We start from the raw sequence: 72,089 nt of genomic DNA, 5'->3' as shown, positions 1-72,089 counted from the left end.
AAATACATGATTCCCTATTTAGCACAAATGACTTTCTACACATTGACATTTATGAAGATGTAGGAACAGGTCAGCACAGGTACTATTTTTTTTAAAAGGAAACCTCACCCAATTTTGGTTATTTATATTCTCCACTCTAACCTCCAACCACACAACCCATGATTCATTCTGCGATGCACACAAACCTGGAGTTACCCTTACAAATCACAATGCCCTCCTCAGAGGGCCTCTCCCAGTGTTCATATTCTCCCCGGGGCGAGGATTCCAGGTTGGAATACATAACAGGAACCTTCACTTAGAGTTAAGTGAGATGGGAGATGCCTGGCTTCTATCCTCCCATCCTGAATTACTTTCATATAATTCTTTCTGGAATCTACTGTGGCATAGTGGGAATCTGATCCCCATTAATAAGTTCTCATAATTGTATGGTAATTTCTGTCCTTCCTTGGATAGTCTTAGCTTTTGCCCATGACTATCTTTCTCTTTTCATTTTTGTTTTTGTTTTTTATTGGAGATCGAGCCCAGGGCCTCATGCATGCACGCTAAGTACTTGGTCAGCCACCGAGCCACACCCCCAGCCCTTACCAGTCCTATTCTGGAGCAAGATTGAGTCCTTCATCCTACACCACCACCACCCCTCACCCTGTAATCTTCTCCACAAAACATGATGGAGCCTGGTAAATTATGCTGATGCTCCCATCCAACATTTCTGTTATCCCACAGTTTCCCTTAAGTCCCCATCCCTTAAGTCTTTCTCTTCCTCTGTGACTTCCCCACAGCCTCTCTTTTCATTCTATTTAGCTAATTCCTTAGCCCTGAAGGCCCAGCCCTCCAAAGAGTTCATCAGAGCAATCTTCCAACAAAAGCTTGTTTCTTCCTAGAGAGTCGATTTTGCTGCCAAGAAAAATAACGTTTTCTTCAGGTGCTTATGGTATACGAGAGTGATTTATTTCCATCCTTTCCTGACTTTTCACTACCCCAGGCCCTGGTCCATCCCACTCTGGCACAACCGTCGCCATTCACAGCACACAGGTCAGGAAGCTCTGCTCTAAGGAATGGAAAACATACTGATAAATTACATTCCAGTAAACTCTCTCCAATGGGTCCACACAAACAGTTCACAGCCATGTCAGAAACATTTGTGTTCACTCCCCTCTGTGTACATCATGGTAGGACATGCTCTAAAAACAATACCTAGAGTCCATAAAACATTACCTGCATCCAATGAATTTTTTAGAAAATACCAGTAACTCTCAGCCTTCTGTACATTCATTCAAGAAAAACATTCCCATTTATTCCCTTTCCCTGTCTACAAAGGCCACAGAATTGTAGCAACCAACACGTTCAGCTTCAACATTAAAACACCAGTAACAACAAAAATACAAGTTTTTAAATACTTATGAAAAATATCTTCAAATTCACACTAAATTGATGCTCCTTAAAGCTACATGTAATTTTTTAAGATACAATTTGTGAAAACTGAAATAGAATTTAAGCAGAAAGGAAAATGTTAAACTATTACAAAGTGCCTCCAACTCCCATCTATTCAACAGTCTGAATCAACTATAAAGAATGCACCCAGAAGTCTAGAAATAATGGAAAAGGGGTCTCAAAAATGCTAAAAACAATTATTACATAGTTCATGGTTTGTACTGTTAAAGTAAAGCCCAGGTTGTCCTTAATCTACAACACACTAATTTTAGACACAAATACATTTCATAGACTCTTTTAATGATGTGTCTCCTAATGGTCAATAGTGACCAGTGGAGAGCAAATTAGGAGCTGCAATGAGTTTAAGAAGTGCATAAAACTGGATTTAACTCATAAAAACATTAAGCTCAATTAATCCCAGATACTACAATAGACAGCAGAACACTGGAACCAACCAAAGACATGTTATGTGCTTTAAGGAAACACTTCCAAGAAACATTTAACCCAGATGCTATTCTAAGTTGAGAAAAGCTAATGTGAGGAAAGCTTGTACAACCCTTTTCTACATTGACACATAGAAGGATGCATTTTTATAGGATATTTTGCATGTTTAACACCACCAAAATTTTCTGCAACTCATGCATTTAAAATCAAGAAATAGCAAAAAAAAAATTTTCAGAAGAAACCTCCCTACTTTAAGAATTGAGCTTTGAGGGCTGGAGATGTAGCTCATTGGTAGAGTGCTTGCTTAACTTGCTCAAAATCTTAGGTTCAATCCCTAGCAACATTTAAAAAAAAAAAAAAAAAAGACTTGCGCTCTGAGTCACTGCATGCAGAAACCAATGTTCAATGCAAGTTTTTGTAATGTCCTGAAGAGTGACTTATGTGACTATTAAGAATTGTAAATTAATTTGTTTTTTTAAAAAAATAATACTCAACGTATTGAGTTGTAAATTGTAAACTCAAAATCCTAGTTATTCCATAAGCAGTTAAGTTCTGTTTACAACTCTTAATACTCTATGAAGAAATCTGGCAGATTCTCTATTCACCTTACAAGGAGATTTCCTTGAAGTTAAAGATTTTTTTCCCCCAAAAGGAAAACAACATGTCAGGCTACACAGTTTTAGAACCACCTGCCCAAAGGATAATAGAGGGTTGGGAGTGGGGAGGAAAGCTGGTACTATGTTCCATCACTACTTCATTTTCAAATTGAATTCAAAACAGAAATTCCCTCCCAGGTGACTATATGGTTAACTTGACTTTGCACTTTTTTGGCTCTTAAAACGACTATTTTCCTTTTTAATATTTATTTTTTAGTTATAGGTGGACACAGTGTCTATATTTTACTTTATGTTGTGCTGAGGATCGAACCCTGTGCCTCAGGCATGCTAGGTGCATGCTCTACCTCTGAGCCACAACCCCAGCCCATTAAAATGATTATTTTCCATCTCATTCAAAGAAAATTTTTTTTCTTCCTTTACATTTTCATTCTCTTTGCTAGGACTACATAAGTCTTACAAATATTAAGATGATATTCTATAAATGTCATTAAAAGTCACTCATGGCCTTGACCCTTCCTTTACAACTTCCAGTTTTGTCCTCCTGATAACTGGAAGCCCTTAGTACCTTGGTTCTCTTTTAAGAAAGCAGCCAGAATGGTGTGGCTCAGCATAGAACAAGGACCCGTGTCTTAATAAGAAGCAGATCTGGAGGCAACACAGAGCCATGGCTCTATGTAGAAAAGACCAGAATAAGAAACAGGACCAGCCTAGGGTAGAGTGTTAACAGAGAACCCTGTTGGGAACCAAATATGAGAGTCAGGCTCTGTGGCAGAGATGACCCACTTCTCTTCCAGCTCCCAGGAAAGGAGAACAGGACTGTTCATTGGTATACTATTTGGCCTGCAGGTGCAAGAAGAGGTATGCTAAAGGTATGGCAGAGTATCTTCATATCCAACAAGTGTGTCATTCATTCTGAAGTGCCTATTTATTCATTCATCAATTCATGGAGAGCTTACTACAGACTCAGCAGATACACTGGATAATACACAGCAAAATGTGTAGTCAGTATCTAGGTTCCAGGAGAGGGCAGACAGGTTAGGACACCTCCTCTTAAGAAATGGGAGGAGGGGCTGGGATTGTAGCTCAGTGGTAGAGCGCTTGCCTAGCATGTTTGAGAGGCTTTGGGTTTGATTCTCAACACAACATATAAATAAATAAAATAGAGGTCTATCAACGACTTAACAAGTTAAAAAAAAGAAAGAAACAGGAAGACAAATCACTTTATCATTTGGCAACTTGGAAAATGAATCACCGATGTTACAAAAAATATGTCCTGAATTTAATTTTAAGTCTGATTCTCTCTAGATGTTTTGACTTGCTCATGTATTCCTTTAATGACATTTGAAGAAAGTTTATTTGGCAGGTGTTTTTAGAAAATTTGATCCATAAATGATTATAAGTTCCAGAATCTTGCAGAAGTTTTAGTATGATTGGCTAAGAAATTAGCAAGAAGGATGGTCCTCCAGAGAGAAGGAAAACTACAGAAAGCAATATTCAAATCATGAACTGTATATGAATTTACAGCCATGTTTTTGAAGCCTGGTTTTACAATTATGATTTTGTCAGAAATGAATAAGAAAGTGTTAAGGACATCAACTCGAAGAAATGAGGCTCTTTTAGGTACAGATAGCCTGTTCCTGTCTGATACCAAGATGTGCCTATATTAAGACTTGTTTCTTCTGGAGCTCCATAGAATCTCTTGAAAATAACCCCCTTGGGGAAAAAAAACCCAGCTTCTTGAGTAACCTCTCTCAGAGTATAACTATCCTTAGTACACCTACTAAATAACAAAAATTCATGTGCATGTTTGTACAGAAGAAATTAAGATCATCCTGACAAGATCATCTTTTCAAAAGAAAGAAAGTTTACGTGTTTGACTTTTGCTGGTTTGTTTGTTGCAGTGCTGGTAATTGGACATTGGGCCTTGCATGTGCTAGGCAAATGCCCTTCCACTGAGCTACATCCCCAGTCCCTGTTTATTGTTGTTGTTTTTTAAGCACTTCTTCAAAAGAAAAGTTCTACATGCATCAAGTTCTTATAAATATTTATATATATAATATATATAAAAATCTATATACATATATAATCTAATTCCTTACACATGTCAGATACAGAGCTACTGTTAATATAGGACAAAACTGGAGGATGTTTCTAGAGATGAACAGCTATGGATAAAATGTTGGCAGTAAATGTGTTGAACACATCCCATGTGCTTATAACCCAAGTTCTTCAGACAAAAGCCTGATAATTATACACAGAGCCACTCTTCCTTCATTATCTTAATAACTACAAAAGAGTAGGAAAGCTACAGGGAGGGAAGAGAAAAAAAAACATGAAACCACTTTAATATTCACTACACTCTCCATACCTACTCCAGAGGGTATCCAGTAAGCATCTTCACAAAAGCAAAGGCAATTCAAGCCCAACTGTATAAAATCCTGGTAGAATATCTGACCAAATTTGGAGAAGACAATAATAGACCAAAAAAGAAAAAAAAAACCTTCCTAAAAGAAAAGCACTTTGAGAAAGAACTTTTTACAAATAATGAGCTGGGGATGTGGCTCGAGCGGTAGAGTGCTCGCCTAGCATGCGTGGGGCACTGGGTTCAATCCTCAGAACAACATAAAAATAAAATACATATGTTGTGTCCACCGAAAACTGAAAAATAAATATTAAAAAATTCTCTCTCTCTCTCTTCTCTCTATCTTAAAAAAAAAAACTATATGTGTATATGGTATTTCAGTATATATAGCTACACATTTTATCCTTCATATGTCTAACTGGTATTCACACGAGAACTATCTATTATATTTTTATTGTTTCAGTATTTTTGGAAAAGTGAATATAAGTCTTGAGAATATGCATTTAGCAAGCTGATTTGTCTTTGTACAAGCTTTATAAAGGTCCTGTTGATTTGCCAGCTTAATATGGTTTTTGAAAGTATGCAAAATTAATTCTAATGATGCTGATTATACTGAGAATCTGGCTTAACATTTACTGAGTTCCCACAATGAATAAAACCGATTTCCTTTACTAGTAAACTTAAAAAAGGAAAATTTGTGCTGAGCAATGTCACAAATTGAGACAATGAAAACTATTTCAATAGGACAGTTGTATTTTAAAATCAGATGTCCAACACTGCCCCTAAAACACAAAAAGGGCATTTTTTTTCTTTTGCAAAATTCTTTAACATTTCCAGTCGTTTCCTCCATACATGCTGTCATCATATTTGCTAAATCAAGAAAGGAAGGGGAAAACATTTCACCCTTGCATCTATATGCAGCAGACATTGTGAAGAATCAAGTCACGCACCCACTGGTTAAACAGTATTCAAACTAATTGCACCCACTGTAAAAGAGCAAATCCAAAGCAAGAAGTGAAATAACACATCTCAAGATATGTGAAGGCATTTTCTCCAAGGGTGACTGACAGATAAACTAAAATGGCAGCCAGGCATCATGATACAGGTCTTGTAATTCAGGAGGACTGCTAGCCTGAGGCCAACCTCGGCAATTTAGCAGTACCCTGTCTCAAAATTAAGAATAAAAAGGGCTGGGATGTATCTCAGTGGTAGAGCACTCCTGGGTCCAATCTCCAGGAGAAAGAAAGAGAGGGAGAGAGAGAGAAAGAGAGAGAGAGACAGAAGGAGGGAGGGAGGGAGAGAGGGAGAGAGAAAGGGAGGGAGGGAGGGAGGGAGAGAGAGAGAGAGAGAGAAAGAAAAAAAGAAAGAGAAAGAAAGGGCATACATATAATGTGTATTCGTTAAATATTCCCTAAATTAATTCAGAAGTATTACTCATATTAACAAAGGCCAACATTTTCTTTTTACCCTTGAAAGCTGATTTCAATGTGGAATGCCACATAGCAATATTTTACAATGGTTACTATAAAAGGTTGTCTTAGAAATTACTCCTTGGCTAGATAAAAGAAACAGAAAAGGGTTATTAAAATACTGGTTGGGTAACAACCCTAAATTCATCATTTTATTATTGAAATTTTTCATGGTCAAGGGTTATGTTTTAAGAAAGTTGTTGAACTTAGTTCTAGATATAGTTCTTGGGGGAAAAAATTACACAACGGCAGTGAATAACAGCTGCTTAGCCAAGGAAAGATTTTCTGGATTTAAATATTTAGATGATATAGGGAAAGAAACTAGGTTAGGTCCAACTAAAAAGCCTCACTTCAGGATCAAAACACATGAGGAGCTGCCTGCGGTGAGCAAATAAATGAAGTGATCATTTCTCCCAATTACCTTGACATGCATAACCTCAGCAAGGGAATTTTAGCAACCTGAATTTAAGTTAAAAGTTTTCTTTAGGCTCATTTAAAAAAAAAATAAATGATCTACATCCACTTTTTAAAATAACCAGTCTTGTTTGGAATGTCTTAAGATGAAGGGTTTTATTTATTTATTTATTTGATATAGTGATTAAACCCAGGGACACTTAACCACTGAGCAACATCCCCAGCCCTTTTTCTATTTTATTTAAAGACAGAATTTCACTAAGTTGCTGAGATTGCTTTGAACTTGCAATCCTCCTACCTCAGCCTCCCAAGCCACTGGAAATACAAGTATGCACCACCATGCCTGGTGATTTTTTATTATTGCTACAGAACTATGATGCTTAATAGTGATTTTATAGTTAAACAGGTTTCTATAAAAAGCAAAATATTTACTAGCAGTGGAAAATTGTTCCAGGGTGTATTATCACAATTAACAAGTTTATTTTTGTTTAAGAGTTGGTCAGTGATACTCTATATATGCCACCTTATCCTGCAAAGATTACTTATTTGGCCATAGGTAGATCGTTTGAAAATAATAAAGTGCACTGGAAAAATAAATGGGCTGTCCTTTTTGCCCACATTTTATTAGAAAGAGCTGGCTGTTATTAGAAAGAGCTTGCAAAACACCATATCATGAATTTTAAAAGAAACATTTGCAGAGCAATGAACCCAAGGCAATTCCTGTAATTAATCGGAAGAAAAGGAAGGAGCACATTTAAACATGTTGTGGATTTAGGGTTGTTTGGTCCATTGGTTTGAATACCAATTTGAATACCATTTCATGAGGAAAAGACATGGAGACACATGACTTCGGTGTTAAAAACAAGCATACATGGGCTGGGGTTGTGGCTCAGTGGTTGAGCACTTGCCTCACATGTGTGATGCACTGGGTTTGATTCTCAGCACCACATACAGATAAATGAATAAAATAAAGGTCCACCAACAACTAAAACATTAAAAAAAAAAAAACAAGCACACAATTTTTAGCTTGCAACACTAAAAACTCAAGACAGATTTTTTTTTCCAGTACTAGGGATCAAACTCAGTGCATCTTACCCCTAAGATACATCCCCAGTTCTTTTTTATCTTTCATTGTGAGACAGAGTCTCCTTAAGTTGCTGAGGATCTTGCTAAATCCCTGAGATTGGCTTTGAACTGGCCCTGCTCCTGCATCAGCCTGTGTGTCACTGGGATTATAGGTGGGTGCCACCAACCCGGCCTCAAGAAGATTCTTTAAAGACTGAATTTCACTAAATAATCTTGATTGATTATCTTTAAAACTTGGATTTAACATTTAAGAAAGAGCTTAACTGTCTAAAATGTGTGAAGAATGATGAGGAGGCCAAGAGTTAGAGTCTCCTGCTGGTGAAACTATTACAGATAACAAACAAAGCAAGTACATCCCTGAAACTTAAGAAGACAGTAGTTGGTGCATTTCTCCTTTATGCAAACCTAGATTGAACACAATTAGGCATAAGCATACACATAGGGAAAATACCACTTATCTCCTCTTTTGTTATCACACTTACAGCAGGCTAACATGGATAATGTCAACATCGACTTTCAACATGGTCTGTTTTACCATATGCATTTTTATCTGTTTGGGAAATTGTGTTTATTCAATAAATATTCACTGAGTGACAACTATGTCCTAAGCATATCACATTTGTGATAAAGAAATAAACAAAATGCAATCCTTTATCACAAACATATAACTACTACTGAAGGAATACAAACACCAAGAGTAGAAAGTGCCCCATAGAGGTAACAATAACTGTTACCACACACTGAATTAAAAACTTTACATTTAATGCCTCATTTAATTACCACATCATAGTCTTTCCATAGATGATACACTTTAGGACTTACGAGAGAAATCAACTTGCCCAAGAGCTCTCAGTTGAAAAATAACAACCAGGATTTAAACTTATGGCCCCTGACATCAAAGTCTATACTGTATACCTTTACCTTATGGTGCTCCAAAGAACAAACAAACAAACAAACAAACAAAAACCCAAAGGAAAAACCCCACTTAATCAGTATCTAAGCACATTCATTGTAAAAATTTTTTAGGAAAATAAGTTAGATTGCCAATAAAAATGTTCAAATCATCCTAGATCTATTTAACCACCTAAAGTAACAATCAGAAAGACATTCTCAGATAATGATGAACATTTGGTTCCTATGAAGCAACATAGGATGTCAAAGAGGAAGAAGAGAAGAAATGTCTCACATTTTAAAAATTGGTAAAAGACAAACATTTGTGTGCAAGAAAATAGTATTAGCAGGGAAGAACACTTTTAGAGTTGTCAACCAGGTCTATGCAATACCATTCTAAGAGGTGAACAGATGCCTTAGGGTGACATCAGCAACAGCTCCTAGTCTAAATAAAAGCCGATGGAACACAATTTGCAGAGCAATTGAAGTGAAGAAAAGTTGTTACAAATTAGCCCATCTTATTAATAATTAGTTGCAAGCAACTTCATTATATTCTTTTATATATCCTGTATTACTTGGGCCTCACAGCAATCCTGTGAGGTAAAGTTTTATAGATGGGGGAAAATGGTAAACAGGATTTAAAATCAGAAAGCCACTTAACAAGAATAGAATTGGAATGCATTAGCCTAACTTTAATCTTGTCAATCAAATTGTTTGTCCTTGCCTCATTTCCTCAGAATCATGCTGTGAATTAAATGAATATATCTTAGAGTCTATTGTACATAAATCACATTCTAGCTGTTTTTAGGTGGAGGAAGAGGAGGAGAAGGAGGACGAGGAGGAGGAAGAAAAGACATTCTTTGTCCTCCTGAAGAGCCTGCTAGAAATTGCCAAATGAATCCTTTATAACATGATGATCAATAACAATAGGTTAATCCTGTATCCCAAGATAGGATGATATTAGTTTCAAGATAAGCTCCTTTAAAAAAGAAAGAAAAGATTTTATTGTCAAAGAAAATTGGAAAGCACTGCATTATATGCATCTAACATGGAAATTTGGAAATGTCTGTTAGCATAATTTTTAATATTTTTATTAGTTGTTGACAGATCTTTATTTTATTTACTTATTTATTTATATGTGGTACTGAGGATCAAACCCAGTGCCTCACACATGCTAGGCAAGAGCCTACCACTAAGCAAAAACTCCAGCCCCATGTCTGTTAGCATATTAAGGGCTATAATGAATTTTGTAAAATATAAACTTATTTATCTTTGTTTACCTAACACTTACCAAATCATGCTAAACTAATGCTCTATTGAATACACTCCAGAAAAGCTGGGTTAATATGTCACCCCTTACAGGGTTCTTTTGTATTTCTTAATAATGCCTTTTCCTAAAGGTGGGGATTTCACCCTTATGGTAAACTAAGATGGCAGATGATTCACTGACCACCTCTCAAACCAGTTTCATAGAAAATCTCCTCTTTTGTCTAAGCCCAGGATATACTGATAGGGACCAATCTAGTTTCTCCTCTCTTCCATTAGCCAATCACAAGTTAATCAAGAACGTCACTTCTGGCAACACTGTGGTGATTCATTCAGGTCTAAAAATAACTCTTGACCTTGTGGGGTTTGATCCAGATTCTCCTTCAGAATCTAATATCTACTTTCACATACTGTAAAATGTTACTTAGTTACAATATTTCACATGAATACATCCTAATCTGTTAGGAAAAGAGGTCATACAAATAATTTAAATTTCCATTTCTTTTTTTCAAGTTGTATAGAAACTTTTCCAGCATTAAATGTTCCATCACAATATTTGGCAAATACATACTGGCATTCACACGCTTTAAATTTTAACAGATTTTTTGGGGGAATGGGTCCAAAATAATCATTCCAATCTTTGAGAAAGGAAAATCCATGCTCTAAAGAATGTGTTTAAGATAGCATTTCAGCTATAAATCAGATTTACTTCCAAGAAGCAATCTTGAACTACATGTGAAAGAATCAATGTTTTAAACAAAGGAGTCTTAACTTGTATTTAACTCTGATAGGAAAGTTCTGGAAATACAGATTTCATTACTTAGACATAAATTGATAGATGTTTCTTTTATGAGTATTTCAGATAGTCAAACATCAAGCTGACTCCTATGGTGTTGAGACAATAGGTATGGATATTCCTCCCTTGTCCATTAAAAAGGGAACTTTCTTTCCCTTTTGATGACTTCAAATGTTGAATATCTGAGAGAATGATTTTCAGAAGATAAGTTCAAGCTCACCGCACAGCGTATACCAACCAAAGAGATCATTTCTTTCAACTAAGGAAGATAACTGGTGGTTTTAACAAACATCTGGCCATAAATTGCTAATCTTACCAAGTGAACCTCTTGCAGGTTTGATTGCAGGGAGAGGCACTTCAAGTTTATGTTGTTTTGTTAGAGTTCTTCTACTATTCTACCTAAATCCTTAGAAAATAGCTAGGTTCTTCTCCTTCTCCTCCTTCTTCTTTTCTTTATTTTTTTTTCTTGCCATTCTAGGCAAGTGCTCCTCCACTGAGCCACATTTCCAGCTCACTACTTTTTTTTATGAATTCCGAAAAAGAATTTAGATTAAGAAAACTCACAAACTACACACTTCTCTTTTGCTAGAAAATAAAGTATAACAACTTCATTAGAGTTTTAGTCAAGTAAATGAAATGAAGTTAAACGCTATTTCCTAAAACTGAATCAAAAATGTTATTTTGAACAAACCAAAGGGGGGGCACCTTTAAGGGAATAATAGTAGTTAAGGCAGTTGCTGTCTTTCTAGAGCTATCTGAGCAACATTGGGGTTTAGAAATTTCAGTAATCTGCACCCTTCTGGCCTTCTGTTCATACACTCTTCAAAAACCCAGTCCTCCAGCCTAGTGTCCCTAAACTGCTTTCTCCAGTCTTCTCTCAGCTCTTTTTACACCCTACACACCTTTAGGTTGTCAAACCCCCAACTCTCCATTCTCACAAGGGCAAGCAATATCTTCTAGACAATCCATGGAACTTGACTCAGCTTGAGTACATATTGTGCTTCAAAAACAAACAAACAAACAAACAAACAAACAAACAAACAAAAAAAAAAAAAACCTGAATGTGTTGAGCATGGTGGCACGTGCTTATAATCCCAGTGATTTGGGAGACTAAAGCAGGGGGATCCAAAGATCAAGGTATTTTGTATAGACATTTTGTATTCTATTAGTAAAGTAATACCTGAACTTCAATTAACTTAGTGAGACCCTGTCTTAAAATAAGAAATAAAAAGAACTGGGGATGTGGCTCCATAATAAAGCATCCCTGAGTTCAATCCCCAGTACAAAAAAAAAAAAAAAAAAAAAACTAAATGTTTTTGTATCCTTCTATCTTAAACTAGATACGGATATTCCTTTTTTATTTCTTATACTAGATCAATCTAAAAGGAATTTGAAGGCCATTTAAGAATGATGGATGTTTTTCTTTATCCAAAAAAGTTAATTCACAAAAGTACTATTAAAGTTTTATACTGATGAGATCTCTACATTTACTAGTAGCCTAATGATTTCTAGCTTACTTACCCTCATGAAGGGGTAACAGAGGGGAAAATCACCCTGTAGTGTTTTAGTGTTAGTTCATAAGTTTTTTTTATTTTTAAAAATGAAATGGACATTTTGTATTCTATTAGTAAAGTAATACTTGAACTTAAAATTAAGTTTCCTGCATTTAATAAGGAATTACAAAGCACATATTATACAACATTCTGAGTATCTTTGTAAATGAAATGACAAATAAAACTTTTTTTAAATACTATGTTGCCCAGATATTGACTGATCGTTTTTCTTTTTTATTTGTTCTTTTTAGTTATACATCATTGATCATTTTTCTATGATTGTGTTGAGTATTTTTCTATAATGTGTATTATTTCTAATGTATATTCAGTCCCACTGTGTGCCATACCCTACCTCCCAGAGCTTGCAATCTACAAGAAAGATCTGCAAATCTTTGTGGACTATCTATTCATTCCAGATATTCAAGCAAAAGAATCATTATATTCATTTTCAAAAGCATATTATCTCCTTACAGCATTATCACTTATAAATCTTATTTCTAATTTTGAAACAAGACAAGATAAATATTAACTTTCACATAATCTCTTTGAAATAATAATGTATCAAACTCCAAGAAGCAATTTACAAAAAAAGTAAAATAACAAAGGGTTCTAATTAAGTAGGAAGCAGGAGAATCAAAAATATTTAGATTAGCTTTAGTTGTCTGGGATGTCTTGGCTTTGGTTATTTGACTTAGGTGAAAGTGAGTCATCACATTTAATTTTTTCTTTCTGTTCAGATAGCAGTATCATACTAATTTTCCAATTTCCAATTCTACATGCTGAATTCTGCCAGAGTACATTGTATTTAATGTTTTCTGGGGCCTCATTTCAGGATTTTGAGAGCAAAATTATTCAGGAATCATTTGAAAGTAAGAAATATTTTTGTTTACATTATTTGAAGGTAAGAAGTATTTTCTAAAGATTTATTTTTGATTAAGCCATATACTACACAAAATCAAAATGTTTCCACTGGTCACAAATTTCAATCCCTTAGTTTGGTTCTCATGTATCATTATAAAATTATTCTGGCACTGCATTAAGAATGGTTAGCCTATTTTTCTTGCTTTCTTTGTCATTAAAAAATAATAAAGCATTGAGTGCTGATATCATTGGTTCAGATTACCTTTACTCTCAGAAGGATGATCAGGCCTATGTCATTTCCAAAAAAGCAGAAATATTTTTGAAAGCCCCAACGCATTTTAAATACCTCTTCACTAATACTAAATGAACGGCATTTAACATAAATTAAAATATGCTTTAACATACTCTCAAGGAAGGTGCATAGGATCAGTATCTGGGAACAACATTTGGAATAAAATCCAGTCACAAACTATTCATTTCAACGTGGTTAAAGCAGAGAAAATGGACTATTCCTTTTTCGTTAAGTCATGTGCAGTTTCAAAATATGAAAGCTTGTCAGAGACCACTTTTTCACCCTGGTAGGAAGAGCTGCGTGTCTGAACAACCACGGCCCCAGATTGGCAGTATCCTTAAAATTCCTGAGCATTCAAAGCAGTGAGTGTGCCGAACTTGGCGCGTACAGGTAGAGATGGAGACGCCGAGTCCACAGCACCCAATAAACTGATGTTCTGGAAATTAGGCAACAAATGATAAATGACTTTTCCCGATTTTCTCTAAAACCCCGCCCTCTGCACCCTATCTTTCCACTCCTGTCTGTAAGGACGGGCGGCTGCCTTCCTGAGGACTCGCAATCATTCCTTGGGGTGCTTGATACAGCTGTAAGAGTGGCCACCGGGTTTGGGTTTGCGCGCACGGGGATTTGCTTGCTGGGTACTCTTGTCCCCCACCCTCTCCAGCCTCTCTCCGTGGGGCTCACCCAACAGTGGCCTTAAGGGCTGTGGTGGTGGCTTGGGGCTGGGGGGATAGGCGAGGGGGACAGAGATAGGGGGATGGGCTCCCGGCCATCCGCCGCAGTCTAGGTCCGATTCTTCCCCTTTTCCAACCGCCTTCCGCTTCCCACCTATGCTAGGCACCCCTTACCAGGAGGCACCCCTGGGCCCACCTTTCCCTCCGTCCCCCACCGCCACCAGTCAGACCCTCTGCCACCCTCCGGGACGCCTCCAACGCTGGCAGGGGGGCATCGCCCTTACCAGGCTCATGGACCCCAGGGTTGTCGTACAGCTCAATGACCAGCAGCTCCCGATCCTCGAAGCTGCGCCCCACCGTGTAGATCCTGCTGATGGCGGTGCACTGCAGCCACCCGGAAACCAGCGCCTCGCGCAGCTCGGGGTAGCGGTGGTATGGTCTTCCTGCTGCAGCCTCCAGCGCAGCCTCATGCCCGCCGCGGGCGCCCCGGGCTCCTGGGCTTCATCACCCAGCAGCCACCTGCAGGCGGCCAATGCCACGCTCAGCTCCAGCAGAGCCCTGCCTCCTCGCCCGACCATCGCTTCGCTCCGCAGCCAGCCGTGCCTTCCTGCACTGGCGGTCTCTTTTGTCTGCCCGGGTCCGGGTTCAGCTGGCAGGCGCTGCGCGAGCGGCGACAAGTTCCGCACCAGCCTCGCGTCGCCTCACCTTTTGGCGCTGAATGAGTGTCACCGCGCGCTGGGGCCGCCCAGAGGAGAGGGGTGACGCGGCGGCTCTGCAGGATGCACTTCTGGCCGCCAAACCCAGGAGTGCTGCAGGAGAAACCACTGCAGTCGGGGGAGGGGGTGCCAGCAGAGAGAGCTGCAGACGGCGTGCGTCGGGGAGGGCAGCTGGCGCTATCTGTTGGCTCCAAACCTGGGCCAAAGCCGAATGGAGCCTGGGGCAACCCAGGTGACATGATAGCGTAGGTCTGGGCTCCCGGACATTGCTGTCATTGAGAAAACCGTGACCCGTGACACTGTGCGTGGAATATCTATTCCAAGCAGAATGGGGTTTCCATCTTGATGCATTAGAGAATTAGAGAGTATTCCAGGAAGAAAAAGAACAAAAGGGAAGTGTTAGGAGCCACTTGCCTTCTCTTCCTGAAGCATCACTATATCAATAATTGAAATACAAACCCAAGGGTGAGGATTTCATTTATAGCAAGGTCTGGCTAGAAACAGAACATCGTGCCCTTTGATTTAGAGATTTAAAAGAATAGAAATGCTTTCTACCAATTTGAAGCTACTGTCTTTAATTGTATTTATGCACATTCTCCCAGAGGGGGAAAATGAGACAATGTCCTTTGGCAGTGCCTGTAGTAGAAACATCGTCTATAAACACCCCCTGGGAAAACAAAATACAGCTCTGCTGATGGCTTAGACAAAAGATTTAGTTTGGCATTAAGATTACATCCTGATATAGCGAAAACTGATTATGGCGTGCCACCTCCAATCCTTTCACAAATTGTAAAAATGTAAAAAGCATTTACAGCTTTAAATATCTAGTCTTAGGTAAGATTTATATTCATGGACCATGTCTGGAACAGATGTTATCTGCCACAGTCCAGCTGCAGCAAAATAAGGGGGGGGGGGTGTGACCAACAACTTGCACATTGATACAGCAGGAGTGGAAGCCATTTATGTTTATTGTAGGACAGGAGCCCTATTTACACATTCCACACAGCTTATCTTAATTAGCATAAACTAGATACATCAGTCAACCAATAAGGAATCTCCACACTTAATGGCTGGATTTTGTTACTTCACAAATCACTCCCTCTGGCATTTTGCCAGGCGCCATCTGATTTTTGGTCTGTAAACAAGTATTTTGGTCTGTAAACAAGTCAGGATGGCACCTGGTATTTTGCCAGGCACCATGCAGACTTGTTTACAGACTCTAACGTTTCTCTGGCAAAATACCAGGTGCCATCCTGACTTGTTTACAGACCTTAACAGTTATCCTGTAGAGGTTGCCTTTTATATTGAAGAACAGCACAAATCCGAATAAATAAATAATCCATTGGCAATTACAACCAAGAAGAAAAACTGGACCCTAGACGGGTAATTGTTTGCCTTAGACATTTTTTTCTAAGCTTCCTCTTTCTTCATCTGTAATACATTGCACTAAATAAAAACTTTTACCTGTGTGTTACCTTTTTCATCACTATGACAAAATACCTGAGAAAATCAACTTAGAGGAGGAAAGATTTATTATGTCCATGGTTTCTCAGGTTTCAGTCCATGGTAGACTGGTTCAACTTTGCTTGGGGACCTGTGGGAGACAGAAACATTGTGGCAGAACGGTATGATCAAGCCAAGCTGCTCATCTTAAGGCAGTCAACAAGCAAAGAGATAGGAAGGGGCTGGGGACAAGGGCCTGTCCACCAAGCACCCACACCCCTCCACTAGGTCCCACCACATACAGTTTACACACACACACACACACACACACACACACACACAGAGCGTTCAAATTATGACTCCATCAATGGATTAATTCAATGGTGAGGTTAGACCTCTCATGTTCCAATCATTTCCTAAAAGCCTCGCCTCTGAACATTGCTACATTGGAGACCAGCCTTCAACACATGAATCTTTGAAGGAAACCTTCCCCAAACCATAACAATCTATAAAATGATCCATATATTTAAATGATTTTATTGGATCAAAAAATAAAAAGCTCATATATGGTTGGTAAGGTGCCATTGGAGAGGCAAGCTTCAAAACCTCATGACTGACTTCATTTCCTACAGTAGCATAGATCTTCTTTGGGGGGCCTTGAGGGGAAGCTGCCACTTTATAAAAGCTCTGTAAACAACTGCTTAGTTGAACTGATTTGGGTCCACCCATTTTTCCCTGTCTATGTAAACAGAGCTAAAAACTATATTTTCCACTATGACTAGTCTGTGTTTGATTACTTGGTCCACAAGTTTGAAACCAGAGTTATAATTACATTTCTAAAACCATGCCCAAAGAAGCAACCTTGTAAATTTAGAAAAAAGAAAATAGAGTAGCTAAAACCCATAACTTCAAAAGTGGGAGATTAAGATTTTCATGTCAGTAATTTAAAGTAACCACACTAATTTGTGGTGAGGTGGGCATATTGAATAGTACCTGCACATATAAACAATGTATTTTCATTGAGGTCCTGTGTTGCTCCTTAACTGTCTCTTTAAACAAAGAATGTTTTTCTATTTTCTCCCAAAATGTCAACTTTATGGGTTATGAGTTTTTTGTTTGGTTGATTTTTACTTTTCTTTAGTAGGTGGGATTATATCTGCTACATGGTCTCACTTGTAAAGACTTCCTTACATTTTAGATGCTTGTTTCCCTAATGTATAAAATGAGAGGTTTGAATCAGATTATTAGTCTTCTAATGTTTATATGCAACAGAATCATCTGGATAATTTATAAAAATATGCAAATTCTCAAGCCCCAACAATTCATTGAGTCTAAGGTGAGTTTCAGGTTTTAATGAGATTCTACATGTTAACAAGAAAATCAGTTCTTTCTGATTTTAATGTTTGTTTGGCAAACATACTTTGATAAATAATGACCTATATGTTTTGTAAGGTCTTGTTCCAATTGAAAATGCTATGATGCTGGAAGTTTTCCTTTTGAAATAAATTTCTACAAGCCAAATGGATGGTAGTGCTCCTCAAACATTGTAGGGCATACAACATACTCCAAGGCATCAGTTCAAAGAAACTAAAAGCTGGTGTTTGGATTTCTGAGCTATTTTTGGTGAAGGTCAGCTGTCCCAACTTCACTAGAGCATATATTATTTGTGGTTTCATAGATAATTATGCAGTTGCCCATCTTGATTAAAAAAAATCTTGCGTGCCAAACCTTTAATGTGTTTGTGTTCCCGTAGTTAAGTCCAACATGCAATTCCCATCTCAAATTGTGTGTAGACGTGCACATACAAGAAAAAGAAAGAGACGGAGCTCCTTTTTTTCATGTCACATCTGGACCTCTGGGTGGGTCTATTTAAGCTCCCCAAGCCTCCACATTCAGCTTCACCTCTGTCATCAAATCCAGAAACCATCTCTTCTTCTATTCATAACCTTGTCTTCTGTTCTTTCAAAGCCCTAAAATTCATCTACTCCACAAAAATTCTGTGAACATATAATTCTGCATCCATCCAGTCATGTGTTGGTGAATGTTAAACTGTCATCTCTCTGGTAGGGAAAAAAAAAAAACACTTGACTTACAGTGTTTGCTGATTCACATAGTGTAAACATTCCCACCATGGCCAGTTTCAAATTTACCAACGTGACATTCCTGAACACTGCATTAGGAAGAGATATGCAATAGCATAAAATAACATAGTATAGCAATGGGTACAAATTCTTTATACTCCTCCCTTTCAAGAGTTGAAATTACTTCCTTTCAAAATGTACATAGACAGGACTTAGTGACTCACTATAATGCACATAATACAGCAGAAAAATCATAAGGTGTTTCTTCTAAAGTTATATTATTAAAAAAAAAAACTGCAGCTTCCATTTCAATTGCTCTCGAGTGCCTTCAATATCTCCCTGCCCCCATCACTAATCCCAGGGAAGTTGGCTGCCTGTTATGGAGAGGTCCACGTATTGAGGAACTGACACCTCCAGAAAACAGCCTGAGAACAACTGACATCCTCAGTCAACAGTCAGTAAAGAGCTGAGCCTTGTCAACCACCAATCATGTGAGCAGACTTGGAAGCAGATCCTTGAAAGGATTCCATCTCTGACATCTACCACCTCTAAGGTTTGCTACAACCTCCTTAAAGACCTGGAGCCAGAACCACTTAGCTCTGCAGCTCCCAATTCCCTAACCCAAAGAAACTGCTAGACAATAAATGTATGCTGTTTTAAGTCTATGAAATTGGGGTAATTTCTTATGCAGCAGTGGATAACTAATTCATAGAGCATCCTCCTGATTCAGATATCCTCAAGCAAAGGGTAGAGTGTGTCAGCAAGATAGCAGAGTATTATGTGCCATTCCTCATTCTCCCACAGAAACACAGATTTAAAGATGGAAAAAGTAACCAAATTCCTTTGTGAGAAGTCTGGAATCGAGTTAAAAAGTTAGACAAGCTCAAAGTCAAGGTCAGTCACACTGAAACAGGTAAGAAGATCTATTTCACTTTACCTATAGCAGTCCCTACTCTAGACTAGCACAACTCAGCATCCAGAAGATTACAACTTCTCCCAGGGGTGGAAGTGGGGAGAAGTGAGCCTTTCAGTACACCACCTAAGGGGCCAGCTTCTGTCTTGTGGAGTGATCAAAGAAGTAGTCACTGTAGATGCCTGGTGAGGTGGGGAGCAGGGGAAAGGGCACACCTTCTATAGCTGGCAAGGCCCTGAGAGACTTGGAATGGGGACTTCTCCTCCAAAAAGGGAGTTGATCATAGCTGTAATGTCCGCAACTTTCAGTGAACTCCCTTAGGTGTCAATTACTATCTCACCTCTTGTGGATACAGAAAAAACTAATATAATCAGAGACCATAGGGAGCAGAGACCTTGAATCTTGACTTGGTTGGATGTCTTTCCCAATCAAAGTCAGTGCTTACAGACTGGAGAAGGAGAGGGGGCTGTTTCTTCAAATGCACAGACATCGATGCAAAAATGCAAGGAATGTGATCAATCAGAAAAACAAAAATCATGCTCAAAAAAATAAAAGAAATCTCCATAACTGGCCCTAAAGTAATGAAGCTCCATGAGCTATCTGCCAAAGAACTTGAAATTATTACCTTAAAAAAAAGCTCAGTAAGTTACAAGAGAATAGAGATAAGACAACTAAACAAAACAAAGTATTACAAAGAGAAACAAAAAGAAGTTTTTTTCTAATTTTAAAGTTGTTGAATACAATAACAGAGCCAAGAATACCAGAGGGGGGCTGGGGATATGGCTCAGTGGTTTCAAGCACTTACTTGGCATGTGTGAAGCCCTGAGTTCAATCCCCAGCACCACAAAAAGAAAGAGAAAGAATATCAGAGGGATTCAACAATAGATTTGATTAATAAAATGAAAGAATTAGTGTACTCAAAGATAGGTCATTTGAAATTATCCAACCAGAGGGTAAAATAATAAAAAAAGTGAAAAAAGAATAAAGAAATCATGATACAGCATCATGTCAACCAATATAAGCAATATGGAGAAGGAGAAGAGATAATAAAAGGAGGGCACACTTAATTGAAGAAATAATGGCTGAAAAATTGCCAAATCTGAGGAAGGAAACACACGTCCAAACAAGAAATAACGTCCAAATTCCTAAATTCAAAAGGGTCCCAAATAGGACAAATTCTGAGATACATCATAATCAAATTATGAAAAATCAAGGATAAAGAGAATTTTTAAAAGCAATAAAAGAAAAGTGACTCGTCACATACAAGGGAATTTTCAGAAGATTCGTAATGGATTTCTCAGCAGAAACCTTGCAGGACAAAAAGAAGCATGTGACATATTGAAAGAACTGAGGGCTAGGGATACAGCTTAGTGGCAGAGCACATGTCTGGCATTTGCAAGATTCAATCCCTGTACTATTAAAAAAAAAAGTTGAAAAAAGAAAACTACTACCAAGATTATGTTATTTAACTGAAGGAGAAAAAACACTTTTTAAACAAAGAAATGTTGAAGGAATTCATCACCAATAGAACTTTCTCCAAAAAATGCTGATATGATGCCTTCAAGTTGTCATGAAAACAGGATGAACTACAACATGAAAGCATATGACAGCAAATAACAAAGCCAGGTGGCTTTCATATGCAATTGAAGTTAAGTTTCCACCAACTTAAAATGGTCTACTATATGAGACTTTACATAAACCTTGGGGAATCATTCACAAATACCCATAATAGGTACAGAAAAGAAAAAAAAAGGAATCAAAGCATATCACTATGAAAATGAAGAAATTACAAAGGAAGACAGCAAGAGTGGGGGAAAAAAGGGACAAGAGAACTACATACTACATAAAGTAGATAAAAAACTTTAACAAAATATCTACAGTAAATCCTTACCATCAATCATTTAAACATAAATGTAAATGCTATAGACTCTCCAATAAAAAGAGATAGAGTGATTGAATGGTAAGAAACCCAACAATGTGCTGTCTATAAGAAATATATTGGTTTGTTGTTTAAGATTGGATTTCACTCTGTTACCCAACCTGGCCCCAAACTCATGAACCCCTAAGTAGCTGAGATCACAGGTAGGTACCACCACACCCAACCTATAGACATACTTTAAAATCAAAGGTACACATAGGATGAAAGTGAAGGGATAGAAAAAGGTATTCTATGTGAATGCTAACCAAAAGAAAGCAAGGATGACTATAATCACATCAGACAAAATAGACTTTATGTAAAAAACTGTCACAAGGGACAAAGAGAGCATTATTTAATGATAAAAGGGACAATTCATTGGGAAGACATGACAAATATAAATATATATGCATCCAACATCATAGAATGAAAATAAATAAAGCAAACATTGCCAGATTTGAAGAATAGATCTCAATACAATAACAGTAAGAGATTTTAATACTTTACTTCCAATAGAGAATAGAACTCTCAGACATAAAATTAATATGGAAACAGCAGACTCAAATAATGCTACAGACTAAAGAACCTAACAGATATATGTAGAACTTTCCACCCAATGGCAGCAGAATACACATTCTTCTCAAGAGCACCCAGGACATTTCCAGGCATAGATCAGACCTGAAATGACAAAAGAAGTCTCAACAAATTTTAAGATGATTGAAATCATACCATGTATCTTTCCTCCAATGCAGTGAAACTAAAAACTAATAACAGAAGGGAAACAAAAAAATTCACAAATATGTGAAAGTTACACAACAGTCTTAAAAATAACCATTGGATCAAAGAGAAAAAATTAAAAAAGGAAATTTAAAAATATCTGAAGAAAAATGAAAATACATCATACCAAAACTTATGGGATGCAGAAGAAGTAGTACTACGAAGGGGGTTTTAGCAATAAGCAACTACATTGAAAAGGAGGAAAGATTTCAAATAAACTATCTGACATTACATCTAAGAAATTAAAGACCAACCAAACTCAAATCTGGCAGAAGGAAGGGAATGATTAGAGCAGAAATGAATTAAATACAGAACATAAAAACAAGAAAAAAATCAACAAATCAAGGAGTTCTTTTAAAGGATAAATAAAATCAACAAAAACTTTAAATAGAATAGCTAAAAAAAGGATAGTCAACTCAAATTGTAAAAGTGGAAGGGGAGAAATCATAGCGGTTGCACAAAGATTAAAAAAAATCATGAAATAATTACAAACAACTATGTCCAACAAGTGGGATAATCACAAAGAAATGGATAAATTCCTAGAAACATGCATCCTAACAAGACTGAATCAAGAAGAAACAGAAAGCTTGAACAGATCAATAGTAAACAAGGCAATTGAATCAACAACTATAAAAACCTCCCAACAAAGAAAAATCCATGAGCAGATGGTTTTGCCAGTGAATTCTACCAAACACTTAAAAGAATTAACATCAGTTTTTCTGAAACTCTTCCCCCAAAATAGCAAGAGATACTTCCAACATCATTTTATGAGACTGGCATTGTTCTGATACCAAACCCAGACAAAAGCAATGCAAACAACAACAACAACAACAACAACAAAACGGGGGGTGGTGGTGGTGGTGGGGAAACTACATTCATTATCTCAATAAATATGTATGGAAAAATTCTCAATAAAATACTAGCAAAACATATTTGATAGCACATTAAAAGTCTCAGTCATCACAATCATTTGGGACTTAAACTTGGGATGCAAGAGTGTTTCAACACACGTAAATCTATGGATGTGATATGCCACATTAACAGACTGAAGAATAAAATCACATGATCGTCTGAATAGACACAGAAAAAGGTTTTGACAGAATTTAACACTTTCCATAATTAAAAAAAATATAACTAGTTATAGAAAGAATTCACATCAACACAATAAAGACCTATATGAAAAGTCATAGCTAACTTCACATTCAACAGTAAAAAATTGAAGTCTTTCCTCTAAGATCTGAAGTAAGCTGGGATGCTTACTCTATCACTTGTATTTAACATAGCACTGGAAGTCCTAGCCAGAGCAATTGAGCAAGAGAAAGAAAAAAAAAGGCATCCAGACAGGAAAAGAAGTCAAAGGCCTCTGTTTGCAGATCTCATGATCTTATACATAGACAATCTCAAACATTTAACATAAAAAATGTTAGAACGACTAGGGATTTAAATCAGTTGGTAGAGTGCTTGCCTAGCCTGCATAAGGCCCTAAGCTCAATCCCTAGTACCCCAAAATAACAATAGAAACAAATCCCTAAAATTCATAAGGAATCACAAAAGGCCTCAAATAGCCAAAGCAGACTTTAACAGGGAGACCAAAGCTGGAGGCATAACACATTGCAAAGCTATAGTAACTAGAGTATATAGAAGTAGCATAAAAACAGACATACAGACCAACAGGACAGAACAAAGAGCCCAGAAACAAATCCACACGTATAAAGCCAACTGATCTTCATCACAGAGGTCAAGAGTACACAGTGGGGAATAGATAATCTCTTCAGGCGGGAGTTGGGGCTCAGTGACAGAGCATAAGCCTAGCATTTGATCCTCAGCACCATATACAAATAAGCAGATAAAAAATGTTGTGCTCCTCTACAACTAAAAAAATATATATACTTTTTAAAAATATAGTCTCTTCAAACAATGTTGGGGAAACTCAAGATCTACATGCAAAAGAATGAAATCAGACCCTTGTTTTATACCATATTTTAAAAAAATTTCAGTGAAAATGGGCCTCAGATTTAAGTGTAAGACCTAGAATTGTAAAATTCCTAGAAGAAAATGTAGAGAAAAAGTTTCATGGCATTGGAATGGGCAATGATTTCTTGGATATGACACCAAAAGCACAAACAAAAGAAAAGTTAGAGAAGTGAGACTACATCCAACTAAAACTTTCTACACAGCAAAGGAAACAGCAGAATGAGAGGACAACTTACAGATTGAAAGAAAAGGTTTGCAAAATATTTATCTGACAAAAAAATTGATATCCAGAATATATAAGCATTTCAAACAATGCACAAATCAAATACCACAATTAAAAATGAACAAATGGCCTAAATAGACATACACAAATGTCCAAAAGGCTCAATCACTAGTCATCAGGAAAATGCAAACTAAAGCCACACTGAGGAATCATCTCCCTGCAGTTAGAATGAGCATTACCAAAAAAGACTAAAAAATCAACAAAATTCAAAAGTTGAATGCATAAAAGAAATGTGTATACATAGTCGATGGAATATTATTCATCCATAAAAATGATAGAATTCCATCATTTGCAGCAACATGGGTAGAACTGGAGGACATTAGCTAAAGTGAAATAAGTATGGCACAGAAAGACAAAGACCACATATTCTCACTTATATGTGGAAGCTAAAAAGTTGATCTCATATGAGTACAGAATAGAATAGTGGCTACAAGAACCTGGGAAGGGCAGGGATGGAGAATGGGTAACACATACAAAGACTGGAGAAATGACTTACAAGGTTATGTAACACAGTTGGATAGCTACGGTTGACAACAATTAACTAAATATTTCAAATAAGCTAGTAGAGGACTTTGTGTGTTCCCAACACAAAGATTTCAGTGTGTGAGGTGACAAATATGTCAATTAACCCTGATTACACATTGTATATGTGTATTGAAATGTCACACTGTATCTCATGAATTTGTGCAATCACAATGTGTGAAATCAAAATCAAAAATAAATGTTTAAAATTGTTTTATTGAGGGTTCTTCTAAATTTCAGTTTTTTGTTTGTTTTTTTCTAGCACCTTGCCTCAGCAAATTAATGTTTTGACTCCTTAACTATTGTTGTGGTTTAGATATGATGTGTCCCTTAAAAGCTCATGTGTCAGACAATACAAGACTTTTCAGAGGTGAAATGATCAGATTATAAGATCTTTAACCTAATCAGTGGATTAATCCATTGATGTGGATGAACTGGCTGGTAACCATAGGCAGGTAGGGTGTGGCTGGGGGAAGTAAGTCACAAGAGGCTATCTTTGGAAGCTCTCTCTGCTTCCTGGTGGCCATGTCCTGAGCTACTTTCCTGCCCCAAGCCCTTCCACACACCAGGTGATGGTCTGCCTCACCTGAGTCCCAGACCTATGGAACTGGCCAACTATGGACTGAATCTGTGAGCCCAAATAAACTCTCCTCCTCTAAATTGTTCTTGCTGGGTATTTTGGTCACTGCTAAAACAACTATGTTTATATTTTATTGAATACTTACAGAAACCCTAACAACCTTATGACTGTCCCTTCTCTAATCTAGTTTTACCTTTTCCTAGGAACTAGTTTGTTATTGCCTCATCTTATGCAGGCTGCTTCCCAATACCTCTATGATTCAATTAGCCATTTTATTCTTCCTGCTCTAGACACATATGACGAAACCATGCGTGGCTGGGCAGCCAACAAGGTGCTGGGATAACAGAAAGGCTCAGTCAGAACTTTGGACTGGTCAGATTGTGAAGGAGATGAAACAGTGCAGCTGGTGGAAGACAAGCCACCAAACCCCACAGTTAACACTTCACTAGAGTTTGCCTCTGTGCATGACCTAAGGCTTCCTTAAACACTTCCGAATGGGAGGGCTGGGGCTGTAGCTCAGTGGTAGAGCACCTGCCTCACATGTGCAAGGCACTGGGTTCAATCCTCAGCATCACATAAAAATAAACAAATATATCGTGTCCATCTACAACTAAAAAAAAAATACTTTAAAAGAAACACTTCAGAAAGGAACTCCAAAGAATATCATGACCTAGAAACATCATTTCTCCAACAGGTTGTCTGACAATCTCCCCAGTCCCTCTAATCATCCCGACCTTCTTTCATTATCCTCCTACCTCCATTTCTAGGTAACTTATAGTTGTCATTCAGGTCTCACATTACACATCACTTTCTATGGGAACCTTCTCTGAGAGCCACAACCAACTAAGTAATATCCTGCAGCTACAGAAATTCCAAAACTTCTGTTCCTCTCTCCCCTTTCAGTGATTTTAAATACACAATTAACAATTAACTACAAGCTCCCTTATATCCTCAATTGTGAGGACAGGAATCATGCCTCTCATGCCCCCTAGTGTACCCTTGTGCTTAGTAGAGTTCGATAAATGATTGAAACTAGGTAAACATTGATGGACTAAATGAATATCTAAATTCTTGTAATAATCAAGCCACGGTCCTCTGATACTCTGCCATTTAATTGGAGCTTCCACAATTCAAAATTAATCCGCTCAAAAAATCTACATTCACAAGCTTCTGCCTCTTCCATACTTACAGAAGCAACTGATGGCTGTGCATATATGCAGGCCTGAGAAAGGTATCATTATGAACTTGAGGAAGAGCCCAGCATACCACCCACTTCTGCCAGTTCACATGGAAATGCACGTTGTCACCAAGGAGAACCCTCAGTGCTACTGACTTTGAAGTCCTAACTAGGTGAACTCGTCAGGATTTGCTTTGTTGCAATTGAAATAAACTGAATTCAAATAGATTAAGTAAATAGGAAGGAAAGAGGGAAGGGAGGGAGGGAAAGGATAAGAAGAGAGGGAGGAAGACTGACTTGCTATCTCAGTAAAGGCCAAGAAATGCTTTGTGACTTCTTTCTAAAATGCTCTTATTTCTGGAAGAGAGTCTCTACTGACGTTCCTTGGCCAGGAATAGATGTTCATTGCTGCCAAGTTTCCAGTCTGCAACTCTTCAGGCTGTAAACAATTAATGCTGCAAAGCAGGCATGCTGCCATATTAAAAGAGAATACATCTTAATAGTGGGGTCTCAGAATACTGCTGCTGTTCTGTTGCCTGTCCTCACCTCACCAGCTTAATGCTTTGGAGAACAATTTTCAGTCAATCTTCTTAGTCTTGTCTAAGGAATGCTTTCTGATGTATGAACTTAGTGCAGTAATCAAGGGATAGCTAGAAGAAACTATTTAAAATGATAAAAATAAACAAAAATTCTTTAACATGAAAAGGTTATTCATCTGGGTAAATCAAATCGAAAGGGGAAATAGTCTATCTAGTTTCAAAGTTATTTTACTCTTTCTATTCAGCATAGCACTCCGCACAACAGGAAAATCACTTTGATTTTGGAGGTGTAAAAAGAGTTGTTACATTAGAAAGGGTGAGTGAGAACGAATGTTGCAAAATAAGACATGATTCATTTGGACTACAGTGAGAAGACTAATAAAATGAGGAACATCATTTTTATTGGGAAATTTCTAATAAAGTTGAAAACAAACTCAACAAGTCTTTGTTGTTGATAAAACTACAAAGTTATATCTTATGGACTAATAGATCTCTTAAGTTGAAACGTATACTTGTTAGTTACTTCAGATTATTTTAATGCATGGAATATGTCTTCCCATCACATGTTCCATGAAACAATTTACAAAAGCTATAAATATCTGTAGGTGTGTCCCTGGCAAAGTGATAGTATACAATGAAAAGAATCAGCAGTGGTTCTTCAATTTTCCAATATCTTGTATCTAATTGGTTGGCAGCTCATTTGAAAAATGCTTTTAAAGTAATTTATAAAATCAAACCTCAGTTGCTGTCTTTAATTCGCCTGTTGTTGCTTTCAGTGTTTCTATTACAAGTTGGATAACTTGCTGTTTTTTTTTTTTTGGTATAATTAACTGTGTTTACTTCTTCAGATTCAGCAAGGTACGCATGATTATTTCCATTTGACATACAAGGAAACAGAAACTCAGTCCAACAACTGTCTAAGGTGATGATAGGCAATTTAGGCAATAAATGGCAGAGTGGCTCCAAATTGAGGTCTCTGCAGTTCTTGAGCCCTCTCCTGGAAACCCACAGCTTCAGGCAAAATTATGTTAGTAGTGGGCAAGCACATACTGCCCAATGGTGAAGTTGCTTTCCAAGTGGCAGCCCCTTTTTTTCTGCCACAGCAAGGAGATTCAAACCTGTGAAGGTAACTAAACCAAATGACTTTTACAATCATCGAGGACATAGAAGCATGGTGAAATGTTTTCACCAATCCCAGAGAATGTCACTTCCATCCGAGTGAGTATTCAAGCAAACAAGAGGTAGAAAAATAGCTTCCCTCTGTATTACAGTCTTTAAAACGGAACATGATAAGCTATTTTTAAGTAAGGACTGTTCTAGCATCAATTCCTAATCGTCTACTTAGAATTAAGAAAATAAAATCGCTAATATTTGTTGCAGATTGAATTTTGTCCCCCCAAAGAATGCTGAAGCCTTAACTCCCACTACCTATGATCATGACCTTATATGTAAAGAGGATCTTTGCAAATGTTCAAAGTGAGATAAGGTCATAAGGGTGGGCCATAACCCAATACCATTTGACTCATGTTCTTACAAAAGGGGAAATTTAGACACACAGAAAGACACACACTCACACACGGAATGTCATCTGAACATTCATGTTCACAGACACTGGAGTCATACCTCTGCAGGCCAAGGAAGCCAATGGTTACCAGCAAACTATGAGCAACAAGGAAAGAAGCAAGAACAGATTTTTCCCTCCGAGACCTCAGAAGAAGCCAGACCTACCAACACTCTAATCTTAGACTGGAAATCTCCAGAACAGTGAGGGAACACATTTATCTTGTTTAAACTACCTAGTCTGTGGTGCTTTGCTATGGAACTCTGGCAAGCTAATACACTATTAACTGGTTTAAACAAAAACAAAATAGCTTTATTGAGATATGATTCCCATACTCTACAACTCACAATCCATTGTCTTTCAAACATATGCATGAAGTTGTGTCATCCTTACGACCAAATTTGGGAGCATTTTCATCTTCCCTAACAGAAACTCCATAGCCACCAGCAGGCAATCCTTGTTTCTCTTGCTAACCCCCCACCCTCACCCTAAACAACCACCAATTCACTTTCTATCTCTAAAAATGTGCCTCTTTTGGATCTTTCATATAAATGGAATCATACAGTGTGTGGACTTTCGTGACTGTTTTCTTTTACTTAGCATCACATTTTCAAGGGTCATTCAGGCTATAGCCTGAGTCAGGGCTGGATTCATTTTTATGGCTGAAAGCGTTCCTTTGTATGGATTGTCCATGTTTTGTCCATTCATCAGTGAGCACGCTTTGGGGTTGTTTCCTATTTTGGTCTAGTATGAATGATGTTGCTATGGACATTCATGTATGAATTTTTGTGTTTACATCCACTTTTATTTCTCTGGGGTACATACCTAAGAATGGAATTGCTGGGTCACATGGGAACTTTCTATGTGATATTTTGAAAAACCAACAAATTCTTTTCAAAGCAGTTGCACAATCTGACATTCTCACCAGCAATTTAGGGAGATTCCTCTCCACATCCTTTCCAACACTTGTCACTGTCTGTCTTTATTAGAACCACCCTGTTACTATGAAGTAACATTTTGTTGTGGTTGGGCTTCCATTTTTCTCATGAATAATGTGGAGCATCTTTTTATGTTTATTGACTTTTTTTTTAATCTTCTTTGAGGAAATGACTATTCAAATTGTTTGTCCAGTTTTGTCCATATTATCAAATCTTTTGTCCAGTTTTGTCCATATTATCTCTTGCTCTTTTTATTATTAATATGGAATTTAAGTTCTTTGTATAATTGGATACAAGTCATTTATCAAATCTAAAATGTGCCAATTCTGTGGATTTTTTTCATTTTCTGGATGATATTATTTGCAGTACAAATATTTAGTCTTGACATATACTAATTCATCCATTTTTAAATTTGTTGCCTGTACTTTTGGAATTCTAACTACTAAGAATCATTGCTCAACCCAAGACGAATTCTTAAATTTTCTCCTCATAGTTTTATCATTTGGGTATTAAAGTTAGTGCTATGATCTATTTTGAGTTAATTTTGTGTATGGAAAGAGGTAGGGGTCTACTGTCATCCTTTGTGGGTGGACATCGAGGTGTTCCTGCACCCTTTGTTGAAGACTATTCTTTACAGCTTGAATTCTCTCCATACCCTTATCAAAATTAGTTGACCATCAACATGAGGGTTTCCAGCTGAATTTCAATTCTATTCCCTTTATCTATGCATATCTCCTTAGGTCTGTAATACACTGTCTTGAAATGCTATAATTTTGTAGTAAAGTTTTAAAACTGGGATATGTGAGTCTTTCAACTTTGTTCTTCTTGTCTTCATCATGTTGACTGTTCTGTCTCCCAAACTTTCATATAAATTTTCAGATCAACTTGTCAGTTTTTATAATAGGGTGGCTGGGATTTTCATAGGAATTACACTGAATCTGTCAATAAATTTGGGAAGTATTATTATCTGAGCAATATTAAGTCTTCTGATCTAAAAATATGTAATATCTGCATTTCTTTCCATCTAATTTATTGAAGCAATGTTTTGTAGTTTCCAGTATATAATTTCCTTACTATATTTGTTACATATGTATCAAAAATATTTCATGGTTTTAAATGCTCTTGGAAATGAAGTGTTTTCTTAACTATATGTGTTGAAATGTTAATTGTTATTGTCTAAAAATACAATTTATCATTTGTATATTGATTTTGTATTCTGCAAGCTTGCTGAACCAATTTATTTATTCATTCTAACAGATTTTTTAGTGAATTCCTTAGGGTTTTTTAAATATAAACAATTGTGTGATCTGTAAATAGAGATCATTTTACCTCTTCCTTTCAGTCTAGATACCTTTTTATTTCCTCTTCTCATTCAATTGCACTAGAACCTCCATTAATGTGATAAGTAAAAGTGAGAAGAATGAAAATCCTTGCTTTTTTTTCTTGATCTGATAGATAAAAACATTCAAATTTTTCTTACAGTTAAATGTTACCTATGTGTTTTTAGAACTCTTCATCCATTTCCCTGCTATTCCTAGCCTATTGATTATTTTCATCATGATAGATTTGGATTTCACCAAATGCTTTTTTCTCCATCTATTGAGACAATCATGTAGTTTTGTCTTTTATTCTATTAACATGGTTATTACATTACTTGACTTTTGTATATTAAACTAACCTTACAGTTTGTGGATAAACTCCATTTGGTAATAGCATATAATGTTTTCTATGTTATTGATTTGGTTCACTAATATTTTATTGTGGATTTTGGCATCTATATTTCTGAGGAACATTGGTCTGAAGTTTTCCTCTCTTGTGCCCTATCATCAGGTTTTGATGTTAGAGTAAGTCTGGTCTCATAGAATGAGTGCTAACTGAATTTCAAACAGCTGCTATGATTTCTCTCTCTCCCTACGTCTCTGCTGAATTTCAGGCTCTCTCTGTCTCTCTCTCATTTAAAATATTACTATCAAGTGTTTTCACCTGTACCTACAGATATTCTGATTTGGGCCAGTTATGATTTATGAAACCTTCATTCACTCAATAGATACACTAAAATCATTTCCTCTTAGACATTTTTTGTTGGTCTATTGTGCTTTCAGTCTAAAGTCATGTTTTTATTTAGCACTCAGAACAAAGGAAGTTATTGTGTAAAGACTGAGGATGCTCCATGAAAAAGATGGTCACCATGACAGTTCCTGTAAAGTTTAGTCTAGGTGGGGGATAAACACAGATCCCCTGGCCTCTGCAGTCCAGTGTGCTACACACAGTGACTGGGAAGTAAGCAGTGTAGTGAGAGACGGCAGAGAAGTACCCAGACCAGGCTTGGAGAGAAGACGTTGGAAAATGATCACCGAGGTGATATCTGAGTCGAGAAAGCACCCATGGGAATTAACCAGATAAAGGGGGCAGAAGTTCATGGACAGTTCTAGGCTTCATGAAGATAAATCGGAAATGCTAAGAAATGCTGAGAACATGAATTTTTGCAGAAACCAAAAGCAGCTGAGTGTGGATTATGATAGAGCAGTGCAAATAGCACCCATTAAACAAAACCTTAGTTAACAAATTAACTAAAATGTGTACATTAGAACCACAGAGCTGAAAGTATCATTTGACATAACTTAGTTCAAACTCATTCTTATTATAGGGGCTTCTTCTTTTATGTACTGATTAAGATCCTACAGATGCTGCCTAAACCATCAATGAAGGAGCAGATAACCAGCTCTAATTGTAAGAAAATTCTTCCAATAGTTGGTACACACCTTCTGTAACTTTATTTTCTGGTGAAGTTCTTCTTTCTATGACAATAAAGAATATCCACCATGAGACTTGGGATACACGTAGCTCAGTGGTAGATGTTTCCCAGCAATGGGTGAGACCCTGGGTTCCATTTCCAGCGTTGAAAGGGGGAGGGGGAAAAAGGAGAAAAGAAAGATAGAAGGAAAAAATACCCACCCTCCCTTCTTTTACACAACACCATTTCAGGTATTTGAAGGTTATTTTAGACAGCTTTTTGCTGCTTAACCAAAAGTCCTGACAAGAACAATATAGAAAAGGAAACGTTTATTTGAGGGCTCACGATTTCAGGGGACTCAGTCCAGAGACAGCTGGCTCCATTCCTCTGGGCTTGAGGGTGAGGCAGAACATTGTGCCAGAAGAGTATAATGGAGGAAGGTGGTCCACATAATGATCAGGAAGTAGAGAGAGAGGGACTCTACTCACCAGATACAAAATATATACCCCAAAGGCATGCCCCCAGGGACCTACCTCCTTCAACTAGACCCTACCACCTGCAGTTACTTATTCTTTATTTAATCCCTGTCAGGGATTAATTCATTGATTGGTTGAAGGCTCTCATAACTCAATCATTTTACCTCTGAATGTTCTTACATTGTCTCACTCATGAGCTTTGGGGGGACACCTCACATCCAAAATATAACAAAGTCACTTTTAATATTTCTAATTAGGCCTATTTTCTTCTAGCTAGTTCTGTGTGATAGAACTTTCTGCAATATGTCAGTGACCACCTTGGTTAATGATTACTGTACTTGAGACAGCTGTTCTAGACTATCCCTCTATGTTTTCCTTCAAATCTTTTGTAGCATTATTGCTAAATCATCAACAATCTCTGATTACTCTTCTTTTGAATGTTAGTTGAGATAGGATGCATGAAACATAAGATGCTCATCCACGTATGGCCAATCAAAGCAGAGTCAAAAGAAAATGTTGCCTTCTCTGTAATCTAGACTTCCCTCTAGCAATTCAGTTTAAAATTGTCTTAAAAAGTTGGGGTGAGCATGGAGTTAGCATTTGCAGTCTGCAAAACTCCATAAGGCTTTCAGGTTTATATTGCTATTGATCCTGGTCTATAACTTCCATACTCCATCTGTGCAGCTGAACTTCAAATCAAGGCAAGTATTTATTGGGGGGTCTAGATTCTGTCAGGCAGAATGAAGTACAAGCTTCCTTTCCCTCCATCTCAGTCATCAATTTGACAAGTATGCCTTAGTGGCCTCATCCAAGTCAGCAACATGTCTAATAGGACAGGACTATAGGGAAAGCTTCAAGTTACAACACCAGATACCCTCAGTGGTCAAGATAATTTGGATTCAGTTGTCCAGCCAGCTAAGAATCTCAACTGTATTTCTGGTCACAAATAGAAAATTGATAAAAGAGGTAGTCAAGCCCTTGATCAGGGTAGTGATGAAAGAGATATGATCATCCATCAAGCTGTGGGATGTTATTCTGTTTGCATGAGGTACATCAAATAAAAATCTACTACCATGGTATTGTGAAATATTAAATGGCAGCATTTCAATCTTTGCTCAATACTCTCACAAACCTTTAGGCCCAAGGTTCCTTCTGCAACTCTATAGAGCCACCCTTTTAGAGAGAGCAAGTGCATTCTTTGGAAAAACTCAAGAAGTTTGGGACTCTCTGGACACTGAGGAACTTTTGGATGTGGTGAGCCTGTGTCTGAGAACACAGAGATTCTGTGATAGGGAACACAGTGACTATGGGATCCTCAGCCTCTTTCCCACATTTGATGCCCAGAATGGCTTCTGAGCATTTTCTATTCCATGCAGAAATTGGAAGATTGTTCTCTGCAGAAACTGAAACCAACACACAGAAAAAGACTTACAATACTTGAAAAGACTCAACTTGCTGTCTCGTCACCTAAAATGGTTTCACAATCATTTTGCAAATTCTTTTCCTGATGAAAATATTTTTTTTCTGAACTCAGAGACTCCAAAGGTCACTTAAAGGTATTGGGCACTTTATTAAATATTTCCTCCTCCATATTAGAATTCAGTTCCCTCCTGACAGAACCACATTGCTTTCCTTTTCCAACTTGAAGATTATTTTCCTGTGATACGGTAATAATCAAGTAGTTCAGATTCCACTCCATTATACTAACAGTGTACCATCTACTCCTGAGTAGATATTCCTTGATTTTCTTCCTTTATGCCCTCATGGTACTTCATTATTATCAGATGAATTACTTTATAGCAAAAGAAAGCTCAGAGAATCATGAAATACAGAACTCTGATTCAAACTTGCCAAAAGACTCGACAGTTATAAATTTTCTTTATAGGGTAGACAGTCTTTTTTATGCTAAATGGACACAAGTGCTTTCTAATATATAATCTGTTCCCTTAAAGAATATATCAAACTGGATATTTCATAAGAACCTGAGCCAATGAAATCAAACTTTAAGATGCCAAAGCTCTAAGATGGGTCAGACTTTAACTGAGGCAGGCAGCCTTCATGCCTGGTTCTAGCTTGGCATGTACTTCAGGAATCCCCTTCTTGTGGGAATGGTGACTCATGCTTTTAATCCCAGTGGCTTGGGAAGCTGAGGCAGGGGGATCCCAAGTTCAAGGCCAAGAGGGCTAGGGATATAACTCAGTGGTAGAGAAAGACAGAGAGGAGTGAGGAGTGAGGAGGGAGGGAGGGAGGGAGGGGGAGAGAGAAAGAGGAAGGAAGGAAGGAAGGCTTTTCTCTCTCTTCGTGCCCTTTCTTCCCTCTACTATATTCTGTTATTACTTAAAACTTTCTGAATTGGTTATTTAGCTGGCAGCTTAACTGCCACCATGACATTAAGTTGGCTATTATGTTCTCTTAGTTTTAATTACAGACATTATTGAATGTCTACCGTGCATGCGCAAGGCACTATGCCAGACACACAGAGGGAAGAAGGGAGAGTGAGAAATTCCAGCTTTGCCACTCGCTACCTTTGACCATGTTAATAACCCTCACTGGCTGAGGGATAAGCCTGAGCAAAGGTACAGAAGGGTGAAAGTACAAAGTGTGCAAGAGAAGGCTTTGGCTAAAGATAACAACACAAGGTTGTGCATGCCCAGGAGCAATAAAGGTGTCACTGAACTCTTGAGTGGAATTTCAGTCATGTGAAGTAAGAATAAGACCTCGGTTAGAAAAATAAAAAAATAAATAAAAAGGCAGCAGTGGTGGAGTGAGCCTGTTGCCCCTCCTTAAAGTGAATTTAAAGTAACAGCTATCATTTATTACCTCCCATACTCACAGGAAGGGTCCTTCTTATTCCCCAAACTCCCTAGGAAGTGCTATTCTCATTTCATAGATGAGGAAACAGGTTGGGGCTAGAGGGGAAAGGTTTTGGGAAGTGGACCTATTACCAGCAGCAGAGGACAAAGGCCTGTTGTCAGCGTATGCAGCTTTGTCCCCTGACATTATCCCTACGTGTAGGTATGAGTCTGCTTCAAGCACTGGCATGGTTATCATATGCTCTTATTCTATTGTGGTCCCTTTCCTCTGTGAATGCAGTGAACCCGCATGTGGTCCATGAGACAAATTGCTTATCTTCTTAAGTTAGAAGGCACTATTTCCTGTATCAGTTTGCAGCCTCTCACTCTTTTCAGAATTCAGCAGTGCTCTAAGTGTATACCTTAAAGACACAGGAAGGCCTCCTAGGGATTCTACCTAAGAAAGACAGCCTTTGTCAGTCACCTGCCAGAGAGCATTCATTCATTAGACCAAGGGCACATCCTTCTTCTGAATATTAGCTGAAAATTCTCTTTTGGAAGAACATATTAGAAACTAAATCTTCAGAGATGAGGGGTTCACTCTTTGTGAAGAACATAGGTATTATCTTACCCAGCTGTGGAGAGAGAGAATGTGAATAAGGAATTTAAATGCCCTAGGTTTCTCGGGCCTGTGATAATGAGATTGTTAGCCCATATCCCAATGAGGTTGGATGATCCCAAGTTCCAGGCCAGCTCCCAGTCATTTGGGAGTTAAGCTAACAGCCTGTTATTAAATATCACGGGCCTCATCTTGTCCAAAGGTCTAAATAATTAGCTAGTATTTTAGTCTTCTACATATATATAAACATAGCCTACTACTTGTTTTTAATTATGTTAACTGTAAAATTTCAAACGGTTACTTGAAGTCTATTTTGCAGTAACATGCTTGGATCTGAGTCTTGGTGCTTCCTGGGTGGCTACTGTGAGGAACTGTCTTCCTTTTTTGAATACCACTCTCCTTAAAAAGTATCCTGATATTTTTACCCATCTCTGGAGTGACCATAGCCACAAATGCAGTTTCTAAAGTCAGAAAAGACGACCTATGACCTTGCCCTCTCAGCCAATTCTTTTACCTTTTAGAGAAAATGGCACATAAGAGACTAAATGAGAACATGCATCAGAAGCCCATACAACAGTTCAGGGTATACAAAAAGGCTTGAGAAACTCTAATTAGTATGAAGAATGGGCTGGGGGTGTAGCTCAGTGGTCGTGTGCATGCTTGGCCTGCACAAGGCTTTCTTTCAATCCCCAGCAATAACAAAAAGGTGAACTGGAAAGCACCAAGTTGTTAAGCACCATTTCTAGCAGTAGAGGTCACTCTCCCCCCAAATGCTAAAGGGAATCACCGTTTACTGCAAATTCAGATGTATGTGTTGCATTTATATTGGGGGTGAAAGGCAGATTTAAAAAAATATTATAACAGCACCAATTTAAACACAGATCCAAAATTGATATTTGAGAATTAAGAGCTCACAAATTTGTACATGCCTGCACATATAGGTAGAGGGGCATGTACAAATTATATGACATGCCTAGAAAATGACCATAGTTTAAAAAATAGTAACTATAATCACCACCGTATACTAAGAATTTCCAACTCTCCATTTGATACATGAGAATCTAGAATCTTGAGATTTTTATCAGTCCTAGAAAGTTTAGCTTCATTCATCCACCTGCATGAAAAACATGCATTTTCTAAGCACAGAGGACTCCATTATCTGCTACATTACTAGGTCAATGGAATTTCCTGCAATAGAGAGATAATCCTGATAAACACTTTGAAACTGTCAGAAAACAGTGAGGCACTTCAGAAAATAGAACTAAGTCCTTTTATTATGAAACAACAATTTAATGACTTTTGTACTTTTCCTTATAATAAAAGTTGACAGTTAATGTTCAAAACTGGAAACCAGATAATCAGACAAGAATTACATTTATTTCAATAGCTCAAAGTGCAAATACAGCAAGTCACTTCACAAAATTTCAAAGATACATCCTTAATGAAAACTTGATAAACAAAAATGAAAGGTTAAATAACAGAAATAAAGCTCCTTAATATTTTTTAAAATTTCAAATTTTGAAAAAACTTTAGACCAAAATATTTCCCTTATATCTGAAGTCAGAAACACTATTTATAGATGCTTATGCTGCACTGCAATAAATAATGACTCTTCAGAGAAGGAGTCACCCCAGACTCGTCAGTTCCAAATGAGAGTAGAAGGTGTTGATGTTGGCCATTTCTGATTTGGCAGGATCCATCACTCACTGTTATCAGCTGATGTGGTTTAATTCATGATATTTAAATTTTAGGCAAAAATCTATAATAAATATTTCAAGTTAAATATAAGACCAGGACCATTATTAAAAATTTTCTAAAATGACAATATCTAAAAGACCTAAAGACCCAAAGACCAATGTCAACTTCAGGCCTCTGGTATTACCAGGGGAAGGTGAAGGGTAGGGGAGTATATTTCTTCCATCACTGAAAACTTTTTTGTAAGGTTAACAACATAGCCTTTAAAACTTCCTCATGAAAATTATACTCAAATATATATTTATTTATTCCTACATATACAGAACTTGTATGTAAAGTAGAAAAAGTTCCCATGCATATGTATGTGTAATTGATTTCACTACCTTACTAACACATTTATTCTATTTATTCATAGTTTTATAAAATTACATTTCTATACGTAATAATCACATCTATCAACAAATATAAACAATGGTAGTTCTCAATAATAAGTATCTTTTTTGCCCCTACCAATCAAAAGGTCTAGGGATATAAAAATCTTTAAAACTGTCTTTAATGGTTTAAGATAATAGCATTAAACAACTGACTTTGAACTTTTTTTTTTTTTTTTTTTTTTTGTAGTAGGGATTAAACCCTGTGGCACTCTACCATGGACATGGTCTTGCTGAGTTGCTGAGACAGGTCTCAAACTTATGATCCTCCTACCTCAGTCTCCAAATGGCTGGGATTACAAGTATGTGCCACCCTACCTGGACTTTTATTTATGAATTTGTATTTGTTCTGCCAAGAAAGGGATGGCTGATTTAGCACACCATGTACTCTCCTCACTCACTGTTTTCATTTTTTGAGATTTCAGTTATCCTAGGTCAATCACTTTTCAAAAATATAAATTATTTCTGGATTTTTTTCCATTTCATAAGTTCTTAAAATTGTGCACCATTCTGAGTAGTGTGATGAAATGTTGGTTTATTCCTTCTAAGACTTGAATTATCCCTTTGTCCAATAGATCCCATGCATTTGTCCATGTATGCATGACCTAAAGGTTAGTCACTTAGTAACTGCTTCAGTACTTAGTATAGTATCCCATCTATGGCATCCTCTGGGGTTCCCGGAGTGCACCCTATGGATGAGGAGAGATCACTATAATCCAACTGGACAGTTATTGCAAAGCAGTTTGGATTTTCTTTTAACTGTTTCTGTTAGAATCAGCTCTGTGATTAAAATTATGTGAAAACTAAGTCAATAATTGTTTTAGAAGTTTAAACATTAAAGATTTATTACTTGGGGATCTCATTTAAATGATCCTACCATTACTACAGCCATTATCAAATTGCTAGGTATCTGTGTCAATACAGCATTCTGGGAATGAGATAAAAATCTGAACTTTTTCCTATAATGTTTTTCCTTATGGTCTCAATTTACCATGAAGTTAAAAGAAACTGAAGAAAATTTTAAAAATTGCTTTTGTATGTGTGCTATGTTCTTAATAATGATGATGAAAGAAAAGGAACTAAAACATCAACAAGTTTTTGAAATGTTCAGGCAATAAAAGTAGACATTTTGCCTTTAATAGAAAAAAGCATTAAATATGATTCTAACATACCTGAAACTCATGATGAATTTTATGAATATATTTATATATTCTTTTATGGTGTAAAAGTCTATGCAGGAAATAGTGCCAAGTATCCTCAATGACTGCATAGCCAAAGCATCTTGCCAAAAGCATACACCTTTGGGATGAAAATATTGTAATATTATGAATATGAAACAACTCAAACAACCCAGACTTCTTGGAATCACTACTTGAGATATTACTAAAAACCAAATACCCAGCTACCAGTTTGACATACTTGTATACATATTAATCAACAAATTCTCAAAACTGCTAGGTACAGCTATATGATATAACCTGAAGTAAAGTTCAAGACCACTAGTCAGGCTCAGTGGCACATGCCTATAATCCCAGTTACTCAAGGCTGAGACAGGAGGATTCCAAGTGCAAGGCCAGCACAGCAACTTAATAAGACCTTATGAAATTTAGAACCTGTTTCAAAATAAGAAATTAAAAAGGGTGGGAAATGTAGGAAAGCATCCCTAGATGGGGTGCACCTATAATCCTACAGGTGGGATTTGTGAGGGTGAGGCAGGAGGATTCTGAATTCAAGGCCAGCCTGAACAACATAACAAGAGCCTATTTCAAAATTAAAAAAAAAAAGATTAAATTCAGATTAATAATAGTAAAATCACCTTTCCAACCAAAGAATATAATTGAAATGAAATGGCAAAAAATAATATATAATACACATGCACAATACTTAGGACTTCTTTTATATGATGAATACCCATGGATGTAGAAAAAACAGTGATTCCTCACTATCTGCAGGAAAACTGGGTCCAGTACACCCCACAGGTACCACAATCCACAGATGCTCAACCCACTTACATAAAATGGTGCATATCTTCCATCATTTAATTCATCTCTAGATTACTAATGTTATCTAATTAATATAAATAATTGCCATACTGTATTATTTAGTGAATGAGAAGTGTTCAATAAAGGTAATATTTTTTTTAAATATTTTGCATCTGCAGTTTGTTGAATATATATTCTCCCATCTTCCATTGATTTTTATACTTACATGTAGTGCCATTTCTTAGGATAAGCATGTGTATCTGTACATAATTATATAAAGGCTGCAACAGAAACTTGTAATGCCTGAAACTTACCTTTCAATAAAATATTACATTAAAATACAGAAAACCTAGGAACCCTTTAAGTTTCTGCAAGAGTTTATTGTTCTTTTTTTTTTATATACCTGTATTTATTTATTTTCATGTGGGGCTGAGGATTGAACCCAGTGCCTCATACATGCTTAGGCAAGTGCTCCACCACTGATCCACAACCCAATAAAAAGATGCTCAATCGTTTACTTTTCTAATACTTATTTACTTCTAATATTTAGAAGAAACAAACCCATAATGATTAAATATTAAGCATAATTTAATTGGATAATAAGCCAGAATTGAGTACAAATATCAAATTTTATGGACATACCATCTTGGCATTCTTTCCCAATCATAAGGAATATTAAAATATTCTGTAAAATAATAGGTTCCACAAATCAAAAGCAGTTGGATACAAAAGTGATTAAAAACAAGTACTTTTAAAGCATTTCCATTGATTTTCCAATGTTTCTGGTTTATCCTAAGGAGAAAAACCACAATATTTAATATTAGTCTCTTTAATATTTTCAACAGACCTTAATTCTTAGTTATGTGAATTTTATGTTATAGTAGCTAAGACTCTGGAATCACAACATCCTTTCTTCTAAATTCTTGACAATTACTATCACTACTTTAAACAGGTAAAAAATAATTGTTAATAGTTATACTGATCTGAAACAAACCAAAGGAGTACTGCAGAATGAATTAATTCTCCAGTCTGCTGCCAAGATATTATGCAGTTATTTTTGCCAGAAGTTTCAAAGAAATAAGTTATGCTAGGATTACAGCTGGGTGACCCCAACTGATGCCACTGTACACACAGCATCAGAAGCTTTATTACTCAGGCAAACTGATGCGCCCAGCATCTGGCAGTATTCATCCCAAGATATAAATACATTTTGTTCACATACAATGGCAGAATTATATTCAACTTTGAATTGGAAGAACTTCAGAGATGTTCCCTGAACATGAAGTTCCCAGCTTTAAGTAAAGATGAAAAGAGAAATCAATGTAATGAGATGTTCAGAAAAACTCATAAGGATCCAACTTGCTTAGCAAAAACACTAAATCTATTAATTTAAAGGGCTGCTTGAGAAAAAGTACTTTTGGTTTTATAAAAAGATAGTGATAACAAATATTAGTTATCAGTAGTATTGCTTTAAACATTCATACTTAAAAAAATCTGGGCTGGGGATATGGGGATATAGCTCAGTAAAATGCTTGCTTCACATCACAAGGGACAAGGGTTCAATCCCCAGCACCACAAAAAAAAAAAAATGAAAAGAAAGAAAAATTAAGAACTAAGATTTAATCCAGAGACCTGGGTTCTAATACCAGATTGCCACTAACCAATTAACTAACCTGGGATGCTCACCTACTCAACAATAAATGTGGAGATTATACAAAATAATTTACAATTGTATTTCTACTCTGAGCATTATTTGACCCCATTGCTCTAAAACGTTAGTCTGTGATTGAGGACAAAATAAACTGAAGATTCGGGATTGGGGTGGCAAAGGTGCTTCTAATTTCCTAGATAGAAGTTGATGCACAGGTAGCTATAAAAACTAAAAAGTTTAATCAATGATAGTAAATAAAACCATAATGCTTATACTGTTTAGTTTATATTAATTAGAAAGATCATTAACAATAAAAAAATTCAAGCCTACTGCAATATCAAAGATTACTATATTTTACTTTAAAATATTTTAAAATATTGCTTTTTCTATTTTTGTCAAGAAGATATCTCTTAACTGTACCCTAATAAGGAGGAATACCTTCTTTTGGGCCACAGATTTCAGAAGATTTTAGCACATACATCTTTGAGAAAAATTTTTGGAGAATTATTACAATGTATGATTTTCTAAAAGAAAGAGATCCTACAAGGCCTACTTCACCTTTTCATTCCCATAATATTTCTTTCTAAGTAGCAAACACATGTGTTAACTTGTCAAGTTGTCTACTCCATTGGAAAGCAGAAAGTATTTAGTACTACTTCATTACCAATTAGCAGCTTCTGTTGGGGGGGGGCAATTTTAAAAAGAAAAATGCTTTTTCTCTGTATTAAATAATATAATTTAAAAATATTCTATCTTAGAATTTATACAGCACTGGGAAATATTCTTGTAACTTCAATGCTAATCAGAATATTTGCTTTCAAAATGCAAAAACTGCCAGGTGTGGTGATTCCCAGCTACTCAGGAAGCTATGGCAAGAGAATCACAAGTTTAAGGTCAGCCTTAGAAATTTAGTAAGACCTTTTCTCAAAAAATAAATAACAAGGGATAATGATGTAGCTCAATGGTACAGCACCTCTGGACTCAATACCCCATACCAAAAATAGAAAAAAACAAAAAAAACAAAAGAAGCCTGTATAAACCTACACTGACTTTTTGGGATATATTTTGTTGTTGTTGTTGTTGTAAACAACCCTCTACTGTGATAAAACCCCTAACACGTCATGGTTTTATATTGTAAAAAATTGTGCTGATTTGACATTAGTCTTTTAGTACTAGGTAAAAAGGAGGATGTGCTAAGCAATGCTTGTAGCCAGACTAGTCAGTGTTTTAATCTATTTATAAAAAACTAGTTGTACCTAACTGGATCACTACTTGCTCTTTCTTCTGCCACATATCATTTTAATGCCATTCACATATCCAGGACTGAAAAAGTTTTGTTTTCTTTGTTAAGATTACTTCCTCTGATCAATGAGTCAACTGCAGAGGCCAACAAGGAAAGAACAGGATGCTTCTACCTGGCCAGCCATACAGTGAATCAGCCCTATAAATAAATCCATGGATGACCTGCCAGCAGCCAGAATCACCCCCAGATTCATCAGACCTTAAGACAAATAAAGTAAATTCCACCTTTCATAGAAGGCACCTTTATTAAAAGTACCTTGGGGGGCTGGGGATGTGGCTCAAGCGGTAGCGCGCTCGCCTGGCATGCGTGCGGCCCGGGTTCGATCCTCAGCACCACATACAAAACAAAGATGTTGTGTCCACGGATAACTAAAAATAAATAAATGAATAAATAAATGAATAAATAAATAAATAAATAAATAAATATTAAAATTCTCTCTCTCTCTGCCCCCCCTCCCTCTCTCTCTCTTTAAAAAAAAAAAGTACCTTGGAACTTATGTGACCTTCAATGAGGCTGATAGAACATTCTTCTTTGGGCCATATCCCTTTTAATTCCCTTCATCTTTTCCCTGACTCCCCTGCATTATCCCAAGAGATAAAAAGTGGTTCACTAGGAGATGTGATGAAGTCAACAGACTGATGACACAAAGTGCACACACTCATCGAATGCAAATTGCTCTCCACAGATGAACACCCTCATGTGTCTACTTCATACCAAGACTATGTGCCCTTGGGTTTTAGTTAGATGTGACTTTTTAGGGCAACGAACAGTGGCATCAAAAACTATCATTGCACCAGGCAAGGTGGCGCATGCCTGGAATCCTAGCAACGTGGGAGGCTGAGGCAGGAAGATGAGTTCAAAGCCAGCCTCAGCAAAAGTGAGGTGATAAGCAATTCAGTGAGACCGTCTCTAAATAAAATACAAAATAGGGCTGGGGATGTGGCTCAGTAGATGAGTGCCCCTGAGTTCAATCCCTGGCACCTCCCCACAAAACAACAACAACAAAAAACTATCATTGCTTTACCAAGTACCGATAAATCCTTTCTCTCTCTACACTTGTGCAAATTCTTTACAGCCTATGCATTAGTACAGCTTATTCTATTAATTTTGCCTAGAATTGAAAAGAGGCACTGTGTATGTCTTACCACTTAGCCATCTACCCAGTGTGCTTTCTAGAGACATTGAGCACCCTGAAGCAAACACTATAACCTGGGATCATCCCCTTACCTGAGATGATTTAAATATTTAGGGAGTGAAACAAAACTTCCAATAGCCCTGATCAAGGTATTTGCATATAAATATATACTTAAGATTGATTGGGACATCAGAGTTTGGGGTGAACTGTGAGATAATACTATCAAATGCCTATACCTTTCTTTCCTAGTTAGTGTGTGTGTTTTACACAAACTAAGTACACACTCTATCACTGAGCTACACTCCTAGCTGTCCAGCCAGTTTAAACATGAAACGTTAGAAGCCCAAATTAGACAAATATCCCATCTACTTAAAGCCCAATTTAATAAGCAATTCCCGAAATATTATCAATAATGATTTAAGGCAGTGATAGACAATACAGAGTATCAACTAACAAAGTGACTACTGAATACTTTAAATTGAGATGGGTTAAAATAAGTGCAAAGTTCATGCTGAATTTCAAAACTCATGAAATAGCAACATATTCGTTAAGCATATTTTTATTTTGATTGCTTGGTGAGATGATAATTTAGATTTAGTGGATTAAAAATTCTAATTACATATGTGGCTTCACTATATTTCTACTGAATAGTACTGATTCAGAGTTTTTCAAAACAAAACTATATTCACATTAATAATATTCACCAATCCTAATTATAATACTTTAGTCCATCATACTTACCTTTTGAATTTTGTACTTTCTCATGTAAAGAATAAACTGAAATAAAAATCCAGGTAAGCAGAACAAGAAATAAAGGGCTTCAGGAACTATAAGGGATCCCCATGTTGCAATCTGGAACTTTGTATAATTATTCAACATGTAGTTCCAAGCATTTTTAAATGGTTCTTGTAGAGGATTCTCAGGTAAAAGTGAATCTACATACTCCACAGCCAGCAATGCTGAACTAAAGATGTCGACACTTTCATTTGTTGCCATTTTTCAAATCTCAGCACATAGCCTTACAATTCTGTAACAAGTGAACAAATAAGCTGAATAATGGAATTCTAAAAAACAGTTTTCAAAATGTACTTTCTGATAGTTATACAAAGGATAATTATTAAACAAATACCAATTTCTCAGGTTCTAAACACATGATTAAAAAAGAGAATGTCTCTCTCTCTAGGGGGTGGAGTGTTATGGAAGAGAAGAGGAAAATCTCACTTTCCATTTTCTACCTTCTGTACAATTTACATCTTTAAAACCATCATGTTGTATTATATATGACAAATATTAGTTTCATAGGTTAACAACGAAAAAGAATCAGCAAGATATGGTGACACACACCTGTAATCCCAAACTAATCCCAGCTACTCTGGAGGATAAAGCCAGGAGGTGGCTGGAGCAGTACCAAGGTTTTAATCCCCAGAACCACACACATATGACAAACCTTATTAAGAATGTCACCTTCTGAAAATGTTCACTGATGTACCTAATTTATGACAGTCCATTAAAAAAAATAAATATTTCGTCAGTGCAGTGACACACACCTGAAATCCCAAGGACTTAAGAGGCAGGTAGATCCCAAGTTTCAGGCCAGCCTCAGCAATAGCAAGACTCTCAGCAACTCAGTAATACCCTGCCTCAAAACAAAAAATTTGACAAACAAGCTGGGATTGTAGCTAAGTGGTAAAGCACTCCTGCATTTGATCTCTAGTCCAATAATAATAATAATTTCAAAACCATGGAAAAGTTCTTAATAGTTCTTCAAATGTTTTGTACTGTGACCTTTCATTCCATTTCACATGGGAGGTAAGAGAAAGCATAGCTAACTTCTTTCAGGTCTCTGAATTCACTTTCCATCCTATTCTCATCGCTTGAACTTCCTCTTCCCTGAGCCTATTTCCTCAAGTCTTCCTTTCTGGAGAAAAGCTTTCTTAACCTCTATTACGTCTCCCAGGCCACTGATACATTTCTCTTTTTGGACTCATAGCCTCTTCAGCTGGGCTTCAAGCTTGAACTGTTCCCCACACTGGCACTCAGCAATCCTCCCACACCAAGAACGTCTCCACTGTCCTCTGAAGTCGCAAAATAAGAGAATCATTCCAATCTTCATTTTTCTTGAGGTCACTGCCAAACTCTACAATGCAGTGTGACCTTGAGCAAGTTCGGTAACCCCTCTTGAGCCCAAGTTTTATCATCTACAAAATAAATAATAATAGCTTTTTCAGCAAGTCCAAGAAATAATACATGTAAAGTACTTTGCATAGGACCAGGCACATAGCAGCTACAAGAAGCTAATAATTAATGAGCACTTTCTATGTTCCAGGATCTGTGTTCTAAGAGTGCTACACGCTTTATACATTTTAACTTTAATCCTTACTACACCTTCATGAAGTAGGTACTTTTGTCATCTTCACTTTGTAAATGAAAAACTGAGGTTTAGAAATCTTAAAGAACTTATACAAATATTAAGTGGAGGAAACCCTGACTGATTCATTATGCTATACTGTTATTTTAAATAAGAAATAACAATAAATAAAATGGACATCCTTCCTATAGTTTACTATAGGCTCCTGAACCAAGTATTCTACATGAGCTGTCTTCATTTTCTCATTTCCCATTTACTTCCTAGCAAACTGCAATCTTTCTCTTTTTACAGCACTAGGGATCAATCCCAGGGCCTCATGCATGTCAGGCAAATGTTCTACCATTGAGCTACATTAAAAATTTCTTAATTTTACTTAGAGACCGGGTCTCACTAAGTTGCCCAGTCTGGCCCCAAACTAGGGGATCCTCTTGCCTTAGCCTCCTGAGTAGCTGGGATTACAGGTGTGTGCCACCTTGCCCAGGTAGTTTCTATACTCAACACTACACTGAATTTATTCTAGTGAAAATCTTTAGGCTCTCCTAGCTGCCTATCCAATAAGCATTCTTTGCTGTTTATTGTACTTAACCAAACTGGAAGATTTGATATTTCTATTCTTTAATTTTCTCTCAGTTCTTGGGATTCAGAGGTATTCACCCTATATTCAGTTTGTGCTTACTAAGCGCAGTCACTGTGCTGTAGCTGCCCTCACCCAACTTCCCAAAACACAAAAGCTAGTTAGGAATGCAAAGAGGTAAGCAAATCATGATAACATTATGTGATAAGGACAATACAGGGGAGAATGTACAGAGTGCCCTGAAGACACAGAAGAGCAAGAAAGTTTCTAGAGAAAGGTGTTATCTCAAATGAGACATGGAACATGAGAAGGAAGTGACCAGATTAAAACAGTGAGGTGGGGTGGGGAATCAAGAAGATATTTTGAGTAGAAGAAACAGCAGATCAAAAGACTAAATAGGACATGAGTGTTTTCTAATTTCCCATATGTGTGGCATAGCTTCTGAGGAAGAAGTGAAGCTGGAAAAGTTTTCAAGTGATGCCAACGATTCAAGCTTACCATGGGCAAACTATTTTCTGTTTAAAAAAAGATACCCTGATAGCTGCCATCTCTATCTCTAACCCTTTCCCCAAAACTCTAAGTTCTGATTACCCAAAAGACCACCAGCCATCTCCACCTAAGACAGTTCAGAGGCAGTTATCACACTCAACATACAAAAATTCAGCAACTGCTTCCCCACCCCTCCCAAATGTTATACTTCCTTAAATGCCTAACTGGGTGAATCACACCTTCACCTACTAAATCATCTCAAAGGAGCTTCTAAATCTCTCCCACCTGTGCTGCCCAGACTAATGTCCTCCAGCTCTCACCAATGTTGAGACACTTTGTTCAATTAACATTCAGGAATTTGCCCGCCATAAACAAGGGAGGGAAACAGATACTTTGCCGTCAACTGGACAAAGGCAAAAAACAGGAATTAAAGAGGAGAAAGGAAACAAGCTTTTACAAGAATGGTTTTTCTGTTTTCTCACCCTTGAGCCGCCTGCTTGACTGAAAGCTGCTATGGAGCAGGCCGATTAGATTCTCAGGAAAAAAGAAGAAGAGACTTAGTACTGTTGATTCTCTGAGAAACCTTCAAGTTCAGCTGTCTGCCAATGTCTGTCCTGTGGCACTTTACCTTAATGAAACCCAGATTGTACCAATGCCCTCATGTTTTGGAGATGCTGGGTCTTCGGCCTTGGCCTCTTTAGATAGAAACTGGCATTGAACACTAGGGTTAAAACACTCAAGGTTCAAGGGGGCAGCTTCCCCACAGACAAAGACTAAGGCTCACTGAGAAGCACAAGAGGCCCAGTCAGACCTCTCGGCTCTTCATCTCTCCCATTCTCACGATCCTACACTTCATATAATTTCTGAGCACTGCAGGTTTTTGAGCTTCTTCCTTCCATACCCAAGGAAACAACAGCATTCGGTAAGGTCCTCCTAAGGAACTCCTATTCATCCTTCGGTGACCTCTTAGCCGCCCTTCCCAGTCCCACTAGCCGCACGGCATACACAACACATTGTGTTTCCCCTGTAGTGCTTCTAAGTTTCAAGACTCTTACAACTCAGTGCTTCAACTACCTCCTAATGTGCCCGGTCAAGAAACATGCTCCGCCCAGTTACAGCCCTCAGGAATCTGTTTTCACCGGTTCCTTTCCAATCAAGCTGCATCTACCAGCTTTCCCTGGCACCTGAGAATCCGTCACAGCGATTCCATAGACTCGGCTCCTAACCCCACATACTGAGGGCCCCGGTAACCAGTACCGATGCAGCGTCCCGCCCAGCGCGCGAATCCACAACCTGACCCCGCTCCTCTCCATCTCCCGGATCACCGGGTCTGAACCGGCCCGCTCCCCGTTCCTCACGCACGAGCCGCTCTTCCGGCCCCGGTACCTGGATGTTCACAAAGAGACCGCAGGCCACCGTAGCCCGCACTCGGCCAGGTGCTGCGGCCTCTGAACCTAACTCTCCTAGCTCAGGGGTGGAGCCTAGAGGGTGAGCCTGGTTCCTCTTGTCGTTATTGGCCTGTAAGGGCTCTAGCCCCGCCTTCTCCGCACGATGATTGGTCAGTGCCTTTGCCGGCAGCGTGTGACTCGAGCCATGAATCCCTGGCGGTTCCAGCCATTGGCTCCTCGGATGGAGTGAGGATAGTGAAATCCGCACGTCCAGCCAGTGGCCGGGGCCGCAGCGCGCCTGGAGGCAGGGAAGCGCAGAAGCGCCTGACAGCGTGAGGGGGCGGTGTCGAACTCCGCCCTGCTCGCCGCCTGGCTTTACCTTGACAACTGCGTCCAGCCAAGTCCCTATCCTGCGCTAGCGCTGTGCGGAGCAGAGTACCAGGCCACAGTCCTGTGAAGGTTATATCATCAAAACCCAGGAAGATAATGGTACAAATGAGTTTTTTGGATGTTTTTCTTTACAGACGGTGTAGCCTTCCTCGGTCACCAGCAACAACAGCTGCTACCTTATTGGGGGCTTTCTGTTCTGAGTACATTAACATGCATCCTTTCTTAAAATGCCACGATAACTTACTGACATAACACTACTGTGTCATTTTAATTATCACAAAATAAGGATCAGAGGTTAGATAATGTAAGTCACAGCTAGTGACTGGATTTTATTTTTCCACCTGTTTCCCAGCCCCAGGTATCCCTTAATAAATCCCTGAACCAAGTAGAGAATTTCAAATGCCACATAAATCCTGCAACAACCCAGATAGGTAGTAGCCATTATCCCCATGTTACACATGAGAAAACAGACTCAGAAAGGTTTAGAAGGTAATTCTACATCAAAGGAGATGGCAATTAACCTGGGTTCGTTGAAGCCTCGACCTAACCCAGAAAGTGAGCTGAGCATGCCCATGTGTGGGCATTGCAATTCCTTCCCAGGACAATGATGGCCCTAGGACGTGGGCTGGGGCTTAACATACTTTGTCTTCAGATCTAGGCATATTTCATACCATTTCTTCATACTGTGTACTGTGTATAGATGTTATAACACATATTTAGAGAACCAAAGCTTTTACTTAAGAAAAAGGTGCATTTAAAAATACACAGATAGGGGCTGGGGCTGTAGCTCAGTGGCAGAGCGCTCCTTCCCACCTGTGAGGCACTGGGTTCAATCCTCAGCACCACATAAAAATAAACAAAATAAAGATATTAAAAAATACAAAGATAAATATTCCCTTGTGTATATATGCCACATTTTTTTAATACATTCATCTATTGAAGGGCATCTAGGTTGCTTCCACAGTTTAGCTATTGTGAATTGTGCTGTGATATGGCTGTGTCCCTGTAGTATACTGGTTTTAAGTCTTTTGGGTATAGACCAAGGAGAGGTATAGCTGGGTCAAATGGTGGTTCCATTCTCAACTTTCCAAAAAATCCCCATACTGCTTTCCATATTGGCTACACCAATTTGCAGTCCCACCAGCAGTGTGTGAATGTACCTTTTACCCCACATCCTTGCTAACACTTATTGTTGTTTGTCTTCATAATAACTCCCATTCTGATGAGTGAGATGAAATCTTAGAGTAGTTTTGATTTGCATTTCTCTAATTGCTAGTGATGACGAACATTTTTTCATATATTTGTTGATTGATTGTACATCATCTCTGAGACGTGTCTGTTCAGATCCTTGGCCCATTTATTGATTGGGTTATTTGTTTTTTTGGTGCTTAGCTTTTTGAGTTCTTTATATACCTAAGAGATTAGTGCTCTAAAAGAGAATAAAATCATGGCATTTGCAGATAAATAGATGGAGTTAAAAGAAAATAATGTTAAGTTAGCCAATCCCCCAAAACACAAATGCTGAATGTTTTCTCTGATATGAAGAGGCTGATTCATGGTGGGGTAGGGAGGGTGATGTGGAAGGAACAGATAAACTCTAGATAGGGTGGGGTGGGTGGGAAAGGGAGGGGGTACGGGGTTAGAAATGATGGTGAAATGTGATGGACATTATCCAAAGTCCTTGTATAAAGACATGAATTGGTGTGAATATACTTTGTATACAACCAAAGATATGAAAAATTGTGCTCTATATGTGGAATAAGAATTGTAATGTATTCTGCTGTCATTATAAATTTAAAAAATTATTAAACAATAAAATGAAATAATCTACCAAAAATACACAGATAAAAATAAATTGCATAAGGGCACCACTTGAGCCATTGAAAACCCTTTTTTTTCATATAAGGTATAATTGACATATAAAATTGTAAATACATACAGCATGCAATGTTTTAATACATGTATATCGTGTAAAGGCCCTTTCTATGGTTTCTTAGTTTCTTGCTATTACTCCTCTCCTTGCATTTGAACAGACCAGCCCTTCCTCCTGGAATAATCAGCCATCCTTTCCCTTCCCTATCAACTTAGGTACCATCTCCTTCGGGAAGTTTCCTCTTGAGAGGTGTCTCTCATAGGTCCAGTGCAGACCTATACCCACTCATTTAATTATTCCATGTGTTTGGTGCACACATTCTTTGTAAATTATCGTGGCAGGGGTCATACCAAAGGAAATGGAATCTGTCCCTGTCTTTAGGATGCCCATAGAAGGTGAGTCATGTCCTATAGTGCATGTTCCAGTGCCCCACATAGAACCTTCCTTCTGCACTTAAACTGCCAGAGCTACCCCCACACCCACCCCAGGGCACACAGTGGGCTACCTGAGTACAATGCTGATTGATGCAGAGGCATGAACATCCAAACTTTCACCCTAATTTAAGACTGCTTTACTTGGCCATTCCAGCTTCAGAGCTCCTCACTTATTGGCCAAGTTTGTGTAACTGCACTGCAACCCAATTTTTCTCTCTGCCTCAACCTGCTGCCCTGTAAAACAACAGTAACAAAATACACAATGGGGTCAGACTTACCAGGCTTCTCATTTATTAGCAATTGCGGTATCTGATACAGAAAGTGTTCAGTATCACATACAAGGGGTCAGGAGTATAACTCAATGGTAGAATACTTGCCTAGCACACACAAGGTAGGGTTCAGTTCCTATCCAGAACCAAAAAAAAAAAGTGCTCAGTAAATGTTGGTTATTAGTTCTGATTTAGAGAGCTCAGAGAGCAGTAGCATCAGATGCAACTTACTAAGGGGCCCTGCTTCAAGCACAATAATATGCATATTTTTATCAAATCCCACAATAACTTTGTGACATAATACTACTGTTGTCATTTTAGCAATGACAAAAATAAGGGTCAGAGGTTAAGAATGTATTCAAAGTCAGCAGCTGACACAGGGGAATGCAAACCCAGATCCATCTGATTTCAATGTCCATGAGCTTTCCAATGAACCACACAGCATTTTTCCTTAGAGTGGTGAAGCCTGGAACTAGAATCCTAAAATCTTGACTCTAAAGTATGGTTCCACTCTCCCACACAGCTTCCTCTCCAAAAGGAGGCACTGGGAGTCAGTAGAAAGCAATTTGCTTAAGACCAAACTGAAATAAAGCGGCCTTAGCACATTGCTGTGTTGTTATGCTACACTGTGCCTCTAACTCATCAGTGGCTGAGATTACAAATACTAGGGTCCTTGTGCTGTAAGGGACAGTGAGGAGATAATAAGTACTAGAAATCATGTATCAGTCTTCAAGAAACAGGAAGAGAGCTGAGTCTTCTAGCAGCATTTATACCAATCTTCTTAACCCTAACTATCACAACAGCCAACAAAGCAAATTAAGCCAAGTAGGTGGCAGAGCTACTTCACAGCACAGGTACACTAATCAGACCTGAACTCTGCTCAAACTTGGGACTGATTTCTTGATGAGGTTTCCAAGATACCTTCTGACCTCTTTTTTTCCATACAATAGAACAGCTTGGAGCACTTCTCTGTGTTAGAGGAATAAACAAAAACACAACAAAACAAACATAAAAACACAAGATGTTTCAAACTGGAAAGACAGATTGGTCTGGGGAGGGGAGGTATGTGTAAGGCCTTTGAAATCAATATTATAAATCCAGCTACTGACAAACTTCTGCAAACTAATATGTTTCAAAGATAAAATCAAGTCAGAGGTGTTAGACATAAGTAGTTAAGACTTCGTTACCCTAATAGATTATATTTTAAGAAAAAATTTTAAAATTTTTAAATAAATCCTTAATTCACATTCATAGTTTCATGGAACATCTGTGTTTAGAACTGTGATATGATATGAAATATGCTTGGTCTTTGTCCTGTTCTGGTCACCAACAGTCCATTTTAACAGTGCCCTTAAAACCCTTGGTATTTCCTGAGTGATAATGTCTTGCTATTTTTTTATAATGAACAATATTATTAATAGTTATGAATAATTAATACATAGCATAATGATCACACTTGTTAATGCTAATGAGATAACTTAGGGTGGGATCCCTAGATATCCTCAGGATGTTACCAGTCACCAGAAAGACAGCTGATAAGAGAATTAGAGGATTGAAACTTTCAGCCCCACCCACCAACCTCTGGGAAGGGGGTCAGGGCAAGAGAGCAAGCTCTGTTAAAACTCATGAACAAGGTTTGATAAGCTTCCTGGTTGTGAACACAGAGGTGCTTAGGGGGCAGTGGGCCCAAGGAGGGCATGAAAGCTCTGCGCTTCCCCCACCCCCCACCTTCCCTTTCTCTTAAACTGTATCCTTTATAATACCTTTGAACCAGTAAATGTGTTTCCCTGAGTTCTATGAGCTATTTAGCAAATTAATCTAACCAAGGAGGATGTTATGGGAATCTCAATTAAACTGTTGAAAAAATTCACCTATTATTGAGTCATGTTATTCTGGGATCCTACTGTAATAGTTCTATGAAGTGTTGTTTTGGACGATGCATAAACAACAGTGATGGTTAATTAGTATAGACTTCTCTTTTTCTCCACTATTGGATCGATTTTGTTAAAGAAACATTCTAGAAACATACAAATATTTAAACACTGTCATCAGAATAATTAACATACAACATACAGTTTTAAACACTTCATATATATATATATATATATATATATATATTCTAAGAGAATGGAAATTTTTATTTTATAATGCAACTAATGATATGGTTTAAGAAAAACAAATTACTCTATAGCTTAACTATTCTATCTCTTGTAGCCTGGCCATGGGAAGGGATCAGACCTCTGGGTGGGAAGGGTTATCAGAAATCATACCCAGACACACTCTTACCACTGAGCTCCATCCCCAACCCTTTTTTTCTGTTTATTTTGAGACAGAGTCTAAGTTGCCCAGGCTGAACTTGAACTTGAGATCCTCCTGCCTCAGCCTGCCAAGCAGTGGGGATTACAGGTGTGCACCTGTGCAACCATATTTATTGGCTATCTGAGGAAATAAAGCCTGGCCACATGGTGTATTCCTCACTGTAGTATACAGATTTTGGTCATATTAAAATTTACTGTATGTTCTGTACTGCAAAGTCTTGGTATTTTAACTAAATGACTATAGAATGACAAACAAATATAGGTGCTTTATTTCAGAATTACACATCCAATATAAATTATTTTAAAAATAAGATAAAAAATAAACATTGAGAAAGAACTTTCTTCTTAGAAAAACCTGTTAATCATAATGATGTCAACTTTTTATAATACAAGACTAAGAAAATGAGACAATTATTACCTGCATAACTTCTCCCTGTGCTCATACAAGATGACACAACTGTCCATTTATCTGTTGTTGGGTTATAATATTCTACCGATGCCAAGTTACAGGAACCATCATCCCCTCCAACAACATATAACAGACCATTAACTGCACATACCCCTTTAAAAATATGCAGAGAGAAAACAATTATTTTAAGTCTTTGGATAATCCTATAAGTACATGTTTGGTGAGGTGATAAAGAGAAACTTCTTCCTTGAAAGGAGGCAGTAAGAAAAGATGAACATGTAAAGAATTCCTTTTGTTTTTGAGAGTATAATTCCACTACTAAGCAACTACTGTATGTCATTTATGCAGCAGTTGCTTTATATATGCATTATTTCATTTAATCCTCACAATCTTAATTCATACATTAGAAACTATTTTGCTCCTCATTTTGTTAAAAAAATTAAATTTAGGTCAAAATAGTAACCCTCACAAAATTAGCTTCTTAGACACTCCTAAGGAATAAATATATATTAATAAAGGATAAAAATTTTTCTTAATTTTATTTTTATACTGAATGATAAACTATCTTACTTCCTTTAAATGCAGAGAACAGTATTATCTGATTACTAGAATAACTCATTTCTGCAAAAATTCAAAAACTTCTAGAATAATCATCATTTAAATTTTGACCTCAACTCTGGCTGACTTCTCCCTGTCCCATATATATATAGACACACACACATATATGTATATATATGTATACATATACATACACACAAATACACCAAAACACTTCCTTCTTTAACCCCAAAGTAGCTGACACTATACATGCTACTTAATACCCACCCCAACAAACAATATACCTTGGATATTTCCCCAGGTTAAAAAAATATTGATCCACTCAATTTCAATGGCTGTATAGTATCCCACATATGCAATACCATAATTTATTTACTTCTCCTTTATTGATAGATATTTCCTTATTTTTTTTTTTTTGCTCATTAACAGTGTTGCAATGAATAGGGATCACTCTGCATGATTTTTTGAATACATGTGCGATTGTTTCTCAATATACATTTTAAGTAAGAAAATTGCTGAATGAAAAGAAAATACCTTTTATTTCAATTTACTTTTGTTAATCCTAATAAATGTTTGGAAATATTATGATACTATAGGATGTCAAAGAATCCACAAGAATGGTGCTCCATACTAGTCTCTGTAGGTTTAAAGATGGTTTTACTAACCTAATTAATAGATGCTTATAGAGTTTTTAACATAAAATAACAAGCCCACATTACTACACAGCATTTAAAAGTTAACTTGAATGGAGTGGACTGTCTCAGTTTTACTCAATTGTGTTACTATTGCCACAGGAAGCAAATTCTTACCTTTTATTCCCTGTACCCCCTTAGGCACTGAGGATTAATCCCAGGCCTCACATCTGAGACAAGCACTCTACCACTTAGCTATATCCCCAGCACTTTTTATATTTCATTTTGAGACAGGGTCTTGCTAAGTTACCTAGGTGGCCTTGAACCTGCAATTCCCCAGCCTCAATCTCAATTCTCTTACTTAAAACTGAACTCATGTTTGGGGTTTTGGCTCAGTGGTAGAGTGCTTGCTTAGTACATGTGAGGCACTGGGTTCGATTTCCAGCACCACATAAAAAAAGTAAACAAAATAAAGGTATTAAAAAAAAACTGAACTAATGCCCTGCTCTCCTTGCCACCTCAGTCCTTTTGTCCCAATTTAGGTGGCTGAATGAAATCCTTATCTTAGAATACTAGAAAGGAAGGGCTAGATAGGTTTTACCAGAAATTTGTTTCAGATCAAACAGGGAATGAGGGATACTTTTTAAAAAACATTCTCTTATGAGCTTAAATTAAAAATTAAAAAATATGTGCTTATAGTAAAATCATATTGTATTTTTCAAATGATAGAAGTAAGTTAAATTATTCAAATTCCATCGATTGAAGAGAATAGATTTAGTTGATTGAGACAGAAAGTAAAGACTAAGTTTCTACATTTCCTTCTATTCCTGATCATTACCAAATAATGGTCAATTAACTGTTCTCCAAATCAAAGTATGAAACTTTTTAACACACTTAGAACAAGTCTTTTCTTAAGTCCCGCACTTCCACCTTCCTACATTAAAAATTTTTGATTAAAAAAATTTAAAGAGCAGATTAATGATAGCTCTCTATGTAGAGATTATCTTTTTATTCTTCTGGCTGATTTTTGACGGAAAAACAATAAACATGTATACAGAAAATATTATTCCAATCTTTAAGAAAATTATGAAAGTTCAAATTATAAATTAGTTTCCTGAGCCAGAAAGGCATGTGCACATATCACTGTGGTTTTTCTAATTCCGTATGTACTAGAGTCAAGCACTTATTCTACTAAGGGCCCAGAACTTGCATCTTACCATGGTTCTAGATTATCTCTTCTGAGGGGCTTTTAGTGCCTCATCAAACATAACTGACTGAATAAAATACAAGTTCAAATGGAGTTAAATAAATTCTGCCCAGCTCTGACAGTCCTTAAAGTCTTATGTACTTAGTCTCCCTTAGTACTTATATTTAAGTAAGGAGAAATTAACAAGAGTATTTGGTGTGGGGTGCATTTTAGTGTAAGATGAGTTTGAGAATCACAGGGAATTTATTCTAGACTATGGGAGAAAGCATAAAGATAAGTGCATTTTGAAGAAGATTGGCATTTCCCAAACAGTCATCTAGCTATCCTAAATCTATTTTTCTATTTGTATGTTCTCTCCTTGGATCTTCATTTATAGTCATGTGCCACATTAACTATTTTGGCCAATCATGGACCACATATATGGCAGGGGTCTCATAAAATTATAATGGAGCTAAAAAAACATTCCTATCACCTAGTGATGCTGTAACCTGTTGCAGCCATCCTACCATTGTAGTTCAATTCATTGTTCATGTGTCTATGGTGTATCACGAAAAAAAAAAACCTACTGCACTGCCAATTATATATAAAAATATATATCAAATTATGTACAATACATAATATTTGATAATAAACAATGAAGTTACTGGCTTATATATTTACTATACTTTTAATAGCTAACTTAGAGTGTATTCCATCTACTTATATAAAAACAGTTTATTATCAGTATGTCATGTTAGCCTCAAACATCTGTGTTTACTGTGGCTCTTGATGGCATCAAGAGGACATGTGAAGTGACTGATCTATAATATTCTATTTGTCTAATCACACTCTATGATGTTTGTACAATGAGAAAATCACCTATTGAGCATTTCTCAAAATTTGTCTCTGCCATTAAGTGAAAGTTGACTATAGTTATTTTCTAATCTTGAACACTTTTCTAGTCTTGAAATTGTTTTCTGTTTTTTTTTTTTTGTTATGATTTGGACCTGTAATGTATCCTACAGACTTGCATGTTAAAGGTGTGGTTCTCTAGTGCAGCAACATTCAGAGGTAGGGTTCTCTGGAAGTGATTAAATCATGAGCACTCTGACTCTAATCTAATGGTTTATCATTGATGGGTGCGTAGCTGAGGACATTACTGGGAGGTGGAGGACACTGCTCGAGGTGGGACCTAATTGGAGAAAGCAGGTCACTAGGGGCATATGCTGGAAGGGTATGTCTTGTGCCCAGCCCCCTCTTTTCTCTCTGCTTCCTGGCTGCCATGAGGTGAGCAGCTTTTCTTTGTCACACCTTCATGACAGACCCAGAAACAATACAGCCAGGATTGTGGACTGAAACCTCTAAAACTGTGAGTCAAAATAAATCTGTCCTCCATTAAGATGTTTTCCTCAGGTGGTCTGTCACAATCAAAAAAGGCTAAGTATTGGGCTGGGGATGTGGCTCAAGTGGTAGAGCGCTCTCCTGGCATGCATGCAGCCTGGGTTCGATCCTCAGCACCACATACAAATAAAGATATTGTGTCTGCCAAAAACTAAAAATAAATAAATAAATAAATAAATAAATAAATAAATATTAAAATTCTCTCTCTCTCTCTTAAAAAAAAAAGGTAACTACTGTTGTTGGTTCCGTTTTTTCCATTTTCTGGAGATCCTGAACTATACCAAATTAGGATTATCTCTTCAAATTTCTCCTCCAGATTCAGATAATTGACTAGCTTTTTAACCAGGAATAAATATTTAATTAACCAGACAAATTACCTGAGAACTGGGATCTCCAGGATGTGATACATGCCTTGTGGTAAGTATAAATTAATTCATATATCAAATGAAGATATATACCCTTAACCAATAAATATCCACATTCACCACCAAAAGTTATTTGCTAGTAGAAATTATAAATTAACTGAAGTGTGACAACAGCATGTTATATTCCAGATAATAGGTGTTCACTTTATAGGATTATTATATTATTTTAATGTAAGTTTCTGCCTTTAAAGAATTCAAAGTCCATCAGAAAACCCAGATCAGAAAAAGAAAAATTAAAATACACAGCAATACTAGTAAACTTTTAAAATTTTTATGATATTAAAGCTAGATAATACCTGCATTTCTTCTGCACATGTACATATCTGCTACCTGTCTCCAGGCATTTGTGGCAGGATCATATACTTCAACACTTTTTTGTACTAAAGGGCCATCATGACCTCCTACAGCATATAATAAGTTGTTTAACCTACAAAATACAACCAACCAACTATAGAAGAGAAAAAGTGACAAGAAATATATAACAGTTTATAAGTATAACTAAAATTTTTGAAATTATAATTCATAATAGAAGTCAACATAAAAGCATACAATTTAAGAAATGAATAGAATGGAATAAACTAGGATCTAAATAAGTACTATTACTATAAAAAAAGAGACATGTCAAACAGAGTAAAAAATAACATACAGGTGAAATACAGGGGGAAAGTCCTTTAACAGAATCCTTTTTTTTTTATCTGTAAAGAAACAGATAATTTTATTGTTTAAAAAAATAATCTCAGGTGATTGTCTTATCTTCCCTGAAGTATAATAATCACTTTTGTAATAAGTTTTGCAATTTATTTCAATACATTGTTTTCTTTAGCACTAGTAAATTATTAGCATCAAAAAGGCTATTTGAACTAATTTTATCATTGTGCCGGTTTCCTCTCCAGTTAAATAACATTTGGAGATGTGTATATTCTATACTTGTACACAGTGTCAAGTCGTGTTTAGGTTGCAACTTGCTTATGTTCATATGGCAAAAACTTCAAAGACCCTTCTTTTTTTTGTTTATATTTTTTTATTGTTGTTCAAAATATTACAAAGCTCTTGACAACTGAGACAACTCTCTCTATATTTCTAATAGCTGCCTTAAATTTTTTTTTCTTTTTAAATTTTATTTATTTATTTATTTTTAATTGGTTTTTCAAAATGTTACAAAGCTCTTGACATAACATATTTCATACACTAGATTCAAGTGGATTATGAACTACCATTTTTACCCCAAATACAGATTGCAGAATCACATCGGTTACACATCCACATTTTTACATAATGCCCTATTAGTAACTGTTGTATACTGCTACATTTCCTATCCTCTACTATCCTCCCTCCCCTCCCCTCCCCTCCCATCTTCTCTCTCTAACCCATCTACTGTAATTCATTTCCCTCCTTGTTTATTTTCCCCTTCCCCTCACAACCTCTTATATGTAATTTTGTATAACATTGAGGGTCTCCCTCCATTTCCATGCAATTTCCCTTTTCTCTCCCTTTCCCTCCGACCTCATGTCTCTGTTTAATGTTAATCTTTTCTTTCTGCTCTTCCTCCCTGCTCTGTTCTTAGTTGCTCTCATTATATCAAAGAAGACTTTTGGTATTTATTTTTTAGGGATTGGATAGCTTCACTAAGCATAATCTGCTCTAGTGCCATCCATTTCCCTGCAAATTCCATGATTTTGTCATTTTTTAGTGCTGCAAAATACTACATGGTGTATAAATGCCACATTTTTTTTATCCATTCATCTATTGAAGGGCATCTGGGTTGGTTCCACAATCTAGCAATTGTAAATTGTGCTGCTATGAACATCTATGTGGCAGTATCCCTGTAGTATGCTCTTTTAAGGTCTTCAGGGAATAGTCCAAGAAGGGCAATAGCTGGGTCAAATGGTGGTTCCATTTCCAGCTTTCCCAGGAATCTCCATACTGCTTTCCAAATTGGCCTCACCAGTTTGCAGTCCCACCAGCAATGGACAAGAATACCCTTTTCCCCACATCCTCGCCAGCACTTGTTGTTGTTTGACTTCATAATGGCTGCCATTCTTACTGGAGTGAGATGGTATCTTAGAGTGGTTTTGATTTGCATTTCTCTGACTGCTAGAGATGGTGAGCATTTTTTCATGTACTTGTTGATTGATTGTGTGTCCTCCTCTGAGAAGTGTCTGTTCAGGTCCTTGGCCCATTTGTTGATTGGGTTATTTGTTATCTTATTGTCTAATTTTTTGAGTTCTTTGTATATTCTGGATATTAGGGCTCTATCTGAAGTGTGAGGAGTAAATATTTGTTCCCATGATGTAGGTTCCCTATTTACCTCTCTTATTGTTTCTCTTGCTGAGAAAAAACTTTTCAGTTTAAGTAAGTCCCATTTGTTGATTCTTGTTATTAATTCTTGTGCTATGGGTGTCCTATCGACAGACCCTTAGCCATGCTAATGAAGAGAAGAAGAGAGAGAACTCAAATTACTAACATACGGGATGAAAAAGGCAATATCACAACAGATGCTACAGAAATACAGGAGACAATTAGAAATTATTTTGAAAACCTATATTCCAATAAAATAGAAGATAGTGAAGACATCGATAAATTTCTTAAGTCATATGATTTGCCCAGACTGAGTCAGGAGGATACACACAATTTAAACAGACCAATTTCAATGGATGAAATAGAAGCAATCAAAAGACTACCAACCAAGAAAAGCCCAGGACCAGATGGGTACACAGCGGAGTTTTACAAAACTTTTAAAGAAGAATTAATACCAATACTTTTCAAGTTATTTCAGGAAATAGAAAAAGAGGGAGCTCTGCCAAATTCATTCTATGAAGCCAACATCACCCTGATTCCCAAACCAGACAAAGACACCTCAAAGAAAGAAAACTACAGACCAATATCTCTGATGAACCTAGATGCAAAAATCCTCAATAAAATTCTGGTGAATCAGATACAAAGGCACATCAAAAAAATTGTGCACCATGACCAAGTAGGATTCATCCCTGGGATGCAAGGATGGTTCAATATACGGAAATCAATAAATGTTATTCACCACATCAATAGATTTAAAGATAAGAACCATATGATCATCTCGATAGACGCAGAAAAAGCATTCAACAAAGTACAGCATCCCATTATGTTCAAAACTCTAGAAAAACTAGGGATAACAGCAACTTACCTCAACATTGTAAAAGCTATCTATGCTAAGCCTCAGGCTAGCATCATTCTGAATGGAGAAAAATTGAAGGCATTCCCTCTAAAATCTAGAACAAGACAGGATGCCCTCTCTCACCACTTCTATTCAATATAGTTCTCGAAACACTGGCCAGAGCAATTAGACAGACGAAAGAAATTAAAGGCATAAAAAATGGAAAATAAGAACTTAAAGTATCACTGTTTGCGGATGACACGATTCTATACCTAGAAGACCCAATAGGGTCTACAAAAAAACTACTAGAACTAATAAATGAATTCAGCAAAGTGGCAGGATATAAAATCAACACGCATAAATCAAAGGCATTCCTGTATATCAGCGGCAAAACTTCTGAAATGGAAATGAGAAAAAACACCCCATTCACAATATCCTCAAAAAAAAAATAATAAAATACTTGGGAATCAACCTAACAAAAGAGGTGAAAGATTTATACAATGAAAACTACAGAACCCTAAAAAGAGAAGTAGAAGAAGATCTTAGAAGATGGAAAAATATACTCTGTTCATGGATAGGCAGAACTAACATCATCAAAATGGTGATATTACCAAAAGCTCTCTATAGGTTTAATGCAATGCTAATCAAAATCCCAAAGGCATTTCTTGTAGAAATAGATAAAGCAATCATGAAATTCATATGAAAAAATAAAAGACCCAGAATAGCAAAAGCAATTCTAAGCAGGAAATGTGAATCAGGCAGTATAGCGATACCAGATTTCAAACTATATTACAGAGCAATAGTAACAAAAACAGCATGGTACTGGTACCAAAACAGGTGGGTGGACCAATGGTACAGAATAGAGGACACAGAGACTAATCCACAAAGCTACAACTATCTTATATTTGATAAAGGAGCTAAAAGCATGCAATGGAGGAAGGATAGCATCTTCAACAAATGGTGTTGGGAAAACTGGAAATCCATATGCAACAAAATGAAACTGAATCCCCTCCTCTCGCCATGCACAAAAGTTAACTCAAAGTGGATCAAGGAGCTAGATATCAAATCAGAGACTCTGTGTCTGATAGAAGAAAAAGTTGGCTCCGATCTACATAATAGAATCCTCTTGAAAACAACTTCCATAACAAAAGTAATCCAGTGTAATATTAAAGCACTCAATTTCTAAGAAATAAATATGTAAGGGCTTATTATTTAGGAATTTCCCCAAATAAACACTAAAAACAAAATAATAAAAGGAATGATGAACATTATATAAATAAAACAAAGCCACCTTTTTTTGATGGTACTAGGGATGGAACACAGAAGTGCTCTATCACTGAATTACATCCTCATTCCTTTTTATTTTTATTTTGAGACAAGGTCTTGCTAAGTTTCCCAGATTGGCCTTGAACTTGGAATCATCCTGGTTCAGCCAACCTAGAAGCTGGGATTAGAGGTGTGAATCACTATACCCAGCAAAGTAACTGTTTATAAAAGCACTTAGAAATTAAATTTTACTTTATAAAAGTTCATAAAAGTGCTACCTACCACTACTTGCATAATTCAAAAGACATTTTGTACCATTAAAATCAGCATATATTTCCAGATAACATAAAGAGATGTCAATGCATCACTATATCTGTTTAATTGCTTTCATTTTGTGCTGAAATTGCTATATAGGGTTCATATTTACCTGCTTCACTTCGTCTGGTGCTCATTTCTGCTATATAGGTCCACTCATTTGTTGTAGCATTATAGCATTCTACTGTGCTAAGACACTGACGTGAAGCTCCATCATAACCCCCTACAGCATAGAGCAACCTAAGCATGGAATAACAAAGAAATCCAAATTTACAAAAATGCTACTTTTTAAAGTCATACAATATTTACATAGTTTCCTCCATGGTAGCAGAGCTTCCCTCTAGAGTGTTACTGATTTTTATTTTAAATTTTTTGTAGTTGTAGACAGAATGCCTTTATTTTATTTGTTTATTTTTATGTGGTGCTCAGAATCGAACCCAGTGCCTCACACATGGTAGGCAAGTGCTCTGCTGCTGAGCTACAGCCCTAGCCCTAGAGTGTTACTGATTTTTATAAAATATATTAATCCCTTCCCTAATGGTAATAAATGATCAAATTATGAAGATCTGCAGAATATATATGATGATACTAATTTATATTTTCATCAATAACTTAACAGAACAGAAATTATACTCATTTATCTCCAGATAACACTAGTTAAAAGTAGGCATCATCCTAGAAAACAGAATTAAATATTAAAGTTATCTTAAATAAATTGGAAAAAGTTAAATCAACAGTTAATACAAGAATGCCATGAAATACTTAGCAAATTAAAAAAAAAAATGTGTGTGGGTTGGAATACAGCTCAGAGGTAGAATATTTCCCTAGCATGTGTAAGGTCCTGAGTTTAATCCTCAGAACTGCTGTGCTAAGACACAGAAAAAAAAAAAAGAAGAAAACATATGATGTACTGAATGCTGTAATACAAATGATGTTGAAAACATCATGGTAAGTGAGAAAAGCAAGTCATGATGCACCACATACTGAACGATTTCATTTATATAATATCCACAAGAGACAAATCTACATTGTGACAGGAAATAGATTAGTGACTGTTGAGGGCCAAAGAGGATCAGGATAACAGCTAAGGGAAGAAGGGCTGCCTTTTGGGGTAATAAAAATGTTCTAAAATGAAGTGTTGTGATAGATGTACAAAGAATTGTATGTATTAAATGAATGAACTATATGGTATGTAAATTACATTTTAGTAAAATTCTTTTTAAGTGCAGAGAATTATACCTGTAGTAAGGAGGGAATGAGAATCTACAAATTTGTGTAAACTAGTATTTTTAAAAGGTCACACAAAGCTTAGTATTTGTAGGATTCCTAAATTCTACTGGGGAATAAGGTAGGATATAAATAAGTAACTTTGGCAATCCATCCCTAAAATGTTAACCAGCCTTTCTTGTCTAGCTATAAAATAAGTTTCTGATCCTTCAAGCAAAAGCAGTATTTAAGCCAAAAAACAGCAGGCAGTCAGCACTGACAAGGCTGTGGAAAATCGCAGGGTTTGCCGTAAACCAGATCCTGGTTTTACAATAACCAAGGATTAGATTTCCACAATCAAGGAGGACAGAGAGAAATAAATATATGTTACTAGGTAGGTGAGGTGAAAAGGACAGTAAGGTATTAAAAGAAAGATGGAAAAAAATTATCAGAAAGGAAGAGTGATTGAACTGCTCTTGACAAAAGAGCATAGATTCCTGGATTTCAAGGAAATAGACCTCCCTTGGTGCCTTAATGCCCTACCAAAAAACAAACAAAAAAAATGACCAATAGGACAAATAATGGAGATGCTAGAAATCATAACAAACAAATACACAATACTCTCCTACTGAGAATAATGAGGTCTATAAATGTCCTCAATTCAATTCAACAGCTCCTTACTACGTGCCTTCCATGTGTATCTGCCCAAAACTGTGCTAGGTATTATACATAAGAAATGTAGGACATGGTCTCTGCCAATCAAGAGCTTAGACATATCACTAAAGAAAAATGACCCATGCATGAAATAATTTAAAAAACAAAATACAATTATACATGATCAAAAAAAGTATATAATTAGTACAGACAGTAATTGTTTCTACTAATCAGAAAATGAAAAGCTGCCATGATTTATGAAAGCTTCAATCAGGGAGAGGAATCAGGGCCTTGAGAGATGTATGGAATTTAGAAACCAATGTGTGTCTTTTACTGAGTACACCCAGGCACTTTATGGCACCAATGAAAATACAGCTGACAAATCAGGGAAGTGTCACTGTTAACGATGTCTTATATGGAAAACAATAAAGAATGGCCAGCACTTTGGGGAAAAAAAAGATGAGATAATTATATGAAAAACAGATTTTTAAGACAAAACAAAAAAAAATCAAAACAGAATAATGGGATAACTCATACATGCAAACCAGGGATATTTGCAACTTTGAGCAATGGCTTATCTATGCTTAGAACTATACAAAGATAGATACATAGAAAATAGTGCTTCTTAAATCAGAGCAAATCCCAAGTTTCTAAAAAGAAGCCTATGTAAGTTAATAGCTAGAGGGCAGAAAGAATTTTTAAAGGTCTTAAAATAAGATTGAACATAGACCAACCACACAATTTATTTTAAGTCTATCATTCTTTCAGTGCTGAATTCAAATAAGCATAAGGAAGAATTAGTGAAGAAAACCCATAATGCCCTCCCTTTCCACCCCCAAAAGAAAAAAAGGAGGGCAAGGTTATTAACAGAATTGTAATGACATCAAGATCAACCTTGCATTTAAAGATCTGTGTTCAAAACTGCCTGATGATTTACAGAAAAAGTCTTAGATATGGTATCTGATAAAGATCAATTAAAAAACTCAAAGAAATATTTATAAAACGACACTGATTTATAGATTCATGATTCTCAAATTCTGAATCTCATGATTTCCAAACAATAGTTCAGTTTTGCATATCAAAATGAGGATGAAAGGAGAAATGTGTTATTACCGAGAATAGTAGTAACATGTGTCCTTTACTACCAAGAGAGGCAAATAAGGTAGGGATTGGGAGACCAGGAATCAGAGAAGAGAGAATGTACAATGGGAAGACCAGAGAGCAGCTACAGAAATCAAGACACTGTGCTATAAACCTGCGCTGCTAACCACAAAATAATTGTTCAAAATGCTGACACCCCACTTATTTGTAAAAAACACCTGACCCCATTTGAGAAGCAGCACACTAATTATGCTATAAAAGAACATTAAAACAGAAAAAATCTTACATAGGAAAAAGTTAAATGTAATGTTTGAGAAGGGTAAGAGCTATGGAATTAAGAAGATTCAAGTAATCATCCTGAAAGGTGAGTCAATTAAATTTTGTTCTTTTTGTTTTCTCTACCTATTAAATATTTATTTTAAATGTTTCCTGAAAAAAACAAGTTTTATAATTTTTTATTGGAAATTTCAATAGACAAACTGGGTAAAAATATACACCTAAAAATAACACAGTATTTGTAAAATGTATAGATTCTAAAGAAAAAAAAGAACTAACGAAGGACACTACAAAACACTGTTTATTCATTATAAGGTTCAAATCCAAAGATGCCTTACACAATCTAATACTATTTATTGAGAATGCAAAACTAATGTTTAACATATAAAAAAGACTCACACATGCAATAGGTATGAGTTCATAAAATGAGAACCTAATATAAAAAGGATTAAGTCATTGTTGTGGTAGAAAAATTATCCAAACCTTACAATAATTTCCTCAGCACTACCACCACATCTTGTTCCCTTTGACTCATCTGTATGATGATAAAAAGTATCATGACTATGAAATATAGATGCATAAGAAATTAACCATTGCTTCATTCTTACTTGCTTAGAATTAGTCCTGAATACAGCCACTGTAGAAGGACCAACAGTGCTGCTGAAAAGCTCCCAACACAAGCACCTTTTCAAAAATATGTGTGGATATCTGAATTAATTTATACTTACCACTTTCTTAACTTCTAGACAAAATATGATAGGCTGTCACTATAAACATAAGATCATAAATTTATGAAATAAATTGAAAGAAAGGAAAAAAAAAACATACTCTGTCAACATACACTGGGAAAAAAAAATACCTACCTTCTCTTCTGAGGAAATGGTAAGTTTGTCACTTGAGATTAAGCTGCACACTTCTTCAATGCCCAGGTTGAGAAATTCTTCACTAAGTTTGACATCTGCAAAATGTTGCTCGGTTTGGGAATTAAAATAAAAACTAATGCATTTATACCAATATCCAATTATGACAGTTTCTTAACTTTGTCTAACCTACAAATAAGAAAACAAACTGCACTTCCTCCAAGCAAGAACTAACCAACTTCACAAACTCAGTTCATGATACAGCAAAGCAACAGCACGTGTGGAAGGCTGCCTTAATGGACATTTAGGTGTATCAATTCTGTTCTATACGGTGCACATTGGAGTTAAGCATGTAATCCTTTTCATGGTGATGACCAAATTAGTATTTGCATTTGTAAAACTTTTTGATATCAGAGTATCTGATAGAAAATAAGGTTTAATAATTTAGGGCTGGGGGCTGGGGTAGTGGCACAGTGGTAGAATGCTTGCTTAGCATATGTGAGGCACTGGGTTTGATCCTCAGCACCAGATAAAAGTAAATAAAATAAAGGTATTGTATCCATATCCAACTAAAAATAGTGCTTATTAGTATTGTTATCCCTAAGTTCTAAAGTAAAAACTTGCTTTAAAAATTCAGATTATCTTCTAGGTCCTCACAATTAACCACATCCTAATACTACATAAAAAGATTTTTTTAAAGATTTGCTTCAAATAAAAAATGAATATAAACACCATAAAATACCATAAGAAGAACTGACTAGTTGGCTTCCCCTTTAGAACATTTGGAAAAATCTACTTTCAAAAACTTCATGAATAACTATTCACCTTACAAAAGGTTCATCACAAGATGATTTTAAATATAATAAGCAGCTCTGGAGTGATTACGAAAGATTGGCTCTACAAAAATCCAAGAGATACAACTTTTTTCTAAACTCAGTCTTGGTTAAACAAGGTATCACACTGAAATAAATACAAAATTGAGACAAAAATGAAAAATCATCAAAACAACATATCAATAGAACAGAATGGAGAGCCCAGAAGTAGTACTACACAAACTGATCTTTGACAAACAAAAATAACTCAACACAGAAAGGGTAGTCTTTTTAACAATATCCGAACAGCCGATCATCTACGTGAAAAAAAACTAATCCAGGTAAAGGCCTTATATTTTTCACAAATATTAACTCAAAATGATCCATAGAATTAAACATAAAACACAAACTTTAAAAATCCTAGAAGTTAAGAGAAGAGAAAACAGATCTTGGGTCTGTCTGGTGATGACTGTTTAGATACAATACTGAAAGCATGATTCATGAAAAAAATATTTGATAAATTGAACTTCATTAAAATTATAAACTTCTTCTCCCTGATACTAAAGATATAAAACGATAAGCCACAGTCTGGGGGAAAATATCTGCAAAACACATATCTAATAAAGGACTATTATCCAAAATATATTAAGAACACTTAAAAATCAAAGAAAATGAGTAACCTAATTTTAAAATGAGCACCAAACAGATCTGAACAGACACTTTATCAAAGAAGATGTAAAGATGGTAAATAAGCCTATTAAAAGATGTTCAGCATTTTATATTCTTATAGAGTTACATGTTAAAACATTAATAAGATTTATACATTTACTAAAATAACTAAAATTCAAAACAACTACTGATAAAGATGTGGTGCAACAGAAACTCTCATTCATTGCTGATAAAAAGACAATTTGGCAGTTTCTTCCCAAACTGAATATACCCTTACTATACAATCCAGCAACTTCACCCCTTGTCATTTACTGGAATGAGTTGAAAATCTATGGTCAAACAAAAACCTATACATGATGTTTATAGCACCTATAAAGGTTAAGTATACAAAATAGGGTCAGTTGTGTCACATCCAACTGAAATGGAGCCAAGAGAAGCATATGTATGCCTGTTTCAAAACTGTCTTGCAAGCCCAAGCCACAACCCTGAGGGCCTAACTCCAATATTACAAGTCTTACCTAGCAATTATGGTCACATGCCAATCAGGACACCACAGCACCAAGGAACTCTCTTTCAAAAAAAAATGTATATAACATCCCCCCCAATTCAATATTTCCCTTTGTTTTGAAGACATGCTAGAGCCTACCTGGTGTGTGTGTGTGTCTGTGTGTGTGTGTGTGTGTGTGTGTGTGTGTGTCTGTGTGTATCCTGAATTGCAATCATAAGACATTATGAAAAAGGCAAAACTACAGAGATGATAGAAAGATCAGTGGTTGCCAGCATATATCAAAGGAAAGAAGAGAGATGAATAGGGGATTTGTAGGGCAGTAAAAACTATTCTATAATGGATATATATCATTAAACATTTATCAAAACTTACAGAATATACCACACAAAGAATACCCTACTATAAACTATAGTTAATAACAAGACATTGATATTGACTCATCAACTGTTAACAAATGTACTACAGTATGCAAGATGTTAATAATGGGGAAAACTGGTGGAGTGGCAGACTCAGGGAATATATGAAAATAGCATTTACTCCTTAAATTTTCCATAAATATAAACCTACTGTAAAAATATAGTATATTATTTACAAATTATGTTTACAAATAATGCACAAATAAGGAACAACATTGTGATAAATTTGTGATTAAACATGAACATGGTCAAAACTCAAATTACAAAGAAAGTCAATAATATAAACTAAGGATAAAACCTAAATACCTACTTTTAAGAGATCTAGTCTTTACAGTATAATAGTACTTCAAAACTTAATATGAAAGAATTTTAACAGGGTTACAGATTTCAAAATGTTATCACAATTAATGGTACATGTTCTTCTACATCTAAAAAGTCCTACTATTTTCTGACCTTACTAGAAGTTCATGCAAAAAATCATTTCAAAAGTTTTTTTGGTACACTAACAAAAACAAAAAAGTCTTCAATAGTTGAATCTATTAACTGAAAAATGAATATAAGAAATCATAGCAAGATTCTTTAGACTAAACGTTCTACAATACTGAGAAATAAATCAATCTTAAGGAAAAATAGCATATAACTTTTAAATATTTATGTATAACAATTTAGAAATTCAGATAGAAAACACACAGCAGATATTGAATAAAAGAGATACTAACATAAATCTCTTTCTCCCTAGTTGTAACAATATTTCACCTCCAAATATATGTCTATAATTGTTGTGTACTAAGTTTCTCCTATAAATTATAAATCTGAATGGAAGTAAGGGGATTGTTGGCCTCCTTATAATTTTCATGTGGGAACAAATTCTCCAGGGGCGGTGAAGAAAAGAGAAAACACAACTTTTCTACACTGTAACTATATATGTTATCTTAGTTAGCCTCTGCTTCATGGATCACAAAAAAAATGAATTTGTTAAAAAAAACAAACTTCGGGAGTGATACTAGCCAAATGATATTGTTATATTGTGTGCATACATGATTATGTAACAACAAATCCCATCATTATATACAACTATAATGTACCAATTTGAAAATGTGGAAAGAAGAAATAAAAATAAAATTGAATTAACAGAATAATCTATACAAATTATATATAAATTTACATAAATTGTTTGAATCTAATATGAAAAAAAAATTGGTGTTTTTTTGTGTGGAATTATTTAACAATAGTATTTACTTAGAAGCATGATGGAAGCCTCACTATGAATACACTAATTTGTCATTGACAAATGTCTTTCTCAAAGCACATGGTTCAGAAAAGTAAGATGAAGTTTTCAAAGTGGGTATAATTTGTTTTAAAATCATCAAGTTAGGACATGAGTACACCCTATCTAAAATCAAGTCTGGGATCTAAATTCATTATGTACTCCTTACTAGTAGATCAAAGGAGGTCAAGAGGGCATGGTCAATAATCAACTATTACTGCACTGACAAAATTAGAACAGCTAATACTCAAACAAATGAACACTGTCCTTCACCAACTACACAAATTACTCGAAAGGAAAAATGAAGAAACAAGAAATGTTCAAGTTCAAATTAACTCTGATTGTAGACATACACATATTTTAAAATGATTTTCAACTTCTGTCAACTTTCTACTGAAACCATCACTCCTTCTTAGAAAATCTTTCTGTATTGTTATTTGATGTTTACACTCCTGTATTAAGTTTTCTTTGGAAAGAGTGTGGTAAATATGCGGCACAT

At 36.5% G+C, this 72,089-nt stretch overlaps 1 pseudogene; it reads right to left on the bottom strand.

The window, feature by feature from the left end:
- Window positions 1-23,059: 23,059 nt before the first annotated feature.
- LOC143388952 (methylsterol monooxygenase 1-like) lies at window positions 23,060-45,389 on the bottom strand (annotated as a pseudogene).
- Between the last annotated feature and the right edge of the window lie 26,700 nt (window positions 45,390-72,089).

This window comes from Callospermophilus lateralis, unplaced genomic scaffold (genome assembly GCF_048772815.1).
Source record: "Callospermophilus lateralis isolate mCalLat2 unplaced genomic scaffold, mCalLat2.hap1 Scaffold_45, whole genome shotgun sequence".
In the NCBI taxonomy this organism is placed as follows: Eukaryota; Metazoa; Chordata; class Mammalia; order Rodentia; family Sciuridae; genus Callospermophilus; species Callospermophilus lateralis.
Note: the sequence above shows the minus strand (reverse complement) of the source record. Positions and strands in the feature narration are given on the sequence as shown.